The sequence below is a fragment of the Xiphias gladius genome, chromosome 16, assembly GCF_016859285.1.
Source record: "Xiphias gladius isolate SHS-SW01 ecotype Sanya breed wild chromosome 16, ASM1685928v1, whole genome shotgun sequence".
NCBI lineage: Eukaryota > Metazoa > Chordata > Actinopteri > Istiophoriformes > Xiphiidae > Xiphias > Xiphias gladius.
Window position 1 is genome coordinate 644,383 of NC_053415.1, and position 63,118 is coordinate 707,500.

Below are 63,118 nucleotides of genomic sequence, written 5' to 3' on the forward strand. Positions count from 1 at the left end.
GGACGGACGTTGAAGAGCATATGGGGATGAAAGAGAGACAGACGGACTGTTCTGCAAGAAGGTAACGAAGACACTTTTGATGGGTCTTTTTGCATGGGCCTGACCCTGTCTTCCACTAGCGGGCCCTCAGCTGGAGATGGAGGATGATCGATGATTTGTCATTGGAACGACGCTGTGGCACAGCAGGACCATCCAGCTGGCCTCACTCCCATGGACACTGCTTTGTCACGGACGTATTGCTAAGCTGATACCTCATCTCCCAGCTCAGGGCTGTTTCACAGCCTATTGTACTGAAAGATGAGAAAAATGTTCTTCTTTTCCAAACAGCTATGAATGTACAGTTATGAATGAAGTGATATGCCTTTAAAGAGAGATGAAAATAAAAGTCATAGTCAATGCTGGCCTTCAGCCTAAAGAAAATCTATGAATGGAAAGATGCCTCAGTTTAATTACAGAAGTTAGAAGGGAACTCGGCGAAAAAGAGATTTAACACTGCTTAGTGAAACAAATTATGTACAAAAAATTGTCCAATGGGCATGAAACAAACTGACAGACAAAACAGCTATTCTAGAAACCAGAGAAGAACAAGGGGAAATATGCTCTGAGGTAAAAATCTCTCTTGCCAAACTGAATGATGATTAGGCTGCTTCAGGCAACAGCAAGGGACAAAGTGCAGTGCTAGCAAGAAAAAGAAATACTGAATAAACAAAGCCAAGAGCTTTCACCAAAGGTTACTTACAGCTGCATCAGTGATAACTTTCCTTCAGCTGTTTCAGACACTGAATCAGACAGACCAGAAAACCAGTGTGTGTCAAAAACAACCAGAAATAAAAACAGTAAAAGTCAAAAATCTGAAGTGTGCGGACAACATGTTAACATAATGTGATTCACTTGAAAATTCATGAAACTCCTCTGTGTCACTCACCTACCATGAATTTATGAACTGTGAAATTAAGACTGTAAAGGAAGCCATTTTGTGTCTAAATGTACTGCACACCAATCAGCCACAACATTAAAACCAGTTACCGGTTTAATGTTATGGCTGATCAGTGTCTCTGTTTCAATGTAAACTTGCCTGGCAAAAGAAAGTTGTGTTACATTTGTTATTTGTAACACAAATTCAACTGTACTCACCTGTGAGGGTACTGCAGGTCAAATGTGGTGAAGATTAATGCAGTGTGGCCCTCAGGCACTGCCAACCCTTTCCATAATCAGCCACTTTTGGGTGGATCAAATATGCTGTTAATCCAAATCCCATTTCCATTGTTGTTGCAGTTCAGGTTCACAAATGATACAAATTAGCACAGGAGCTGAGATTTATTTCAGTAGTAACAAATACTTTCAGTTAAACAAAACGAAACTTAGACTAGAAATTGCATTTCATGCAGAAAATGCAGTGTGAATGCATGAGCTGAAGGAAATTGCTGTAGCAATGAATATAAATGGCTGAATATGGTTGAAAAAATAGCTGAAATGTAGAAGCAAAACTTGAGACTGAAATCTTGAGGAAATTGCTGAATAAATGCTGAAAAAAAAACAAACAGAAAAAACCCAGAAAAAATAGCTTAGCTGATATCAACTTAAATGCAATGTTTTGAAAACTTGGAAGCTGAACTGTAAAACTGGAGCTGGAAGCTGAAGTGTATTAGCTGAAGAAGCAGAGAGCTGTAACACATTGAAACCACTGAAAGGCAAATTATATACTGCCAAAACTGGAAGTAGAAATAAAATGCTTTAAAACTGTGAAAGAAGAAAATCTTTGCATTAATATCAGACAGATGAACTGCATCCTGAGACAGTTGTAGGTTTGAGTTTCTTAACAGTTCAAATGGAAGAAATAAGTCTCAGTTTTGTGTGTGTGTGTCTAGTTGTGTTTGTAAACAGCACAGAGACCAGAGAAGCTAAATGTCCATCAGCCGTGTATAGCCAGCCCCAGTTAAGGTTGCCTTGGTGATGGTACCAGTGTCTTTTTTACTGAGTGAGACTAAGACTTTAATGAGATATGGCTCGAAATCCTGCTATTCAGTCAGAGACCATAACTCATATCACCAAATTTCTATACCATCACTGCTACAATCCTTTGTTTAATTTTGTGTTACTGTGGAGTTTTAAAAAAGAGTTGTTTCTGTTTTTCTCTGAAAATCTGGCTCTTAATTTTTAGTGCAATCTCTGTGGCAGTTGGATGGAACTCCTGTCCCTCAGAGCCTCGTAGTTCAAATTCTGTAAGTCAGCGTGCTTTGATAGTCATATTGTATGATACAGCACACATTTCTCTAAATTTTCGATGTATAAGTTGTGTAAGGAAAATAAATTAGTGAGACCTATTAGGGTGAAGTGTGAATTTTTTGTTTAAAGAAGAAAAGCTGAGGTTTAAACTCGTAACTCTAAACTCTAAACTCCCATAGACCACCATTATAAATTCATCAATTGTCAGAAAAACAAAGAAAACTTAAACTGCAATAAATCAAAAACTGTACAAGATATGAAAAAGCTGAACACAAGTTTAATAGCTGAACATTGTGTGACCAGTTTAAAGTTTAAATTAAATTTCTAGTTGAAAATATGCCGAAGTAGTTGAACATTCCATCCATTCATTTCAATGGCAGAATTTTTTTTGAAATAGCTAAATATTTCAAAAATTATACATAGCAGAAAAAGACATATATAGCAGAATTGTCTTGAAAAAGCTGAACATTATGATAGCTGAATGGTTTCTGTAGCTGAAAGGATGCAGAAGTAGTTAGAGACCAAAAAATGTATGGAAGAAGAATGAGAATACTAATAAAGATTTGGATAACAATACTGTGAATGTTGAATCCGCATCGAAAATGCATTTTGTGAAGAAACTGCCTTGGAATTACTGGTGTTGCTGCATTGCTGGCTTGAAATATAAAGAAGAAGCAGTTGAAGTAGTACTAAGTGTTGGAAATGTAAAAAAACAGATGAATGTAAACTACCGTGTAAGCAGTAAAAGAAGTTCAAAAGGGAGCCATATTGTACAAGGACTGAAGATTGGAAGGGAGAAAGAGATGAAAGATGTAAAGTATAGTGTTAGAAATGAAAAGAGTTAAAATAGAAGCCATAGTTGAAGGAGCTGAATAAGTTTAAATGTACTGGGATTCCCTAAAGTAAGCGAATGCATGGACATATCACTTAAGAATCCACCAACTGCTGTTAACTACTGAGTGAGACATGGATTTGGCTGAGAGACATTTCTAGAGGTCAGGCTTACCAGAAGAAAAACTGTAACATCTATCACCTAAAGTTTCATATTGTGTGAGAGAGGAGACTGTGCTGAATGTAGTGATATAAAGTATTTGTTTTTAGTGTTAAAAATGTGGGAGGTGAGTTTAAAAATGCCCCTCTTCTTGTTTTTCTCCTGATATTCTGGTCTCAGTTAACAGTCAATGGGGCAGTTGGATGGTCCTTCTGTCACTCAGAGGCTCATGGAACAAAATGTGTAAGTCTGTTTGCTTAGATAGTTACAGTGTGTGAAAGAGGACAAATTTGCTCACATTCTGGCAAAATGATATTCGAACAGTGAATTTTGTTGCCATAAACATGAGTTAAACAGAATTTTTTCAGAACATTCTCCCAAACTATTTGTGATGTCACTGACTCTAGCCTCTGATCATTCTGCCCCATAGACACCAATGTAAAAATCTGGAAAGGTCAGAAAAGTTCATGAAACTTGAACTGTGTAAAAAGTGTGAAGGTCATCAAAGAGCTGAATTGATGTGTGAAAGTTCAATTTTTCATGAACATTTTAAAGTTTGAATGAAGTTTCTATGTGAATGTATGAATGAGTAGGAAGAGGTTGAAGATGAATGGGTTTGAAGGTTTCTCTATATCACTCCCATTATAACTAAGGTTCAAACCAAGCTGAATAATTTTGAAGTACGAATGGGATTTAAAAGTTGAATACAACCAAAAATGTAGGAAAGTTTCTGAACATTTTGAGGTTTGAATGGAGTTTCTACCTGAAAGTATTAACAAGTAGAAGGAGTTGAAGAATGCATATACGGTTGTGAAAAACTGGCAATTCTGAACATTCCATCCACTCTGATCTATGGAGAAAACTGCAGACAAAACACAGAATATTTTGGAAACTATGAAATGCATGAAAATAGTAAATATACCTGATAATGTCCTAACTGAGCTGAATATGTGAGTTTGAAAGGAGTTTCTATGTTGAACCGTGCAGAAGGAGTTACAAATCAAAAAACCGTGGAATAATAATAAGAGGAAGAAGAAGAAGAAGAAGGAATTTTTTAACCTGAGAAAAACATATAGTGGGATAGCGCTTGTGCAGCAATCCAACCAATCAAGATTAGCTTGGACTGAATCAGCATTCACACTAATTAAATAAAGTAAACCATGGATGCCATTTGTGATTGCCGTGTAATGATTTTCTTGGCCTTCCACATCAGTGTTTGTATATTTGAACCCTGCCATCAACAATACCTGAAATTTGGACTGAGACTAACGATCATTTTATTATTGATTAATTTGCTGATTATTTTCTCAATTAATCGATTAAACATTTATATAATATTAAATAGTGAAAAATGTCCATCACCGTTTCCCATGAGTCCAAAACCAATAGCTAATCAGTTTACTATAATAGAATGCTAATAAAACTAGCAAATACTGACGTTGGAGAAGTGCCACAATCACGTCAAAATATTGTAATTTTTCTGAAGGTGGTCTGGCACACATTCTGAGCTACGTGAAAATACAATCTTTGCAAGAAATTGAAAATTCACTGACTCTGCCTCTTTCTACTATCTCAAGCAGTAGCTTTTAGCTTTAGTACTACTCCAGAAAATTGAGTTTAAAATGAATGATGCCTGTCTACGACTTTGCTAGCCTTGACCTGGGGCGTGCCATGTTTGTTGAAAAGTCCGCAAGCCCCACCTCACAAATTTGCATTTTGTGATTTGTATCTTGCTAATTTTCTTCTGTCTTTGTTCTGTTCTTTTTTTGTTGTTGTTTTTTTTTTTTTTTTTTAAAGTCTTTTTTTTTCAAAGGGAAAGATTAAAAAGGGAAGGAAAAAATGTGAGATGTGAAACAGAGTTCAATTCAACAACACCTACTTCCGAGCCTTGGAAAGCTAATGCTAACCCAGTTTCAGATTAATCAAAAGCTGTGACACACAAATCATGGAGGCAGTTAAGGTCATTTAAAACCCTTAGATCCTGATTGTTGCAATTAGCATCAAAAATCATACTCTTTCTTGTAGTCAGAACTAAATACAATTGAACACACAGACATTTCGTATGACTTTACAAGGATATCACAATTTCTAATGTCCATTGCAAATAAATTCCCTTAGAAATCATAGAAAAAAGTGAGCCCATTTTCTTCTTGCCTTAAAAAAATAAAGTTTTCATTTCATTAACAAAAAACTATGACTAAATATGTTTGTGAATGACCTTTTTTCTAAGAAAAGACAATGACAAGAAGACACCGACTTCATTAAACACTAACTGTGACTATATCAACATGCAATATTTTTGATGACAAAAGATGAGACTAAAATGTAGTTTAGAAAATAAAATTTTTTCCAAAACCTCTCTATGTTTTCATTGATGAAAAAGAGGAGACAAAACTACATAGAGCAGTTTTTCAAACAATATAACCTAAATGTCCTACTTTGAATTGCTACCCTGCATATTTCTTTTCCTGCGCACTCGAATCATCTTTCTGTTGATTCTGCACACCAGCAGTCTACCAGTGCACCCACGAATGCACTGCCAATAGTGCTAGACGGGACCTGGCTATGATTGAATAACTTACAGTGAAGGGAAATGAACATGATGGCAAACAAAACACATTGACATTTTGACCCACTTCAAATGTAATGCCACAGAGAGAAAAAGTGAATATGTAGTATTGTCAGGAGAGAAGCCCTGCGGCTAGAAAAATCGCTGGGAAGAAAAACACAAACCTGAAGAGATACGTTAAGATGATGACACAGAAATTGAGTTAACTTAATGTTAAGATGTTAAATAATGCTACTTTACTTTTAAAGCCATATAGGCAACTACTAAAGGCAACGGTGTAACTTTATCTATTAGCGTCTCACAGCAACGGCTGCATTTAGTCTGACTGAGAGTCAGTAGCCCAGTAAGCTACATTGGCCAACCTTTTGCTTAAGACAAGTTTGTTTGTTTTGGTGCAGTAAATGTGCTATCCATGTTAAAGCATACACAACTTAATTGCCATACACATTTCAGGTCTTTTCGATTTGAATGGGTCCATGATAACTAAATGTAGTCTATTTGCGACCTCTGCTGGTTAATTTTTTTATGTTGCACTATCAATATTTTTGACAGCACAGACCTGGTGCTCTCTCCATTCATGTACAGATATTTGTCCTGCGGACAAAACCTGTGGACACAAAGACATAAAAAGCTAGCCACCTTACTCTAATAATATCTTCTGAACCAACTGCGGTGATCCAACTGTATGACTGATCAGTACATTATATATATACTGTTCCTGTTCAGTTTCATATGTTAATGTCATTGTACTTAGTGTAAGTATTGTATCCTTTATGTGGTGTAAGTTTGCCAGTTCATGTGACATGTGTAGAACAAAACAATTAACATCAAGACAAAAATAGAAGGAAGTCTCCCACCCATTATTCCTCTACACAATTCAACACAATACAGAGCCAAGACTAAGCCAGTCACACAGAGAGAGCATCTCAGAATTTTCGTGATGACTCAGTGGACACAGTAATGTGCAGTAATGCTTCATGAATATCTTCCTAAAAGTCGGCTGCTCAGAGAAGTCTGCAGCAGTACTGAGGTGGTTCACACAGGTGAGGAGGACAGCGAGGGCACCCTCATTACCCATTACCCATTCTGTCACCCATTCCTTCTCTCCCCGACCCCCTTCTTCGCTCCTATAATTTATTTATCCATGTCAGCCCTCAATTACAAGCAGTGGTCTGGAGGCCAGGGAGCAGGTCTGGGTAAACTGGATTTGGTCTGGCTAATGAACAACGGAGTTGGACTCAACTCATGTTTATTTCTAGCTCTCACCCAGTGCAGGGGTCCCGGGAGATATGGGGGGACAAGGTTACTGAATTATAATCAGCACTTAGTAGTTTTAATTCGCCTCACCTGCACCCATTGTCCGACCATCCCTCTGCATGAGAATAGTAGGAAAGAAAGGGAGGCGTGCCACTTACAGGGAGATATGATGGCAGTGTGACTCAGGCTGCTGTCCCCTGAAGGGAAAAGCAAGCAGACAGATCGGCTGTGAATCAAGTCCCTTCTCACCCAGCCTGAAAGGGAGTGTTCCAGTCGTGCTGTAATGACACTTCATTCTCTCATGGTGGCCAATCCATTTACAGGAGCTCTGTTGTGAAATTAAATGTCTCACTCTCTGCTCCAATTTGTACTTGCTCATCAGTCAGCTCAGCTGCAAATGATTAAAACCAGCATTTAATTTTTTTTTAAGAATTTCTCATTAATCTTTGATCTTATCTGCCTCCTTTGGCAACCAGATTGAACTGCAACAACTTGGATACCAAGTACAGTATTTCCAAGTCCAGTTTTCAAAATAGAGCTGACTGCACTGGCTTTCCTTGGTACATGTTTTATCTGCAAAACTGTTGCTGGTAAATTGCTATCCTTACTGTTCTGGCACTCTGATCCACACTTAACCCGGTCCATTGATTAGTTGATGTTCCTTGAGCCCCGAAGCAGAATTGATCCAGGGAAAATTAACTTTGCTGTTGCAATGCAGCAGTCTAATGGAATAATCAGCTAAAAATCATAACATTTCTCTGTCACTTTAGTGATTTTTTTAAGCCACCATTTTCTGGCTACCAACAATTGCTTTCACTGAGCCTGTTACCTTGCCAGTTTTTCTGTTAGATTAATTGACTCTCTCTGTTCCTATTTTTTCTTTCTTTTTTGTTATTCCACTGAACTGTCAATATGGCGTTGCCTTAAAAAAGACTGATTAACTGTATAAAACAAGGTTAAATCAATAAAAAACCTGAGAAATGGTGGCTACAAGACTTTGAAAATCTCTGTTGCTGTGCTGCTCATACCATAAGACATTTTTTATCGCAGACTGTTGTCATGTTTACGTGAGAGTGCGCAAACTACACAACTCATGTCAGAACAGGTTTACTGAGTAGCTAGGCCACCTTCTCTCTCTCTCTCTCTCTCTCTCTGTCTCTCTACCAGTTTGTGTCTTTTATGCATCTTATTATGTCACTCCATCTCTTTTTCATTCCCCATGAAACTCATTTCATGATTCTTATTATATTGATAACATAATTCTGTGTATGTGTGTGTCCTCAGCTTCTGTCCCGCAATGCCCTGACTCCAGTGTCCCATGCACTCCCATTGTATACTACTCATCGCTTGTTTCAGAAAAGTTTCCTAGGTACCCTAACTACTGGTGCATCCAGTTTTTAGCAACGAGAAAATCAAGCATGTTTGAAAACTGGCAGCACCTGGAACACCTCACAATTAGGTGAAGACACATCTTTGATCTGCTTTAAGTAGAGAACCTAGCTTGATGGACACAAGCATGGGTTCTGTGCTGACTTCAGGGTTTTAACTTTAATATCATTGCATGTAGCTGCTGTAACTCTGCCCTAGTGATGGGGGCCTCCTGAAAAAAACGTAAATTGTCAGCTTGGGCTGATTGTGTTTTCTCATACAAGTTTCTGATGCCAGTAGAAATGGCTGTGAAGACCTAAAGGAAGTTAAAGAAAAATTTAGTGATCTTCCTCTTTTCATTATCACACAACTAACAGAGACATCTCCACTGCAAATCTTCTGCTACCTGCAACTTCTGCTCTCTATGACAGTGAATGAAACAATGTAAATACGATATATACATCATGGAAATGACCATATCTTTAAACAAATGTTTGTGTAGCCCACTGTCACTCGTATCACAAAGTAAAGCAAGAGATGTATAATAAAAGCCTGCACTGTAAAAATTACCTGTGAAATCCACAGTAATTTACTTTGTTTGTGCACATTAAATTACTGTATATGACAGTATTTCACAGTAGAATACTGTGTACTCAATGGAACATTACAATTATTAATTTACAGTTACTTTGAAAATCACAATAATCAAGTTGCTACTGTAGAAAAACACAGTAACCAATTATGTACTGTAGAAAATCAAAATAACCGATATTGTCCTGTAGAGTCACAGTAACCAACTAGAATGGCACTCAGTAGAGCACATACCTCTTCCCAGGCCAATGTCAAACAACATTCACCAGACTTCAGAGAAAGAAATTTCAAATTCATAGTAAATGATCCAGATCTGCCCCAAAACTTAATAGGTTCTTCCCTGGCCCATGCCCCATCCCTCCACCAAGTCTTGGTGCAAGTTGGCTCAGTACTTTTTGCATAACCCTGCTGAAAAATAAACAAACCAACAGACATTGGTGAAAACATAACCTCATTGGTGGAAGTAATTATGTATTGTAGAAAATCACATTAACACATTATGTACCATAGGAAATCACAGTACACTGGCAGCAGGGTTGCCAGCCAGCTACTATTATTTTTACAGTGACCTAACGGTAATGCAATTAGTTATTTACTTCAGATAGGGTAAGGAGCTCTGATATCCGCAGGGAGGTCGTGTCGGTGCGTTCGTTGATTTGGGAAGGGAGTCCAGGAGATGAGTTATTTCTCAGTTTAACAATTTATTACAAACGAGAGAATCAAATTGAACATGTACATGGACCTTTTCTATTCAGAAAACCACAGTCTGCATGTACCCACAGCTCATGACAATAGGTGAGGGTCAGAACATAGCTTTGCCTTACAGTTTGCTCTATCTTACGTACGGATTGTATGGGTGCAGTGCAAAATATTGTTTTACATGATGTTCTTTCCGTATCTATCTTTTTGCACAACAGAAATAGTTCTTACATGACTAATCTGATAACACTTTTATGTTTGTGGCATGGTGTCCATAAACTGTCCTCCTTAAGACATCGCCTACAGAATGGCCTGTTTTCATAAGCCAATGCCTTTCTACGTACATACAATAAACTCTGTGTGCAAACGGCATATATCTTTGGCATGCTCTTTATATTCACATGATTAATAAAAACAGCTAGATCTAACAGTCGGAGCCTCTACATCATCTGATTAGGATGCTTCCTGGGTGCCTTCCATTGGAGATCTTCCAGGCACTTCCAACTGGTAGGAGACCACAGGGTAGACCCAGAACACACTGGAGAGATTATAAATCTCATCTGGCCTGGGCATGCCTCGGCATCCCTCAGCATGGCCTGGAAAGCGATGCTGGGGAGAGGGACGTCTGAGCTACCTTGCTTAACCTGCCGCCACCGGGACCCAACTTCAGAAAAGCAGCAGAAAATGGGTGGATGGATGGATGGATTATTAAATTTTTATTCATACATTGCAATGAAAATACCATTTGAGCAATGAATTAAATATTAAAGCCTACAAATGAATATAAATACAAACATTTATTTTATTTCTTTTAAAACAAGTCATCTTTACCTATAGTTGCTACAGACAGGTGACAAAATTCAAGGAAAAACCTGAAACAGGATGACAATGCCCTCATCAATAGGGGACGAGGGGTCACTATATGGTTTGATGAGTATGAAAATGATGTGAATCATATGCTATGGCCTTCACAGTCACCAGATCTCAACCCAACTGGAAACCTTTAGGAGATTTTAGACTGATGTGTTTAGACAGCCTTTTTAATTTGTCACCCGTCTGTATGTTACCACACCGTAATAATTGCTATTGACTGTCTCACCATGTTGGTTTGAGCATGATTGATTAATCTGACTGTCATCCGGGAAACTAGCCCATGACAACTGTGCACAACTCTCATCGGTCAAGTCAACAATACGTCTGTTTGAGTGGGTGTACATCCACACTGCTACTTGGTCGGTCCACTATGGCTCTTACCTAGATTATAACCTGGATTATTCTTTTACACACAGTGATGTCACATCACTTGTTGGAGGTGCAAATAAACACAATGGGAGATACTTTTTTAGCATGCGGTTGTCCTTATATATTGACTGGTGATTTATGGTTCGGATGATCATACCTGATAGACACTCTTGGTTAGTAAATATCGAATCTGGAACTGATGTGTGTGTGTCTGTCTGTGTGTGTTTTCTCCTCATGATCCGGGCATTTTGGGAATGAAAAGTCTCCTTCCAAAAGATCTTTAGAGGCAGTGAATATTTGTGTCATTCTGACATAAAGACAGTGAATGGGGTGGGCATCAAAGGGGGAAATATAGTAGTGGGGTTACATTCCCATACAGGATTGGCTGCCCCATCACAAAATGGCTGCCGTGCCCACACTACATCTCCCAGAATGCCTCACCAATCAGGCAGGTTTAGGTGCTTAAGCCACCTAATTGAAGCAGGAATTGAGAACTGTAGGGAAGGCAGAACAAAGGACGCAGAGACGTTGAAGATGAACCAAAAGAAAACCCAGTTAAAAAAGGGAAAACTGACATTTTATGTTGAGGACTATTTGGAACTCTATTGAGCGTTTAAAGAAGCTCTATCTCATCTGTGTTGTTTTGGATGTTGGACTTTGAGTTTGATTGAAGAAAGTACCTGAGTTACCTGTGAATAACCAGCTTACTGGAGAATAAAACTTAAACTTGTTTTGAACCTTCTATTGTTACCTGTTTTTTTCAGTTATAATGTACTGCCTCAAACTAGCCTGCCCTGGTGACCTCTTGTGACATTACAGATGGTGGAGAATGTGGGCACTGGGGCTTAGGTATTGAAGGTGGGGAGGGAAGATATAAGATGTTAGATAGATATAAGATATATAAGATATAAGATAAGACTTGATTCAACTTTTTTTCAGGACTTCACACAAACAACTTCCAAACCCAAATGGAGCAACTGGTGATGGTGCTGTCGGAGATACAGTAGGCAGAGCAAGAAACAAATGTAGCCTTTTTGTAACACCAAATATAGGCTAATCAACTAAAACATCAGGAGCTTTGACAGTTAACCAGGTTGAAGCCCAAGGCAGGTGATTTCAGCCCCAAACTGGGAGTTACAGATGATTTGGAAGCTTACCTTCATGCATTTGAAGTGATAGCAGCTCAAGAGGGATGGTCAAACAAGGGAGCCCCTTTATGTCCAGGGTCATCAGGGAGTTGTTTGCTCTTTTGAGAGTGAAACAGGTGAGAACCCTAGTGTACCACTCCCAGACAGGTGGGTTAGTGGAGAGGTTTATCAAGACTCTAAAAGCCATGCTGAGAAAGGTCATCAACAGACACGGAAGAAATTGAGACTAGCTTCTCCACTACCTTCTGTGTGTGGTAAGAAAAGTTCCTCAGTCTTCCACATGCTTCTTATCCTTTGACTCTTTGTATTTTCACAAACCCTGGGTCTTCTAGACCTAGCCAAGGAGGTTTGGGAGGAGCAACCCTGTCCCCATCATACCGGGATTCAACATGTGGGGGGAGACACGAGAAAGGATGACAGCTTTGGTTCCCATTGTGAAGGCACACATGAAAAATGCGTAGAGAGATCAGAGTGCAGCTTATAATGGAACAGGCCAACCAAGAGAATTCAAACCAGGAGTCCTAGTGCTGGTCCCCAAAGTGGAATGCAAGTTTTTGGCTACTTGGCAGGGGCCCTTTGAAAAGGTTTGGGAAGTCAATTACAAAGCTAGGTAACCAGGAAAGAGGAAATGTGAGCAAATTTATCATATTAACCTAAAAATTGGCATGATCGAGAGGCATTGTTCAATTGTTTCCCCCCAGAGAGCCATAGGAACCTTCCCAGGACAAAGTGCAATTTGGATCAGACCCCTACCTTCACCAACTGCAGCAAGCAAAGGAGCAAGTGGATGGTAATCAGGATGTCTTTTCATCCCTCCCAATTCGCACCCAGCTACGGAAAATGGTGAACCAGAAACCATATCAGGTACTGGGGGCCTGCAGGAAATTGATTGAGGAGGAGGTAAGTAAGATGTTAGGGTTGAATGTAATAGGAAAGTCCAAGAGTGCGTGGTCATACCCCGTCGTCCTGACAGACAAGCCTGAGAACACAGTACGTCTCTGTTATGATTTCATACAAGTAAATGAAGGGTCTGTATTTGATGCATATTACATGCCTCATGTCGATGAGCTAATTGAAAGCCTTGGCAATGCCTGATTGATAACCAGCCTTCATCTCACAAAGGGAAATTGGCAGGTTACCTTGTTGTGGGAGGAAACACGTGTAAACACAGAGGCGGAACATGCAAATTCCGCACAGACGCACCAGTCTGGCTCAAACCCTTCAGACAATATTTTACTCATTTATCCTGTTCTTGAGTTAAAGAACATAGCCATCCATCCTGACACAAGTGTGGACTGAGTCCAATGGTGCCAAATAAAAACAACTGTTACACCTCCCCTTTCAAATACAAAAACGTATGTAGTGCCTCAAACACACCATGAACATGAATCCCTATCTTTAATGATTTTTCCATCATGCTGGCCAGTAGGATTTGCAACACAACAGGGATGCGCAGTAATGTAGGTAGGCTGGTCATTCCCACAAAATTATCCAGGAAGTAGCTCTGCAAGCCAATGGCCACTGTAAAATGCATTCTGGGTAAAAAAAATCTTTAACTTTGACTGTTTCAAGCTTTTAAAAAATGCAATTTGATAGCTGAATTAAAATGGACTTGATAAAATCAGTTAACATGACCCCAGTGGATGATAAAACTCCTAAATCTAAAAATCAGGTTGGTAATCATGTAACTAAAATATTATCTGGACAAGTCATTGTCATGTCCATCAATGCGAACAAGACCCAAAAATGAACTTTTTTGTTTGTTTTACAAATTTTTCCTTGAACTACACAGAAATATATGAAACAGCTTGTGCTTGTCCTGTAGAGATGTTAGACAGATGCTATATTTGGCCCAAACACTATAGAGTTGTGATCCACAAAGACTCATTCAATCATTTTGGATTTTCGTTATTTTCATGCTGGTTTTGTGGATTTCAAGCTAGTCATGGTTAAACATTGTGCCTGGGGTACATGTAACACTGCATCCTAACTGGACACGATGCTGACAAGCAAGCAAACATCCAATTGTTTCAGTGTTTCCATCAGCAAACAGGCTGGGCAACATGTCAGATGTTTAAAAAACCGCTCCCCTTGGCTCTATTTCTGCAAAGTTTCATGAACCCCCCCCCCCCTCACATCCCCCCATCGCGTTACATCGGTCATAGTATATCTGGACAATTTTTCATGCTCCAACCCATAAAGTTCACTCACTCACTTTATTTTAGGAAGAGGTGTAATAGTGATATTGATCAAAGTAATTTCGATCAGATTGGTGCAAAAACCTGTGGAGCTGAATTTAGCAGAATACAGCATATCAATCTTTAACTTGAACTTCAATGCTATGCTAGCTACTGAAGGTATACTGAATGTATACACATGCTGCTTTTGCTTTTCAATTATTTTAACACTGAATAAAGACCTATCCTGCTTTACAGAAATAGTGTTGCTCCTTATTTTCATAGTCTTCTGTACCGATTGCCAGGTGATGTGGTTCACTTTTACATTGTGATCTGTAGGCTTTAGCTTTTGTCTTTATCTTTTTGCTGTTGAGTCAGTTTGGCATCCTGGATATGTAGACTGTCTGCTTCTCTCTGAAATTGCCTTTTCGTTTTTCAAAAAATTCGATTATAAATATTTCAAGGGAGTGCAGTTAGTGAAAGTGTGGGCACTGCGCTAGCTCCCACAGCTCAATGGAATACCAGCGGCTAACAACAAAAAGGGCAGGGATTAGTGAAGGGTCAAATTGTTTAAGCATGTTTAAAGGAATGGTAAAGAAATGAAATTCTACTTTTTAAGGATGTTTCAATGAATCTTAGTGTTCGTAGTTTGTAGAGTTTAAAGTTTGTAGTGTTCCTCAGACAACTCTCTGCTTTTCTTTCTCTTGTCTATGTTCAGTGTGGTGCACACAATGATACAAACATCACAATGAATACTTGTCTCTATTTAATCATTCAGTAGGCTATATGAATGATTATAGGATTGGATACACCTGTGATGTTAACTGAAGACAGTAGCTTGAAATATCACTACAGTGGACTTATCACCACTTAGCAACAATTTTATCAAGGCCATTTTAGAAGATCTTTGTAGACTAAACAAGAATTCAGCTCTTCACAGCTTCTTTATTTTATTCTATGGCAAACCAAAGGCATGCTAGAATGCATGACAAAAGAATTTTTAATTTCAACACTTTTCAAGAAGAACAGAGCATTGTTTCAATGAGGTTTATGTGTACCAACACTTTTGGCCACGTATGTAGATGTGGAATGAAATGGAGAATAATGGAACTGTTACTTTTCACATGGTTAATCCTGTTTAGCCAGGTTCTGCAACGCTTTATAAACAGGCTTACCAGCACTGCTCAGCTAATGTGGAACAGGACTGATCGCCTAGACCTGAGGGACTGTGGAGTGTTACAATTGAATACCCCAGGTGCTATTAGGGCAAGTCAGACCAGCTGCTTGTCAGGCCAGGAAGCGTGGCAGGAGGAATGTCCATGCCAGAAAACCAACAAACTCCCACACTATGGTACTCTGTGATCCTTACTCCTTGAAAAACAAGCTGGATGAACTGCACAAATATATTGGAGCCTGTTACGAGTATTGTGAGTCTTGCCTGTTGGTTTTTACGGAAACATGGTTTTGCATCAATATGCCAGACACACCTGATGGGTTCTTCCACATACACTCCAATAGAGATGATAACTCTGGTAATACAAGGGGTTTGTTTATATTAAAGACAGTTGGTTCTGTAATTTTGCAATCAGAGACAGTATTCACAACTCTATCATGGAACTGATTTGCATGACTGTGCTACCACATCATCTACCAAGCTAATTTACCAATATGTTTTTGTGTGTTGTGTATATTCCACCAACCAGGAATGCCACCAGAGCAGCTAGTCAACATATAGACCTTACAGTCCACCAGCATCTGCAAAATAAGCCTGATGTACCAATGATAATCCTAGGTGATAACAATATTCAATATTAACAATATTCTTAACAATTGCTATGGCAATAATAAGAAAACCTACAAAGCCTCCTCTTGGTAATTCTGATCACAACATAATCCAACTGCTCCCCACCTACTGATCACTCTTAAAGACCTGTAAACAAGTAATTCTGACTGTACAGTGTGGTTAGTGACTATTTTGTTCCAGGATGCAGATATTGACATGGTCACAGAATCAATTACTGCCTATATTTCTTTTTTTGCTAGACCTAATAATACCTTAGAAAACTGTTAAGAGATATCCAAATAATAAACCCTACTTACCAAAAGAATTCAAATAATGTATTAGAGGAGATAATAGCCTAGAGATCAGGACACACCACAGGACTGAAGGCTGAACAAAAGGACTTCAATCAGTTATTGAGAGCAACACAGAATGAGCACAAGGAACAGCCGAAAAAAAGTGTTTAATTAATCTGACACAATGAAACTGTGGGATTCAATTAGAGAAATGTTCAATATGGATCTCTAGAGGGAGCTCATGTTTGCCTGCATTGAAACTGCAAAGGCAACTGAACTAAAATGAAAGATTTTTATCTGTGGTTTAAAATGGACACTTTTAAGGAAGTTCTGAAAGTTTAGCTAAAGTAATTTGTAATGCCTGTGGTGTCCGAATTTTAATAAATCCATGTACTGTTACATGCATATTAATAGGCCAGATCAAATGAAAACTGGTTTGGCATTCCCTGATACAGAAGTAAGCAATACAGAGGCTTACCAAGGATGTGTCAGTTCACCCTTTGTGTTTGCTCTATATACAACTGATTGTGTCAGCTCCCAATCTAATCAATTTACGTGTTAGATGAGATTTGACTCACAAACAACTCCAACATTAGCAGCTGTAAAGCTGAAGTGGTTAGGTTCTTGGACTTCATTTTGTCTCAGGCTATTGTTTGCACCCGTACTCTTTTTTGTTCTTATATAATATGATTTATTGTGATTTTTAGGCAGCAGTTCCCTTTATCCAAGACAATTTTCAATTTCAACACTGTGGATGACAAGGTGATCTGTAAGATGCTGGGCTTCCAATCCGCCATTTGCACCTTCACTGCCATGATGTTGAAAAAAAGAAGCTATAGTTCAATTTGTATTTTTTTTTTTTTCGGTGCAAACCATGAAGCATGGATTGATTGATTTTTTTGGCTAATGGAGGGCAGCATATCAATCCGTTCTGTACACAACATTGACATATTATCTTATTATCTTATATCTTCTGTTATCTGTTTAGTGCTGTGCAAGAAATATACAGGGGGGGTTTAGAGCTTTTTCACAAAAAACAGCTGCCTGTCTGATCCATTGTTAATATTGTTAATATAAAAATAATGATAAGTGCAGCTTCAATAGGTTACATTAAAGAGCACCACACTATCCTTGTCTTGCCTAAATGGCACCAGTGATATCAGTTAGTGTCAGTATTCCATGGCAATACATTCCATGAACTCCAGATTGTGGGTGTTCATTCAAAGAATGAGAAAGAAGAAAATGTATTCTAAACAAGACATTTAGCTAAACATGTTAAGTAAAGCAATGTAAAGGTGACATAGGACATAAAAGCGAACCCATTTAAGGCTGATGACTGTGATACCAATTGATGTGAACTCAACAAGTGTATCTACAGTATGTTCCCTGTGGTGTCTGGGAAAACATGACTGAGACAGCTATGTCAGAAACCATTCCTCAACACAACTCATGTCCTTGAATATGACCTCATCTTCATTGACCTCTTCAAAGTCATCTGTCGCAATGAGTGACGGACAGAAGGTGATAGGTGGAGGAAGATGGGATTGATGAGGACAGTGAGGGGAAATGATTTGGAATACAGAGTAGACGAACGAGAAACTTTTTCCAGGAAAGTTTTATTAGCATGACCTTTTTTTTGCAGTACACTGTAATTTAAGGTAATGTGTTCAGTATTAATGTGAATCTTAGCCAAATGCAGTTTTTTATGCTGTGTTTTATGACTATGTAATGAGATGCGGCTGTGAACATCATTAGTAGCCATGCTGTTCCCTGCTTATGATGTGTTTGTGTATGTGTGTATATGTGTATGTGTGTGTGTGTGTGTGTGTGTGTGTGTGTGTGTGTGTGTGTGTGTGTGTGTGTGTGTGTGTGTGTGTGTGTGTGTGTGTGTGTGTGTGTATGCGGAAGTGTGTGTGTGGCTGCCTCTTAACTTTTCACTGCATCTGTATCAAAGGTAACTGTAAAACAGTTGAAACACCATTTTCTTGTTAATCTTCAATGTGGTATCAGTCTAGATACATTGCACTCCAGCATCCTCGTTGTGTTGGCAGTTGTTAACACCAATTCCATTGTGTGGGCAGTTAAAGATATCGGACTCTGTTCCTAAGCATCGTACATCATCCAGCCAGATAGTACCAGACCCTACAGAAGGACAGCAATTAGAACAGACAATTAAAGACTTATAATGCTTAATTCTTTGCGTTCATTAGCAAATTTAGAGGTAATGAGGGAACTTTGCTCTGGTACAAAGCATATTTTCTTGTAAAATGTACAAACAACAAACAGGGGATGCTTACCCACCCCCATTCTTCCCAATAAAACAATACACAAATATTTTACGCAAATATGCTTTACTTGCTTTTGAAGAGTTGTATCTCACTGCCAAAAAGTTTATAAATACACACACTGGCACAAGTTCATTAATTAACACTTTGTCTCTTTTTTATTTAATCTGTATTTCCACGGTCACATGGTTGTCATCATCATATTGATTGGTTGCTATAAGTCAAGAATGTGTATTTTATCTAATATGAGCCTGTCAGAGACAGACACTGAAAAGGAGGAAGGACACACCAATGCAAGAAAGTTGGTGTGCTGGAGAGTTAGCGAGGAACTCCTCGCTAAGTATTTTGGTAAGTATTTTGGTTTAGTATATGTCTGTGTTTATATGTTAACTTAAATGAACTGAAACCAGCACTAAACTGCAAACACAGGGGTCAGCTTCCACCATTCAGAATGAAGGAAGTGTCACCACAGTTCAAGTCATTGGGGTTCAGGTAGGCCCAAATTTTTTCCAAAGTGTCAGCAGCCAATGGCACTCATATGTTGTGGCCTGTTAGTGGCTGGTACAGCCACATGGCTTAGTGGTAATTAATTCCCCTTTAATTTAATGACAAATCACTTCATCAGGTCTATCTGTGCAGTGACAGTGCACAAAACAGACAAGTAAAAACAACTATTTATGGTTTTAGGGAAAGTTACGTTAAACAACAGTTTAACCATTCGCCCAGTACTTTGTGCAGTGTTTGCAAATACAGCATTAATTGCCAGCTACAGCTAATGAGCGCAGGCTTTGGTTTCACTCCCTTTAAAGGCAAAATGGTACCAAAGCTGACAACGCCACTGTGACTAGGAAGCTGCACAAACTCACTGTACCAGGCTGTTTCAGAAAGAACTAGTTCCAGCACATAAATTGTCATGCATTTTACATTTCTGCATTTAGATAACCAAACAGATTCAACATCTTAACTGGTGAGCCTTAGAGGTGTTGCTCTGTGATTTGGAAAGAGCCCGGCTAACTCCTCCCCCTGCCTCTAGTCTTTATGTGAAGCGGGAAACAGTGAAAAAGTTACTGTTCACTATAGTTATTCCTCCTCTCAATAGTGACTTTGAGAAGATCCTTTCCTAAAGCGACTTCAGTGTTAGTGATGTAAAAAATCCACAGTCCTTGTTATGTTTAAAAATTACTGGTATAGTTGGTACTATAACAAGTTACCTTGCCTTTAGTACTAAATTCCCTCATTGTATTTGTCTGAAAGCATGGCTTTGCTAAGCTGCTATGGAGGAAGAGTAACACAAAAAAAGACAAAAACAATGTGTCTTATGAACATTAAAGTATGTAAACACTATCTAGCAGACACTTGAAATAAAAATATGAACCAGAAAATGAGCAAACATTGTAAGTTTTAGGCAAACCCTTGGGCAAATGTAATATTATTACCCAGATCATCTGTTGCCAAGAATCATCAAAGTGTATAGACCAACGTCCTGTTTCAACTTTGACCCACTATACTTGCCATAGCTGTGTGCACAGTTTTACTGTGAATTAAGAGATTGTTACTAACATTTCAGGTGCACTCACTCTCTCATTTTTATATCTAAATAAAGTCGTTTAGTTAGTGTGGATAAATTGTTAGTTTGTTTACAACCTGTCCGATCTTCTGATCAATTGTTTTCTTGCCCCGCCAGACTTCATTGTTGCATGTTGCTGTGTTCCCAGATATCAAGTATTACTTTGGTGACTACAAATGTGCCAAACCCACAAAAATAAGATCCAAGTTGTAATTAAAATAACTGTTCCTTTTTTTGCCATCAAAAACTCAGCATGATGGCCCATGCACTGTTGGTGGTATCATTCAACACCTTGAAAACAGCAAATTCAACACAATTAAAGAAGAGTTGTAAATGTGTAAACGTCAGAATCACAGTGTGCTGATGTAGAAAGAAGTGTTGGGAAAATATAAATTTAAGGGTTGACAAGTTTTGTCGAGCATTAGACGATATCATATGGTGCAGAGCACAGGACCTGATGGTGGCAGTGGATTTCTTACCCGGGCTGGCAGTGAAGGTGGAAATGGCGGATTGGAAGCCCAGCATCTTACAGATCACCTTGCCATCCACAGTGTCAAAGTTGTCATCACACACGGTGCCCCAGATCCCATTGTACCTCACCTCCACTCGCCCTCGGTATCTCCCTGGCACAAGACGCACATTCACTGTAACGACACAAAGTTCCAGATGTTACGGATTGAAGAGAAGTGTTTTGAGGGTGAATTTGCTTAATCAGACTACTGCAGTCAGCCCAAGTGGTTGAAACCTCTTCCCTTTTTAACATATTTGGCTTTCCTAGATTAAATAATTTCCAAATTGGTGGTGAACATCAATAACATCCCTTCAGGTGATTTTATCAAGTACCAAAAGTGGCATTTAGTTTTAGTTAATAGTAGTTTTTGAAAATCACTATTGTTCACTGCTTCTGTTGTCTCTGCTGCTCCCAGGTCAGTGCTGTGCAGACTTACACTCTGGTGGGTTTCGTTGGTCTCCCTTGTCTCCTTTGGAACCTGGTGGTCCAGGAGGACCTGTGGAGGAAAAATGGTCAAATACATCTTCCAACCAAACTGACAGTTTAAATGCACTGGTATGAGCTTATTGCATCACTGGTACACATAGGTCATTTTTAACCAGAACTGGCTACAAATCAAAAACTATTCATATAAGAGGTGGCCTGATGACTCAGCAACAGGTGAGTGAGCTGAACACGCTTATGTATGTAAAAGTAAGTTTATTCTAATTAATAGTAGATAAACTTTATTTGTCACCTACATATGTTCTTCTGTTACTGTTTTATCTTTGAGCATTTTGGTGTTGTTAAATTAACTCATCCCTCTTACTCTCTGCTTCAAGAACACACAAAGTGAAAGATAGACGTGGCATCTGGACTTCTGTGAGAAAAATTCAAATTAACTCTGCTAATTTTTAGTTGTTATTTAATGTTTTCTATAACTTCAAATGCTTTTCAGCACCTTTACATCACATATGGAAGGAACGTGATTCTAAATCAAGTTTTTTGTAATTTTGATACACACTCACCCTGAGCTCCGTTGAAACCACTGGGTCCTCTCGCACCTGATGACAATACAACAAAATGAAATCTTATAGAAACAATTGCTGGACATCAGTGACATGGGTTGCTAAACCTTTCCTGCCCAATGAATAAACAGGAATGGATTAAATCTACGGTTCAAAGGTCATGTCCTGTAGAGGCCCCACCAGCAACCAAAAAATCTGAATCATTGGACTAGAAGTTTTGCGTTGCAGAAATTGGCAGCAGTTAATGTTAGTGAATGCTAAAACTTTTTGCTTTTAATTCAGGTGAAGCATGAAAAATTAATAAAAAAACATTTTCCATATGACACTCCTGGGACATTTTGTTGGTTCTCTTAGTTCTCTTCTAAACTTAAAAAACAAACGATCTGCCTTTCAATTTAAATTGCCAGTTATTATTTTAAAGATGACTAGATTACGAAAACAAATAGATGTGCATTAATCTAAGTGTAAATTACACATTCAGGTAAGATGCAGGTGTGTACATATGACATTTATGACATAAACAAAAAGAAAAATAAACAAATAATAAAGTTTTTTTTTTTTTTTTTTTGTTAAACAGTGAGCTATAAGATAAAACTGTGATGATTGCTCTAAGAACTAATAATGGTCCGCTGACAGTAAACATGCTAGCAGATTAGCTTGTTGGAGTTCAATTTCTTTTGCCTCTTAAAATTTGACAGCAAACTCTGTAAACCTCTGTATTAAAGTTACATGAACTTTGATGACTGATGCAAATACAAATTTGGAATTGAAACCAGAAAATATTTAGTTTCTTTCAGTTTGTCAAATTTATGCCAAATATGTATTTGTGTTTATTAAGGATTACCACCTTTAAATGGCTATTGGGACTTTGAAATAAATTACAGAAATCATTACTGAACAATTAAATGAAAATGTGTGTAAAACAAATGTAAAACAAACCAAGGCTGGATTCAAAGGTAATTCATGTCATGTATTATGATATGGCTAGTTATATACTGTATGATATTGAATAAAGAGGAAATACTGGCCAGTTATATTGGGATACATGTATCGGTCCAACCATATATATGTTACACAGTATGCAGCTGACCTGGAGGTCCTGGTGGACCATAATTTCCAAGGTCTCCTTTTTCTCCTTTGAGCCCAGGACCACCAGGAACTCCAGAAGATCCTGGAAGTGCACAACAAATCAACAAAATACATTAGGTATCTAACACAAAAGCACACATCTACAGCTACAGATAAGCACACATACAGGTATACACTTCCACGTACTCGCCATGTAACATTCTTAGGTACCTTTTTGGCCAGGATGCCCCATGTCACCTTTGTCTCCATGTGGGCCTGTAGTCAAAGTGCAGGGGACAAAAGTCAGAAGTAAATATTAAAGCCTGGGTGCTTTTCTATCAAAGCTAAATAGAATTTACTTCTTTACAGGATAGAAAGGTCTTTAAAAGAGCATTTAGACTAGAAAAGTCATGAAACACTAAAAGGCTCAGTTTTAATTAAATGTTAGCAGCTCTTTATAGATGGAGACCCACCACGCCTATTCATTGGCAAGCAAACACATTAATATGAGAAATTAAAACTGTTTTTCAGGATTATCCTGTTTATATATTGACAGGTCCAGTTTGATAGAACCTTCAAAATGGTGCTATAACCAATATCCAAACCCTTACCTGGGGCCCCGGGTTCTCCTTTCTCTCCCTTTGCAACTGGTCCTTGATCCCCAGGGGCCCCTGGGAGCCCATGCAGACCCCTCGGACCTGTATTCAAATACACACGTCCATGCGTGCACACATACACACACATACAATGAGGGTGATGATTATGGACAATTGGGTTTTTTTTGGGAGGACATTTATATTTCATAAATGCAAGCTGCGCAAATTGTACCATTATTCTCACTAAAAAGCAGTGTGTCAGCAATATTACCAATGATGACCAAGCATTAAATGAGGAAGAGAAATTATTTTATAACTGCAGACACATTTTTCCATCCAGGACCTGAGTTAAATCACTTTATGTTCCAGATTCAATGAACCTGTAAAATGATGTGAAACCAGGGAGGGTCATGGTTCTGTTACAGTAAAGATAATCTGGTATTACTGTGAGTCAGTATGTGAGTCATAAAGTATACTACACGCACAGTATGAGGAACATATTTTCAGGATTTTTTGACAGAACACACATGCTCCCTGTTTTTGCCAGAACACACATTCCTCTTCAGTTTTTGTTAAAACTTCTCAAAAACTGTTTTCTAATATATTTATCTTTCAAATATATGCTAATCAAAAAAAGACTAGCGGCCAATGTATATAGCATTTGGCTGTGTCACGTTCCAGCTCCATCGCAGCTGCCAGAGACAATCTGTTGCCGTGGAGCAGCTCAGTCACAGCTCTTTTCCTTCCTCAACTTGTTTTTGTCAGAGCAGATTGTGTCTCAGAAAGCATGAGATTCGCTCGTGAATGTATAAAAATGCCTGTAGTTATAGGCAGTTCATTTCAAATTAATTTCTAATGATACATTTAATTCGCTACTGACTTTTTCTCATTAATATGTTACTGACTTAATACATACACAGTAAAACTAGTGACAGAAAGGAGAAGGAGCAGAGTGAGAGAACGATGGAACATACTCTGTTTCTGTTGTCAGACAACGGAACCAGTGAGAAATTTAATCATAAATACTATGTTGACAAGCAGTCATTACCAAACTGCTGAGTTGCAGATAAAATCACTATTTTATTATCAAAACATTGTTAGAAAAATACAAATTAATGACACCAACTATGCTGTAAGATTGGCAATAACAGCATTTAAAAAGAGCGATGACAGAGAAAATTAGAAGCAACAAAACGTTGTTGTATTCAAATACAGCAAAGAAAACGTCTGTTACCAACTAAATGAGCAGTTGTATTTATGTTTATAAAATACAAAATATGACAGCAAAGCAATTCTAGCCTATATTATAAATGCAGTTGCTGATAGACAGGTGCTCCATGTTTTAAACTTTTCCAGTGGGCATTAAAACTGCAACAGAACTGTGACGAAGCAGGAACATGCCACAGCAAGATTCTGCGTACACTCTGTATAAGGACGTGTCTACACAGAAAGCATTTCAGTCGCATTTTTCAGTTGTCCATGTCACACCCATAACTACTAATCAATCCAGCTGTATGCACAGCTGGCATTTTACTTGCGATATAGACTCATAAAATGCAACCCCAAGTGTATTTTTTACACTTCAAGTCTATTTAGCCTGCATTTTACTCATGTAATTAAAATGATTGTGTATTGGGCTCTGATCATGTCCAAAACATGCTTGACCTACAACTCAATACCGTACCTAAATGCATCACATGTAGACACAGACGGAGAACCAGAGCTGCTACTGCTGCTCTGCTAATGTGCTGTGCACGCTACACCTTCTGTGTATACACATTGTAAAAGTCCTCAGCCATGCTAAGTGATGATTTGAACTAAATGCGCAAAACTGAATGCTGACATGTTCACAAAAGCACATAGATGTTTAGCGAGTATCATTTTGGCCATTTTAATTTATTGTTTTAGCATGCTAACACTCTAATTAGAACAAAATACAAAGCTGCTGTTATGGGAGTGTCATTAGTTTTGTAGTGATTTGGTCTAGAGGAAGAGTCAGAAGTTCACCAAAGTCTGTAGGGTTCAGCCTCTGGGGACTATGAGCGTCTATACTAAATTACTTGGAATCCATCCAACAGTTGTTTGGAGCAGTATAGTTGCCAGACAAACTGACAGACCGACACTGCCATCCCTAGAGCCATGCTGTTAGCATGGCTAATAATGAGCTACGTGGTTTCAGGCATCTAAGCTTCTGATATCATGAAAGTTTTACAAAATTGGAAGCTTACCGGTGGGTCCAGGAGGTCCAGTGGGTCCAGCTGGGCCTGAAACAGGGAAACAGTTTTGAGTTTGAGCTGAGAGGTAACTGTGTGACTTAACTTTTAAAGTTGCACTACTGTTTGCCACCCGGGTAGGTCTCTGATGCTTCATAATAAATAAATAAAAAGCTGTCATTCTTTTTCTAAGGCATAAAGAGATTTAAAAGGTTCTTACATCAGGGCATCCAACTTTGTTTGGATGTCACAGTTTGTTTTTCATTCACTTTGTCAGGTCTGGTGAGCACTTAAGTCCCCAACAGCATTTCAGTTAGTGAATATGAAATACCCTTTTATGTTGCAGCCCCATTTTGTGATTTAACCTTTAAGCAACGTTTTCTTAACCTTTTCTTAAAAAAAAAAAAAAAATCATACCTAGTAAAGCTTTACCAACAACAAGTACATAATTACACAAATAATCCCAGTGGTAACCCACCAATTTGCCCAGCAACTCCTGGCTCTCCAGATTTTCCATTGAGTCCCCTTTCACCTTTTAGTCCTGGAGGGCCAGCTACACCAATGTCACCTGAAAAGAATCATTAAGGTATGTAATTTACTGATGGACTCGATGTTCTGCTACTCAATCACGAAGCATGTTGAATAATAAGCCAGAGTCACTAACTAAGTCCACAATTTTAGTAAATTGCTTAGATCACATACAAGTAATATATCTCAGTCACAATTTTACACAAAATTGTAAAATATTATACAAAAGTGTAAAATTCTAATTCTAAACAGTTTATAATACAGCCCGTGATTTACAGTGTACCAGTAAAATATTTATTGATTTCCTATTGGTAATGTACTTAAATGAAGGTACTGAGGAAGAAAACAAGACCATGGTGAACAAGGGAGTAACTACTTGCCATTTAAGCAGAAAGGATGAAAAAAATTATCTCAAAAGTATTTTTGTAAATACTGGGTACCCTCTTAGATTGTATTTTCTCTACACACACAGCAGTAACCTTTGTTAATTAATGAAACTACAATTGTACTGGGAAACAAAAATGGAATTTGGGAAATAAGGTGTTCAAAACCTTGTTCATACTGTTACAATTAAAGAGTTCAAGTACAGTCAATATACCTTATCATCACTGTGTCAAATACAAATTGTAGTTTGTGGCTCTGAGAGAATTCCTTCTCCACATCTGTTTCTAAGCTGGGTTTCGAAAAGCTTCAGTTTGGAAAATGACTGCTCGACTGATGCAGTTGAGACAATGGAACAATCTTAAGGGGGTGTAACTGAGCAAACTAGTGAGTAGTACTGTAAGAAAAGCAGCTTTATGAAATGATGTCAGCTACAACAACTACAAAATGCTTTTAGGGTTTCAGCCAACATAAAGGATACATCCATTTCTAATTTAATGGCCAGTTTATTCCATCAAAGGGCATCTTGTATAAGACATTATCTAATGTTCTTCACTGGAAGGGCACTTCACAATGTTTTTTGTTCATGGTACTCAATTCTGCACTTCAGTATGTTGGTCCTAGGGGCACCCCACCCATGAGGGCAATTCATTGTCACATATAGAGGCATTCTATAGGGTATGCTGGAGTAGAAAATAAACGTAGCTTTCTCATATGTATAGCTAGGGAAGACTTCTCATCCAAAGAGGATAAACTATTACATAGTTACATGTGAGTTTACACTCACATGTAAGTGTATCAAAAATAGTCAATCTTTAATGTTTAATGAGGAAGTAATTATTACTTTAATTCTTTTAGTTACAAGATGAGAACAAGGTATGTTCTCTCTATAATATCAAGTATTGACTGATCTCCCCTTTCAAAAAACTAAAGTTGTTAACACCATTTTCCCCCAAACTTCGATACCCAGTATTTACAAATACAATACAATACTACAATACTTGTGGGATAATTTTTTTCTCCATTCCTCTAAAATGCCCAATACTTACTTACTTGTTCCCCATACTCATGTTTTCTTACTTACACTTAAGAACAACTAGCCATCGGTAATTACTACTTAAGCACTACCACTAAAATAAAGCCAATCAAACTTCGATCCTTTCTTTAATGTACCTCTACTTTGTATTGCACTGTGTCACAGTTCATTAATGCATTCATTCATCTCTGCCTGCCTTATCCATATTACTAAAACTCCTGTCATTTCAGACCCTGCCACACCCTCCTGCCCTACCGTAACCTCGACTTTCCCACCTTTCAGCCATCTGACTCTTCCCCATCCATCTACTCACCTGTTCTCAATTCCTTAATCAGCTCTTAGTATTTATACCGGCCCATTTCCACTTATTCCCTACTAGATTGTCTATTGTGCTTTCCATTTACATTTAAACCTACATTAGTTCTGCTTAAGCACCCTCAGCCCTCTCCTTCTTTTAGTGATTCCCTCGTGATTTCCTTAGCAGTTAGCGGTGGCTTCTCTCTCTCCTGCTCACTGTCTTGCTCGGTGTGTCTTATGCTTAGTTATTCCTCTGCCTCCTTTAGCGATAATGGTACATGTAATAACTCTTGTTTATTTGCAGTGATGGAGGCGAGGCTCAGTGTATTGGAAGCACCATGGACACAAAATAGTTGCTGCTGTAGTTAGCCATCCCCCAGTAGCTGGTGCGAGCCGACCTAGCGTAGCTCCCACTCTCCCCCCGGCAGCTCTCAAGCAGCCGGGAAGCCAGGGCAAGCTGGGTGTATGTCTGTAACAAGAAGCATAGCCCTAAGCAAAAGCCCATGGTTCACCATTGACCAGTTTGTGTTTCAAACAGATACTCCCTACTCAGCGACACACCCGCTGAGACACCAACTCTGGTTGTTGGCAGCTCTATTTTGAGAAATGTGAAGGTGGTGACACCTGCGACTATAGTCAAATGTATTCCTGGGGCCAGAGCGGGCGATTCAGAATCCTATTTAAAACTGCTGGCAAAGGATAAATGTAAATATAGTAAGATTGTTATTCACCACAGCGGTAACAATACCTGATTACACCAATCGGAGTGTACAATGTCGGACTCTGTAGTTTTCTCTGGGTCCCTGCCTAATCCAGCGATGACATGTATAGCCGCATGTCATCATTCAACCGCTGTCTGTCGAGGTGATGTCCAGCAAACCACCCGGGCTTTGTAGAAGCCCCGGGTGGTCTTGGGGAAGACCTGGTCTGATTAGGAGAGATGGCATTCATCCCACTTTGGATGGAGCAGCTCTCATATCTAGAAATCTGACTGAGTTTATTAGCAGAAACCATGACAACCGAGAGTTGAGACCCAGAGTTGCAGTCTTACACGCTTCTCCGTGCTTCAAGGTAGAGCAGTCACCCACCCAAAATCCCATAGAGACTGTGACTGCCCCCCGACGACCTAAATTAATTAAGTAAATCAAAAATAAAGAGAAGAGGAGTTGTACACAGAAACCTAATAAAAAATAAGACCACCACTGCAGAAGTACAAGAAAACAGGAGAATTAAACTGGACTCTTTAACATTAGATCACTCCCATCCAAAGCTGTATTAGTAATTGACCTAATATCAGATCATCATATTGATACACTGAAACCTGGCTGTGTCATGACGAATATGTTAGCCTAAATGAATCCACTCCCTCCAGTCTTATTAATACTCACATTCCTCGAGGCACTTGCCGAGGGGGTGGAGTTGCAGCCAATTTCAATTCAAGCCTAATAATCACCCCTATACCTAAACTCAGTTATTATTCTTTCAAAAGCCTGGTTCTTAGTCTTACACATCCATCATGGAAAATTTAAAGCCTATTCTATTTGTTATAGTGTACCACGCTCCTGGCCCATACTCCGAATTTTTATCTGAATTCTTAGAGTTTTTATCAAGTTTAGTCCTTAGTAAGGATAAAGGAATTATAGTAGGTGATTTCAATAATCATGTGGATGATGATAATGATAGCCTCAGCGTTTATCTCATTATTAGACTCAAATGGCTTTGCTCAGCGTGTAAATAAGCTCACTCACTCTTTTAATCACACCCTCGACCTTGTTCTGAGTTATGGCATTAAAAGTGAACATTTAATAGTCTTTCCCAAGAATCCTCTTTTATCGGACCATTGTTTGGTAACGTTTGAATTCCTATTGCTAGACTACACACCCTTAGGCAAAAATATCTTTTCTAGATCTCTATCTGATAGTGCTGTATCTAAATTTAATGAAGTAATGCCATCAGCACTTGATTCACTACCATTTTTAAATTTCACAGAGGATTCCTGTGCTAACTTTAGTCGCTCCCAAATTGACCATCTTGTTGATAGTGCTGTAGGCTCATTGAGAAATACACTCGATTCTATCGCCCCTCTAAAAAAAGAAGACAATAAAACAAACAAGGTTAGCTCCATGGTTTAACTCTCAAACCCATATATTAAAGCAAACTACGCGAAAACTTGAAAGGATAAGGCATTCTACCAAAATGGAATAATGCTGCTTAGCCTGGCATGATAGTCTTGAAACATATAGGAAGGCCCTCTGTAATGCCAGAGCAGCCTAATACTCATCTTTAATAGAGGAAAATAAAAACTCTAGGTTTCTTTTTAGCACTGTAGCCAGACTGACAGAGTCATAGCTTTATTGATCAATGTATTCCCATAGCCCTCAGTAGTGACGGTTTAATGAGCTTCTTTAATGATAAAATTCAAACTATTAGAGACAAAAATTCACCACCGTCATCCGACACTGATTTATCTTCAAACACTGTGAACTTAGAAACAGCTGTAAAACCTGATATATGGTTAGACAGTTTTTCTCCCATCAACCTTCGCCAACTAACAACAATGTCTTCGTCTAAACCATCAACCTGTCTCTTAGACCCCATCCCAACTAGGCTGCTTAAGGAAGTTTTACCCTTAGTTAGCACCTCTTTACTAGATATAATCAATATCTTTATTAACAGGCTATGTACCGCAATCCTTTAAAACAGCTGTAATTAAACCTCTTCTTAAAAAGCATACTCTTGATCCAGATGTTTAAGCTAAATACAGACCCACATCTAACCTTCCCTTTCTCTCTGAGATCCTTGAGAAAGCTTTCGCCAACAAGTTGTGGGACTTTTTACATAAAAATAGTTTATGTGAGGATTTTCAGTCAGGATTTAGAGTGCATTATAGCACAGAGACAGCACTGGTGAAAGTTACAAATGATCTTCTAATTGCATCAGACAAAGGACTTGTCTCTGCACTTGTGTTGTTAGATCTTAGTGCTGCATTTGATACCACTGACCATCATATCTTGTTACAGAGACTGGAACTTTTATCTGGCATTAAAGGAAACGCTCTAAGCTGGTTTAAGTCCTGTTTATCAGATAGATTTCAGTTTGTGCACGTTAACGATAAATCCTCCATATACTCAAAAGTTAGTCACGGAGTTCCACAAGGTTCTGTGCTTGGACTAGTTCTATTAACCTTATATATGCTTGTTTTAAGCAATGTTATTAGGAAACACTCCATAAATTTACATTGTTATGCAGATTATACCCAACTGTACTTTTGTCAATGAAGCCTGATGAAACCAATCTGTTAGCTAAACTTCAAGCATTCCTTAAAGACAGCAACTTTATGCTGACCAGCAACTTTATGCTGTTAAACTCGGACAAAACTGAAGTTATTTTACTTGGCCCCCAACACCTCAGAAACACATTATCCAATTATATGGTTACTCTAGATGGCATTATATGGTTACTCTAGATCCAGAACCACTGTTAGGAATCTCGGAGTTCTCCTCAATCAGGATATGTCCGTTAACTCACACTAAAAACAAACCTCAAGGACTGCCTTTTTTCATCTATGTAACATTGCAAAAATCAGGCACATCATGTATCAAAAAGATGCAGAAAAACTATTGTATGCCTTTGTTACGTCTAGGCTGGATTATTGCAACTCCTCATTATCAGGCTGTACCAACAAATCTTTAAATTCTCTCTAGTTGATCCAGAATGCTGAAGCAAGAGTACTGACAGGAACTAGGAAAAGAGATTATATTTCTCCTGTGAATTTAAAATCTTCCTCCTCACCTACAAAGCCCTTAATGGTCAGGCACCATCATATCTTAAAGATTTCAAAGTACCATATTACCCCACTGCATTTCCAGAACGCAGGCTTTCTTGAGGTTCCTGCAGTCTCCAAAAGTAGAATGGGAGGCAGAGCCTTCAGTTGTCAGGTTCCTCTACTGTGGAACCATCTTCCAATTTGGGTCTTGGGGGCCGAAACCCTCTCCACATTTAAGAGTAGGCTTAAAACCTTCCTTTTTGATAAAGCTTATAGTTAATGCTGGCTCAGACTTGGCTTGAACAATCCTCTAGTTATGCTGCTATAGGCCTAGACTGCGGGGGGACTTCCTCTGATGCACCGAGCTCCTCTCAACCTCCTCTTCCTCTCCACCTGTAAGCATTCATATGGCATCAATGCTCGTTACTAACTTGACTTCTTCTCTTTCCCTTAGTTTTGTGCCTTCTCCTCTCTCTCCTCTCTCTTCCTGTCGCTTTCTGCAGGTATTTCTGCCCCTGGTGCTGAACAGTCTGGATCTGTGACGCACACACCTACTGCCCCCATGATCCTGCTCAACACCAAGTGCTTTAATTGTTTATTATTACTATTATTATATTTAGTTTTATTGGTATTATTATTCACCCTATTAATGTAATAATTAGTTTTATTATTAGTCTCATTATTACTATACGTCTATATATTACGCCTGTACTGTGCTGTGTCCCCCCCCGTAAATATAAGTATAAAGAGTATGGTCTAGACTTGCTCTATATGAAAAGTGTAGTGAGATAACCTCTGTTTTGATTTTGCGCTATATAAATAAAATTGAATTGAATTGAATTGAATTCTCAACTGATAAGGACTCCTCTTACCCATGCAGCCAGGCCAAACCAAACTCATCCGAGAGGAATGATGTTGTCGGCTCCAAGGTAACCTCTGTGGTCAGTCTGGCCACTTCCTTGGGACCTGTCCAGTAAAAGTCAGCTCAAGTCAGACCCTCAGTTCCCATTCTCACCATTCCGGACTCCAGTCATCAGTGTGTGTTCGAGGTTGATTCCTCCGATGAGGCGTTGGGGCTGTCCACCAGAAACTCCACCCCTGTGCCTTCTTTTTCCACAAGCTCTCTTGGGCTGAGAGAAGCTAAGACACTGGGAACTGGGGGCCGCTAGCTGTCAAGCTGAGCTGGACGACTGGAGATGCTGGCTGGAGGGGGCGGAGCAGCCATTCATCGCCTGGACACCTCTTGCCGGGCTACATTGGGCACTGTACTTCAACCAGTTCTTCTTTGTCCTCGCATACCGTCCGGGTTCAAAGAACATAAAGCTTGATGTCCTGTCCCATCACTTCAAGTTTGACAAACTTCTTGGGTAGCCCAAAAACATCATCCCCTCACCCTGAATGTTGGGAGCAGTCACCTGGGGAACCAAGCAGCAGGTAAAAGCCTCTAACACCAATTACCCTGCTCCCAGTAACTGCACCCCAACCGCATCTTTGTCCCAGCTCACTCTCCACTCTCCGTTCTCAGGTTCTCCAGTAGGGCTCATTCATCCACACTTCTGGTGGTCCACCATGGGGGCTGATATTTGGGAGTTTCTGGCTGCCTGTCCTGTCTGTTCCCAGCACAAGGTTTTTCATAAAGCCCTGGCTGGGCTCCTGCGACCACTTCCTATCCCTCATCAGCCCTGGTTCCACATCAGTCTGGACTTCATCATGGGTTTACCATCATTTGATGGTAATGCACTCATCCTCACAGTCATAGACCAGTTTTACAAGCTTGCACATTTCATACCATTGCTGAAATTACCATCAGCTAAAGTAAAAGTAAAACTACTGAACTTATGTTAAAAAATGTTTTCCATCTGCACGGCCTCCCAAGGGACCTGGTCTTGGACAGCGGGCCTTTTTTCTGAAAGAAATTTTACAGCTTCCATGGAGCTTCTGTCAGCCTCTCCTCTGTGTTCCATCCCCATACCAAGAGTCAGATGGAGCGGTTCAGGCAGGAGCTGGAGACAGCGCTGAGCTTTCTCTCTTCCCAGAACCCGTTCTCCTGGTCAAGCAACTCTTTTGGGTGGAGGACTCACACAACACACTTCCCTGTTTTTCCATCGGCCTGTGCCCATTCCTGTGTGCCTATGGTTACCAGCCTATGCTCGGACAAGCAGAAAGAGGTCAGTTTGCCCTCCGTTCAAGTCTTTATCTGCCACTGACTTCAGATCTGGATTTAGGCCCGATCAGCCCTCCTTCGCTCATCGGCCTACTAACTGAGGAATGCCAACCACTGCTGCACCCCAGCACCCAACTCCTTCCCAGGGCAAAAAGTGCAGCTCTCCACTCAGGACCTGCTCCTTAGAGTGGAGTCACAGAAGGGAGGGTGTCTCCGATATCTTTTAGATATCTAGGAGGTTTATGGATCAGAGGAGCGCTCCTTACACTGTGACCATCCTGACAAGCCTGGAGGGACGTCAAGAGCAATCCCTTGAAGGGGGGGTTCTGTTGCAGTTCATTCATGTATTCATTCTCTGTCTGCCTTTACATATTACCCACTTTCTTGTTATTTCAGACCCTGCCACCCAACTCTTGCTGTGCAGTAACCCCGGCTTTCCTGCCTTTCAGCCAACTGACTCTTCCCCACCCATCTACGCACCTGATCCAAATTCCTTAATCAGGTCATAATTTTATATACCGGCCCATTTCCACTCATTCCTTACTAGATTCTCTATTGTGCTTTATGTACTGTGGTGTACAACCAAAGGTTGCTAATCATTATCACAAATTGTAAGGGGATTGACCTAACGGAAAGCATTTGCCTCAGAGTGGGGTTGTTGACTTGAGTAAAATTCCAACCCTGATAGAGATTTGATACAGTAAATGTGAATGCATTGACTAAATTGCAAGGGTATTTGAAATAATGACTGCAACCAATCCATCAGCCGGGTTTCATCAGCTGTCTGACAAGACATGACAGGTCATCAACATCGAGATTATCGCCAGACCAACAGCTGAAAGCTAATGCCTCCTGCTGCACACATACACACTATCACAAAATCATTGCGACTTTTTACACTTTTACAATTTTTAGTCTGTTCACATTTTCTAGATTAGAGGTTGGAGAAAGGCTCTAACACTGTTACCAAATAACTTTGACTATTACTGAGGTGCTTTTGAGAGAAATGTAGCTACATCTGTTCCTTTACTCAATCAGGTTGTTCCTTTAATTTATCAGTGTTGTCCCAGTTACTCAGTGATAACAGCACCAGGAGATCTTTGGTTGCAAAACACGTCACACTTCTTGTTTTTAACTGATTTTAACTTCATCTTATATCTGTGTAATTCCTTAAGTTTGACTCACCTTTGAAGCCCCTCTCTCCTGGTGTCCCTGGATGTCCTTGCAGCCCAGGAGGACCAGGAGGTCCTGTTGAAGACATACAAAAAAAGGGATGATAAACTCTGCATTTTCTGTTCAGGTTGTTACAGTTTTACAATTTGCAGTTCGACCCTAACAGTTACTGAGATCAAAGCCTAAACCATTTTTAACCAAACCTTGAACCTTAAATCCTCAAAAAGGTACCAACCACAAAATGCTCTTTTTGTATTATTTTTGAGAAATGTTCATTTTGCTAATATTGAGATGAATTCAAATATACACAAACACACACACAAACACACACACACACACACACACACACACACACACACACACACACACACACACACACACACACACACACACACACACAGGTATCCTACCTGTTTTGAGGCTGATTGTTGTCAGATTGCCCTCCAGGTTGTGGGTGCTTTTGTTGAGCAGGCTCAGGTCAGCCCTCAGTCTGTCCAGCTGACCATCCTCTCCGCAGAGACTGTTGACCTGTTGTCAGTGCAACCATAGAACTTATCTTAGATCTTATCTCCAACATCTTTATCTGTTTCAGTTAGTCAGTCAAAAAGAAAGCCTGTAACTGCTGAAGCAGCCCTATTGCTTTTCTGACACAAAGCAAAGGGGTTGAAGGGAATTTTAATCTTCATTTTGACAAAGGAATATATCACGTTTTTTAGAAATATGGTTATTTGCTTTCTTTTTAAGAGTGAGATGTGAAGATTGATATCAGTCTTAAGAGTGTGAAACTGGAATCAAGACGTAGTTAGCCTAGCTTAGCATAAAGACTGGAAGCAGCGGGAAAAAAACAGCCTGTCTCAGTCCAAAGTTTAATAATAACAGGTGTCTATAGCCATCCTAGTGGCTTTGTGAGGGTCTTCGTAGGTACAGCGGTGCTTTGCACTAAACACTAATACTAGCGTACCACAGTGCTCACAATGAGATATTTCAGTCTGACTACCATCAGCCATCCATACAGCCATGTCTCTAGTATGGCTAAAAATACATCTACCAACACCTCAAAAGGGGTGTCCAGACCGAAAGTGAATCAACTAACAAGAAGCAAATACATTGTGTCTATGGGAGTTGAAACATTAAGTTAGGTTTAGTCTGAATTATTTTCAACTCATGCACACATGTCTGTGCATCAATTCTTGCCTAAACCGGCTGAATTTGCATCTAATCGCATCTTTGAATGACTTTGCATGCATCATTTGTATAAAGACTGACCAAAAGAAATACAACATATTAAATAGCAAGCTTTAGAGGCGTAGGTAGCTTTAGTTTTGAACTCTGTTACTGTTGTTAAACTTTGGACAGAGACAGGCTGTTTTCCCCTTCTTTATCCCAGTTGCCTTTCGCTGATATACTGGATAAACAGAGATTAAGTAAATTAAAGACTAAATTGAATGTGAACTGAATGAAAAGAAAAGTGAACTGAAACTATACACAATATGTTTAGTAAAATGTTACATAAAAACAGCAGGAGGACCTGGCTCTTCAGGACCCATAGGTGGCCTCTTAGGGTCTTAGTTTCTTGACTGTTGTTGTGGATGAGAGTTTGGAGGTTTTTATCATCCTGTTCTCCACCCAGAAGAATGTGATTGGACGTCAGCTTCTCTAACCTGGGGTTAGACAGTGAAGACTCCAACGTGAAAACTGGGATGGAGAGGGAAAAAACAACCAGCATATTTCACACGAATATGAGGTGTAGTTTGTGAAAAAAAAGTCCAGTATAAGAAACTGGTATAGAAGTAATTTTAATTCTCTCAAAATATCACTTTTAAAAATAATAAGTCAAAATAAATAAACTCTGTATGCAGTTGTACCTTTATAAAGGAGAAAGGCATTAAGAGCAGTCTGCAAGATGAGGTAAACCACAATCACATTAACACACCACTGTTTTCTGGGCCTTGCTGGCTTCAGATCTGAAACACAAACAGGAAAATGCATATAAAACATCAGAATGGGATCCTGTGTCCTGCCCCAAACCTACTCTTGGTAAAGTGATTTCAGGAGAGAGAAAATAGCCCAGTTAACCCTGCTCATACAAATGCTTTTATAAATTTGCAAATTTATAAAAGCAAAAACAAGAAAATGACAGTAGACCAAACTGGCTATAGCTGAATGGTAAACTACTATCCACTCTGTAGGTTTCAGGGTTTCCTTGTGTGTGGGTGTGAGTAGGCAGGGAATTTGGAATGGGCGTTAATGTGGTCAGTGAAGATTTATATTTTTCATTTTATCTAAGAATGCATTTAATCTTACAATAGCAATTACAGTAGATAAGATGCTTCCATATTTCAAGAAGTTTCAAGAACCCTAACTTGCAACAGTCAATATGTTTTGTAAAATTACATGAATTACGAATTATTTTATTCACATAATGATGCCATTTTGTTAATAAATTTATCTGCTGAGTTTAAAAATGTGCAAAACATTCACTACACATATTTGATTTGTTTTTTCTAAAATATCTGCTTAACATTATTTTATGGATATAGTATGTTTGGGCACTCACAGCACTTAATTAAGTTTAAAGAAAGGTGACCCAAGTGAAATCTATGAAATATTTAAGTTTCTAAATAAATACAAATCAAACAAAGAAATAAAGTGAAATAAGTCATAATTAAATGAAAAACTATTTTCTTGGTAAGTGTTGACAGCTACTTAGCTAGCGCTAGCTTATATTTAAGGCTGAGTGGTTTAATGGAGAAGGATAGGCTAATTCTAATACATGTCTGTAAGGTAGGTAGCAAGAAATGCCTGAATGTGAGGCTATAGGATAGATGATGTCATCTGAGCTTCATTTAATTATGGCAAAATACATAAAGGCAGCATTGTCTGGTCACTTAAAAAGGAAACATATATAATAGTTTGTGTTTGCTTTACATTAGATTTTTTTTAAATTGAGGCATTTTAAATATTCCATGGAAAGATATATACATATATATATATATATATATATATATATATATATATATATATACAATTACCACAAAATAAGAACACCAGAGACACTGTAAAATTTTCCTAGGACCGGTTGGTCACTTACTCTGCGGGAATATAATGAAGCTGATATGTGTAAAGGGATTGTCCAGGATTGCTGGTTGGGTGTGTAGTCGGGCAGAGCCCTGAACAGTTGTGAGAAATCGAGTCATACTGGCATGGTGCAACTGTTTTTCCACTGCACCTTACAGCAAGGTAAAGTTGTGTGCTAGTCCAACCCTGTCTGCTAGAAATTATGTTTCTATACAACTAAAGTGTGATAGCAATTCCTTTTTGCAGGAAATGTAGAAGCGACAAGATTATGTTTTCTATAAACCTAATGAGGATATGTCTTTAATCTACGTCGCTGATATGTTGATAATGAACATATCAATAAATCTTCACAGACAAGATGTTTGTTTTCTGCCAAAATATCCAATCTTGCAGTACAATATCCACTAGTAGTGAATACAGCATTATTAAACTTTTTTATGGTTCTGTTTAGACTCTAACAGCACCTGATTAAGGTTAGAGAAAGATCGTGATATTGTTGCTGTGAAGCTGCAAACAGCAGAAAACGTTCGGTTCAGGATCAGCAGTAAGTTAATACAGCTCCAATAGGGCTGAAAGCGATCGCTAAACAGCAAAATAAAGCTGATATCAGAAAGTAGAAACAAAAACACAGGAGTGAAACTGGACACCAAACCACACAGATTCAGGTAGAAACTGCAAAAGTTCTGGGAGCTGAATGTGGAGAGACTTTTAGAAACAAAACTTTCTCTCTGTCTTCTCACAATAGCAGAGAGGATGGAGACTGTTATGGGTTGGCTGTGGCTGGCCCTGGTACCTGGCAGGACCACAGCTGTGTGGCTTGGCGTGGCTTTCCCCTGCTGCCAGCAGTGGAAATGCATATCATTATGGCTTGGCACAGCACAACTAAACTGGACTCACCTGGGCCAATGGAAGACTTCTAAAAGTCTGCTGTGTACAATTGACTTAATGACGGTGACAGCATACATACACAAAATATGTACAGATGGTGCAAAATTAAAGGAAAAGCCTTATTAAATGAATAGAGAAACGTATTGAATACAGATGCTTCAACACAGGTTCACTGCTTGGTACAATTTAGCAAAAATGCTGAGCAGGCCCAGTTGATTCTGATTTTGTATCAAGATGGCAGGAGGAAAAGATCTAAGTGACTCTGAAAGAGGGTTATTTATTGGGGCACGGATGGCCGGAGTTTCAGTCACACAGAGTGCTCAACTGGCTGGTGTTTCAATAGGAACAGTGACTAAAGTGACATCTGCCTTTAGATCTGTGGGAAAGATATCAGTAAATACACATATGACATTTGATGATCCTGATGCTCGTGCATTAGTGCGATATGTAAGGGAAAAACAGTGGAGCAACTCTTCCTCAGCTGACTGAGCATGTCAATGCAGGATGCGATCAGACTGTGTCAGTAAGAGCAGTCCGTCGTGGGATATTATAGTAGGGTTGCAGTGCATAAATCCCTCATTACAGAGATGAATGCACATTTGAGAGTTCAGTGGTGCATAAACAATAGGCACTGGTCTACAGAGATGTGGAAAAAAGTGATATGGTCAGATGAGTCATCCTTCACCATATTCTCGGCAAGTGCATGTGTGGCGTACACCAAGAGAATAGTACAGGGCTGAATGCTTGACCCTGACAATGAGGGGAACCAGTGGCTCTGTTATGCTGTGGGGGGCATTTTGTTCGCAGGGTTTGGGTCCAGTTGTCCCCTTAGAGGGAAGTCACTGCAAATCAATAAAAGGGTGCTCTGAGTGATCACCTTTATCCTATGATAAAACATTTCCCTCCTAATGGGAGGGGTCTCTTCCAGGATGACAGTGCCCCCATCCATAGGGCACAAGGGGTCACTGAATGGTTTGATGAGTATCAAAATGTTACCTATCCTTTTCATAGTATGATAAGTCCAAATATCTTCTGTGTAAATAGCCTATTTAATTACAAAATTGTTATGAAATTTGCACCTACATAAATATACCAGTTTAAACAGAAGTTTAAGAAAATATTCCCAAATCTGAGTTTTTCAGTTGAGCATTGTCATCTTGCACTGGCACCATTGGCTTATATTTCTGGAGTTGTTCTAATTAATCTAATTAGTGAAAAAGCATCTTCCAATTTTTGCTGTTGCTGTGGTTGTTAGTGCTTTTTTGTTGTTGTTTTGTGTGGTTTTGTTTTGAATCTACCTCACCCTACCCCGTTTTTAAATTGAAGACATTTACTTATTTTTTTTTTTTTTACGTTTGCACAATTTAATTGTTTTTTGTTGTGAATTTGTACATGTTCAAACCTTTTCTGTGTGTATATTTGTAATAATGCCCTATGTATTGTGTGTTATGATTTTGTATTACGTAACGTATGCAGAGCCATGTTTTCTGTGTTCCTCATAGTTTCAAACTCAACTAAAAATAGTCATTTCATTTTAAAATGGTGCTGTAGTCACTTTAATTTCAGAGACATTTACAGTAGAACCCTCACGTTTCTCTCAGAAAGCCTGCTGTGCCTGTGTAACAGGAAAGAAGCATTGCTCCCACCTGCTGGTCATGGCTGCCATTCCATTCACGCTCAGGTTAAACACTGGCAGCTGATGTGCTTGAAAAGCAATGGAGACTGACACAATTATGTGACCAACACAAGATTTTGTACATTTGACCAGACAATGCTGCTTTTAATAATTGACATGAGAAATAGTACACATAACCTTAATGCTACAATCTATTTTATTATCTACTTTAAAATAACATTAATTGCTTGTTTGCTTACAATGCAAATAATTTCCATGAAATAATTGTTTCTTTGAGGTCTATGTGAAAGCATTTCCTCAATTACATGTACCCAGTTGTATTTCCACTGTGGATTCTGTGCTCTTTTGCTCAATAGACTAGCTCTTTGTTTTGTGTTATTCAACATAATAAATAACTCTGAACTGGCACTGTCATTGTCACTGTTGACATTGAGGAAAGATTTGTGTCTACAACGGACCTCCTTTATGGCAGAAATTTTGACCTGTCAAAGCAAGGACAGCACCGATTTAACTAAGAATTGTATTAGTCATGGCTCTGTTCCATTCATTTGGCTCTAATGTGTACACTACCTGCCCAGCACCAAACAGCACTCAAAGGCGGTGACTAGCTGGTCACTAGCTGGTTAACATTTAGCAGCTAAAAAAAACAGATTTTTTTTTTCTGGGAGTTGGTGGGCTCAAAGCCAGAGCTAAAAGGAATGTGAATATTGAACACAACTCCAAATTCATATTACTGTTGCTCTGTGTCACCTCTCTGCTGACATGAGGCATAACAACTATGAGGGGTCAGTGTGGGTTTACAGATAGCTACACTGTCCCAAAGTGGCCAAAAACTTAGGTAATGTATGTAATGTATTAGTTCCACCTGTGGAATTCAAACCCTCTGCCATGAGACAGGTTTGTTGAGTGCTCTTCCGCTCTTTCAAAGATCATTGAAAAAAAACTACCAAAAGCTATTGGGGTGGGGGGAACAGTAAGAGAATTCAGCATTCACTGCACCTTAGCAAACAGTCATGATGTGCAGAAATCCTATCGTTTTTCATGCCTTTTAATTTTTTCAATTATTGTCTGGTTGTGAGTTAAATGGCATTGAGAATTTCAACTCATTTGTTATGCTATTTCTTTAGTTCTTCAGTATGGATGGAATAGCTCTCAATAGTCGTTGACATTGGAAAATATTCCATAATCTAACTGCCAACATGAAGCAACTGTCAAGTCAGAGCTCTATTTGTTCTTCTGTGGGTTGGACTTTATGTAAATTTTACGCAGTATTAATGAGAGCTTAAACATGGAAGCACAAAATAGAAACTGTAAATGTTAAATGAGAAAACAAATTACTTGTGAAATGGAATATGATAGGCCAACAAATTAGTAAATGGAGTAAGAAATAGTAAACTTTAAAAATATTTTCAGAATTAACTTTGCAAATCCATCTGATTATTGAATGATTTATTGACAGGATAACAAAATTAAATTATTAATTAGAATTAGTATTGGCAAATTTAAGTCTTTTTTGTCTTTCTTTTGAGTTTGCAATGGTTCATTTAAAATTTAATCTTTAAATTATTTTTCAAATTCGTCAGTTTATTGATAGATTAATATTAAAAACTGTAAAAGTATATATTTATTAGGTGGCACCCTCCAGGCTCCATAGTAATCAACTACGTGTCGTTCTCTACTTCAATAAAACATTTACGTTTTTTTATGTTTATATCCTAGCTTTTATTTTATCTCTAATTTTCTTTTATTTTATTTTTTTCAGTTGACAGTTATATTTAAGGAGTTATTTTAAGCTTTCTGTGTACCTCCTGCGGTCTTATAACCCAATCTTTTATTAACTCTCCTGGCTTTCATTCAGAAATTTTTCTCTAACAGTTGTTGATGACATGCTGTTTTGAACTATGGAGTGCTTCAAGGATCTGTTCTCAGCCCTATCTAATTTTCTATCAATATGCTTCCACTAGAGGCACTTTTAATTATTTGTTTTGATATATCTCTCCACTTTTATTCAAAAAACACTGTACTTTTCACGTGAATATCTTAGCAGTATACTGTACAAGAGGTTGAATGTCTGGCCATGTGTTCTAGGCTGTTCTGATGGCCGAGTGGTTAAGGCGCATACCATATAACCACAACATCCTTTGTTTGCTTCCAGCAAGTGACCTTTGTTGCATGTCATAGCCTTTTGCTCCTCATGTTTCCTTTCTGAATCTACACTCAATATCTAGATTCCAAAAAAAATTCTAAATTTAAATAAGAATAAAACAGAGATGTCCTACTTATTAGCCCCAAGAGTTTCCAAAACAATGTGCAGAAGTCTCTGTGACCTTTAGCCTTTAATGTCAAGCTATTAAATGTAATGTTGTGCAAAGTGATTACAAATGAATCCATGCTTTTGTCTTTTTGTAACTAGATACTGTGATTTCTTATCCTCCTACCAAGAGCTGTAGCTCATCTGGCAATGTTTCAAAATTTACAACCTATCAGTTACTACACGGTGAAGAAAACAAGAACTTTTCAATTGTTATGTCCATATAATAACTTAAAGTCTCACAGGTTGGTTTAACCAACCTCTGACCAAAACATAAATCTTTGTGAATGTGGTTGTCATGTTTTCTCTCACAAGTGTGAGTAGAAATCTATTTGCTTTGATTACTTTCTGCCTTAGTACTCACCGTCTGGCTGGAAATGGTAGACATCACTTCTGCTGAGTGACATGTCAAAAAGCGGGTTACTCTGGGTGTATGAGACTCGATCCATTGTCTTGTCCACTGAAGTCTCCATGCTCTCTAGAGTCCAGAGTTACCTTCACTTCCCACTTCAGGAACCCTTATAACACAGCACACAGGAAAACATGATTCTCCCCAGATTGCAACAGAGCATCCCCACAAAAGAACTCACATGGAAATGGTTTCCATTAGAGGAAGGAACTGTTTCTGATTTGTAGCTGAGGTGGCCAAAATTCAGCAGCAAAACACCCATGGAGTGCAGCTGGTTATTAGAATGAAGAAGCTTGGTATTTTTATCACTGTTAGAATGCCCGATGAAATCATTATGGTAACTTTGTTACGTTATTGCTTCACCATCATTTCCACTGCTTTTATTTGTGGTGAAGCAAATAGTTAGGGACCACATAACAATCTATAATTGGAGAAAAAGGGGGATACATTGAGACCTTGTCAGTGCACTTCTAAATGAATAGCTAAACTCAGCATCTTCACCCGATGTTTACCCAAAATGCTGAAAACATGATCTTTCCCTATGATGCACTAATCAAAATTTTATATTAAAAATGGGACAGAACACTACATGTGATGTGAAAGGGGTCGCGCATAATGATGAGACCACAGAGAATTATCACCCAGTGCCGCAGTTTCCTTCAGCTTTAGCTCAAGTGTCTTGTTTCTGTAAAAATCCAGATCACATTTCATGCCACAAACTGTATATGCATCTAGCTCTACTCTAGTGTGGTAGTGATTCACATGACATGGTTTTGTAACTGTCAAAAGCCCCAGAAGACAAATTAACTTCCTGACCTCAAAAGGGATTGCAGTGTTAACAATCTCATACCACTTCTGCTTTTGTCCCTAACAGACAAGAGTCATAATTAACACAGCCACAATAGGTCCCTCTCAGGTAAATGTAAGATTGTAATACAGAAAACTGGTTTCATAACTTTATGTTCCCATTTATATGACTCAGTATTACATATTACATATTCATTGTGCGCTTACATTGCAGAACTGTCTAATCATTACTGTATACGTCAGACAACACTGAGATGACTTTCTTCCGACTCACTTTATCATAACTATTAGAACTGTCTATTGCACCAACTCAGCCACTGAAGACTGCAAAGACAAGACAAGGCGAGGAAATTTCATTTATGTAGCACGTTACATTGCAAGCAAACTCAATGTACTTTACTTTAAAATGTATATAGCAACAAGTCTAGAGTATAAGTAATCAAATGTGAGAAAGTGCAAAAAAAAGAAAGAAAGAAAAATAACACCTAAAGAGAGTAAAGAATCCCATAAACAAACACACACACAGACAGCACCAAAAAATAAGACTGAGAAAATATAAACATTATTAGTTGTCTTTTAAAAGTCGACACCATTGTGACTGATATAGGTCATCGGGTAAGTTAGCTCAACAGAAGAAGGCATCACCAGATTTGGGCCCCTTTTTCCAATAATGATGCTAGAAGCTAAGGCTGTTTCTACAAATACTCCTAAATTTCTACATGTGCTTCCCAAAGCAGCACACACTGCTGATTTAGACAAATCAACTTGACCTCCTGCAAGTCTTTTTGAGGAACTAAAATAAAAAGTGTGCCACTTCTAATGACCAGCTGTTTTAGGAAATAGCCTTTTAAAAAATGTAACTGTACAGTGGATTCAGCAAGTATTCAGAACCCTACGTCTGTCACTTTTTTTTTGTTGCAAATTTATTAAAAAGGAAAAACTGAAATATCAAATTGACATTAAAAAATTATGTTCATAAGTCATGTCCATTCACTTGAAATTACCACAGATGGAGTCCAATCAAGGTGTAGAAACATCACAAAGATGATCAAGAGAAATGATTAAAAGATTAATTCCCAGTGTCATGGAAAAGGATCTGAATACTTATGTCAATGTGATATTTCAGTTTTTCCCTTTTAATAAATTTGCAATTTCTAAAATTCTGTTTTCTCTTTATCATTATGGGGTATTGAGTGTAGATTGATGAGGAATTTTTATTTTATTTTATAAGGCTGAAACATAACAAAATGCTGAAAAAGCGAAGGGGTCTGAATACTTTATATTTGTAAATATTTGAAAGTAGTCAGAAAGTATTGAGAAACTGAGTACATTGTTGTTGCTGACAATAACACCAGATTTATCCTTTGCGTAAAGAGAGAAAAAAACATTTATTATAAATATCCTATCAGTAAATGTATACATATGAAAAAAGTAAAGGATTTAACAAAACATTAGGGGGGAAATATATAAATAAATACATTTATCTTTTCTTTTTTCTTATTTTTTCACCTTCATGTCTTTTATGAAGATGGCTATATAAATAAAGTTTATTTTTCTAATAATAATAATAATAAGAAGAATTAGTACTAGTAGAAGTAGTGGTTGTGGTGGTGGTGGAAGTAAAAATAGTTTTACATCAAAAAAGCAAAACAGATAATTGCCAGCATGTAGAAATAAAATAAAAGCAAATGTTGTAAAAAATACTTAATGAAGTGAATTTAATTGTGAAGATTAAATAAAAGTACATATAGATGAAGTCGAAGATCATATATGACGTAGACAAAATAGAAAACCTTACATGCAGGTGGAAAATGTCTTGTTGAAAGAGGAGAAGGAAAACAAAAAAGAAGAAGCAAAGTCACATCAATTCTTCCTTCTTTTTCCTCTTGTAAGCTTTTATGCCTGTAAATTTCCACTTGTTTCAGCTTTAATTTCTGATCTTATTTCTTATTTTTATTCTGTTTTCTTTTCATGTTTTCACATTTGACATTTCTGTTTTTTACCTTTCTGTTGTCTCTTTGTAAAGTAGGAATTTAAACTTATTCTAGTGCACTAATTTTGAGTTGTGTGGTGGATAAATTAAGTGTGTTTGGATTAAAACATGGATGAAAAACAAGATGAATGTGAAAAAGTTGTGGGAAAGTTGATGATAATCCAGTTGATTATAGAAAAGGGAGGAAACAGCTCTCATCCAACCACTGTAGTGATGAAGCTGTAACGTCTTTGTTACCAAAGCTTGAGTGCTCTTGTTACCTTGTACTATGAGAAGACCCTATTTGTTCTAGAGTCTGTATTAAAGGTGAAATATAGTATGAAAATGACTGGCTCACACTCTTCGTCATTTGTATACAATAGGTTGCATAATTTTATTGACTGATGTCAAACAGTGAAGCTTTAATACAGTATGTAGACCAATATATAACTGTTTTTCAAAAATAATACTCTTTTCAGTGTTTTCATTGTGTCATGGTAGCAAAAGCACAGAACAGAACTATGAACATTAACAATTGCGAGTACAAGTGCTCCAGTAAGTCATGACAGTGAGACAGTGAGCAAGCATGAACAATACCAGGACCCTGAAATTGTAACATCTCAACACCTGAACATCTTGCCTTGGACCTTCAGGCTCAAATGTAACTAAAAATGTAGAAAAATAATAACAGTGTAAATTATAAAGAGGACCCTCTTTATCCTGGTCAGGTCATTATTAAGTATATCAGACAATTTTAGGTCCTCATAAAAATGATACAGGAACACTATGGGATTGTTGTAGTGATACCATGGGAGAATAGAGTAAATGATAAGGGCTCATGATTATCAAAGCAGTGTCTTTTGTATGTCCATCAGGGACAACATCCACCAATCATGCACCCAACATCACTCATAGTCTAAGCATTTTCACTGGTAATACATGTATATATATATATATATATATACCTGCTGTACAGTGTTCAGTAAATGGCCTTGCCCCTGATTTAGTCCATCAATCAATCAAAAAGATATGAACGATGGAACTGTAGAGTACTAATGTGCAGAACAGCTTTCAGTCATCTTGGTCATCTTTTTCACAATCAAAATTTAAAGTTGTCATAAAATAGATGAGACAGTAGCTTAACAATAACACAGATCTGACCACTGAGTGCCTTTGCAATGAAGCCACTGATGACACACATGTACTACATATATACTCACACTCCCTCTATCATCATTACATCACTGGATACACTGTCATGTACAATACACATAGAAAATATACATATGGTCACAGTTTAATCTGTTCTGTTGTTTTTATCCTGAAAAGCTGAACCAGCGGTGAGGGCAGAAAAATGTGCTCCTATACATTACATCTGTTATATAATTACTTCTTATTAGTTACAATTTTTATTTGTACTGTCCCAGTTAATTAAACAAATAAACATATACATACTGCATCCATATATACTATTTGATGTAGAGGGCCCTCTTCTTTACATGTGGCTTTCCAAATTTAGACGAACATATTATTATCAGACTAAAATAATCCTGTTAATTTTTCATACAGCTAATGTGGTTCTTTGAATGTAGATTTCTTTGTTAATCCTGGATAAACTTATCTTTAATAACAGAGGGCACTTATTTTGAAGTAAAAGCAAAATAAGTACAGCCTTGAAACCATGTTCAGCATTCTTATGATTGGCTTAGTGCTGATTATGTGATTGCAGGTACACCAGGTGTGCTTGGAAGCTTCCCAGCATGAACTGGGGTAAGAGATTCATTCACTTAGGTATAATCGTATGATTCTGCATTATTATTGCTGCTGTTATTTTGTTCTACATTGCGCTCCACTGTGTTTCCACACTTTGATCCCTGTTAGACAATTAGATTTTATCAATGAATATAATTGGACTACAAGTGGTGTTGGTGCAGATTTGTTGAGGTTCTCCCCGAAATGTACAAGTGATATGAGTGATAATCATAACCTGCTATGAAGATGAAACCTTACTAAAATGTCTTAAAAGGCTGCTTTAACTTTTTTGGTTTTTTTTGGTTTTGTTTTTTTGCAAAGTGAGTTCTGTAAAACGTAATATATCTTAGTGTTCAAATGACAAATTCTATTTTACCGTCAAATTAAATTCCACATTTTCTGGCTCCACTGGTCTTTTAATTGTCAGAATGTTTTAATTTATTTATAACAGTATCTCAAACTACATTTGGACTGTTTCTGTTTCAGTGTACAAAATTTCATATTTTTATATATTGATCATGTATAAGTATAAGGCATGCCTCCTTAATAATACGATAAATTCTCAAACAGCCTGCATGTTCTCATCTAAAATCATAATTATTTTGTCTTGTATGGGGTTCACCATAAAACATCTTAGTCAAGATTTAGCTAAACAACATTAAGCTGTAGTATTTTTGCAGGTTTGGGTTGGCTTTAACACTGTTTGATCTGACAACAGTTCTAGGCCAGATACATTTTAAGTAGCTTCAAAGAACCAAAAAGTCCAGACTCAAGTGTCATGAAGCTCTTGCGTGTATATAATGTTTAAGTGTGCTCGGGTTTGTTTAGCTTGATTTTTTTTTTTTTCTATATGTCTGTATGGTACTGTAAATCTGTTGCACTGTGTTTGTATATTAAGAAACAATTGCAAATGGAACTGACTCAGATACAGTTTTATAAGTAGGGGAGTTATTTTTACATGTGCTACTTTTGTTGACCACTAGATGTCGCTCTGATATAATTTTCTCTCACTGTGTGCACACTCAAGTATTGGGCTGTTTCAGTGTATTTGGGCTGTAGAAATGCACTATGAGGCCCTTGTGTTTTAATAAAAGTTTAGGTAAATTTCAGCAGTTGTAAATTGCAGCATCACCAGCTCCTCAAGAGGCGTCCTAACAGTCACTATTTCCTGCTGTAGTCCGACTACTACTATTTCTTTCTTCTACATTTTTACTATGTTTACTACTTACTTTTTCTTTTTTGCCACCACTTAGCACCTTATATACCTAATGTATGTATGTTTGTGTGTGTGTATGTGTGTGTGTGTGTGTGTATATATAGTAGATAGATAGATAGATAGATGAATAAATATAGATGTAGATGTAGATATATTTGTGTGTGTGTGTGTGTGTGTGTGTGTGTGTGTGTGTGTGTGTGTGTGTGTGTGTGTGTGTGTGTGTGTGTGTGTGTGTGTGTGTGTGTGTGTATATAATTTCTAAAGTTGAATTTCCAGCAAAATAAATCAAAAAGAGCAAACTTTTTGTAAAAACAGATTCTACCAAGAACTTAACAACAGACTATCTGGTGCCTTTTAAAACAGAGAACTCTTTCTATAACCTACATGTATAGGCATGTTGGTCTTTATGCCTAGTGTCAGTTTATATATCAGAGACATCAAGCTATATCTGGCTAAACAGGTAGGGAAGTCAGTGTCAGTTTTAGGTCCACATATGCTCAGGTTCGCTGATCTTTAGATTTATAACTCTCAGTACCCACATGACTCATAATAATACAATGATCTTTGTCCACATGTCTGGAAACTTTCCTTAAGCTTATCTCTCCCATTTCCTTAGGATGGTTTTAGACTCTCCGACCTATAGCTTCAATATCTCTGTTATGCTTGTTTAGTGTGTCCCCGTTTTAGAATCTTACAGCCTCAAAGCTTCCTCAGAGGGTCAACTTTCACATTTCATAAATAACGATTTATTTCCTGAAATGATCGTTCCACATTATGAAAAAGTGATGAGGAACAGTATTAATATTATTGTCATTAAGAAAATAAAAAGGTACATTAATTTATCCAGCACTAATTCGATTCAAATGTATTTGTTTCACAGCGAAAATATTTATTTTAGAATAATGAAACATTTTTTTTAAATAGCGTGTAAAATGTGTATGTCTTTCTCGCTTTTTTCTTTTGAAGTAATATTACACAATACCTCCGTCCTAACAGTCTCTAATAAGGTTACAGATGATACCATACTAAAACAGAAACACCTGCACTTGTGTCCGTGTATTGTATTTATTTAAAATGACTAATTAGTTTTGTTTTTAAATTATTATTCATTGATTTGTATGTTACATTTTGCTGGTATCCTGTATCCTTTAGGTGCATCTTCCCTGCAGTGACACCAAAGATAAACTCAGATTGAATCTCAATTTTCAGTATAAACGCTAAACTGTGAGGATGATATGAATCGGAAACAGGCTCTAAATCTCAGCCCTTCCAGAAGACGGGCTGGCTGACTGACAGATGAACAAATCTTCATCCAGAAACAGCTCTTATCATCCTCTGTTTACAGTGTGTGTGTGTGTGTGTGTGTGTGTGTGTGTGTGTGTGTGTGTGTGTGTGTGTGTGTGTGTGTGTGTGTGTAGCCTGTAAAGTGGATAATTCCGGCAGAACCAGTCTGATTGGCTTTATGTAGAAGTGAAACCAGCGGGAGGAAGATCTGTTTCCTGTTTTATTGCCTGATAGGCTAGTACGTTGTTATACCATGTGGAGTTTATGCAGCATGTAGTCCTATAGGTTTCACGTTAACTGTATGATGATGATAATGTTGACAAATGGCAGAGTGATTTACAGCAATTTAATATACAATTGATGTATACTTACAGAGTGAAGAGGTAGTGGCCCGGTCCTCATCTTAGCCTGTTTGTCCTATGATAGCACAGAAGAACAATACCATAATACTACTAGCTATAAACACTGATAGATATTATAGAATTACTACAAGAACAACATAAATACCATTAAGCAGCCACTAAAGGCTGCACTTCTACTACTACTACACTTCCCCATAGGATTCATACAGCAGAGTCTGTTAGTTTGTTATAAACACACGGTGAGACCCTTTCGGAATAACATCGATGCACAAAAACAAACAAACAAACAAACAAATAAACACACAACCAAAGAAACAAAAAAGGCACAGTAAGGCTTCTGTACTATATAAAAAATCACGGAAACGTTGAATCCGTGTAGGAATAATGTAGAATTTTTACTGGAATATTAGAATAAAACTAAGGGTCATTAAACCATCTTGGTATTTACATAGAAATAATTAACCCCAGATATGAATTGATTATGTCGCAATATTATGGTGAATTTTAGACTGTAAACAGCACAGCTATTTGTCCGTTCTTGGTGTAAGAACGCGCTCAGGCCCCTGGATTCACATCAAAAACGAAATAAAACAAAGGCCTCAATATGGATTACACCAATTAAGTTGTCCCTTAATGCAGTCTCTCTGTATTTCAGGCTGCACAGCAGCATATCTATTAAAACCATGAAAACGCTGCTCTGCGGCGTGCCTGTCCATAATGCTGCATTATATTATTCAATCGGCCCACTTTGCGAGCAATTTGATGAAGTGTTGGCGCTGTGACGGTGACAGAGGCTTTGAGTCGCTTTTCTCTCACAGCCAGGTGATGAACGTCCGGAGGATCAGGCGGAATAAGGAGTAATTAAAACCTATAAATTATCTGCCGGCAGTCCCCTCTCTCATACTGAGAGATAAGAGTGCGCTTTTCCAGAGCCTGGAAAACAATACGGCTGACAATGGTGACTATACACAGAAGGGAGGATAAAACGGTGAAGGCGGGGTACGCATCAAACGGGGGCTGTATGCGTTTTAAATGGACGCTTATGAAGATGCAGTAGGTATACAGTTGAGTCTGAATAAAACATTAGAAATATGGTGCCGGTTTTTGGTGTAGGCTTGTACGCAGCTCTAGGCCTCTCCATAATAACCGTGTGTGTCTGTCTGTGTGTGTGTGCGTGTGTTTTGTGTGTGCGCGATTAGGGCTTTGTCTGGGAGGAGGGATAGAATGCCTTTAACACCGAGTTTGTACTGCAGGATTATATAAAAATGCCATTGAGGAAGATTTTTGGATGCAGATCGCTTAAGTTGATTGGACGTTTTATCCGAAAATTGGCAAATTGAAGAATCAAAGTGTAAATCTCGCTGTTATGCACGCAAGGTTTGTAAAACGGTACCTGATCAGTTAAAAGTAAACTATCTGGAGATGGGCAGTTGAATTTCATCCAAATGCCACCATCAGACATCAGACAGCCAATGTGTATGTATTTGTGCAATTCTTCTCCTCCTCTCCCTCAGCTCTGTAAGATGTAACAGATACACCATAACAAGGCTGCAGGCGCGGGGCAGTGATAATCTCTTGTTTGGTTTCTCTGTGAAGCCTGTTCGCTGCTCGAAAGCTCCCCTCTTAGCTCAGAGAGGCCTGACATTATTGGACGTCGTCACCCCTTGTCCAAAAGTGTCCCGGCCAATGATTGGCCCAGTACGCTTTGGATGTTATTCATGCGCCTCCGTTTGGTGTGTGTGAGTGTGTATGAGTGTGTGTATGTCCGCATGGGGATGTGATGTGAGGACTTTGTGAAGATCCGACTGTCATACAGCCGTGAAAAGCTCTGGATGTGTGAGTGCAGTCCGCAATAGCAACTAAAACCAGTCTTGTAGTAAGTCACCGACCATGAAGCGCCGGAGCGCCTTTACGCAAGCAGGATGTCCACAGTTTACAAATAATTACACCAACCAGCAATATTCCGGAGAGAAAATAACTATGTTTTAGTGCTTCCCGTGCTCATATTTTGGATACAAGCATAGGCTCACAAAGTGGAAGTGGATTGAGAGAACAGAAGCCACGTTCTTCAGAAAAGCAGCGATGGAGGAGCAGCGGGATCTGAACAGCACAGATAGTAGCGAGGGAGAGAGTGTCTCCCCGTCTCCGAGCCTGCCCTCGCCGCCCATACTGCCTCTGCAGGTCGCCCAGCAGGCCCACAGAACCACCAACTTTTTCATCGACAATATTCTGCGACCGGACTTCGGCTGCAAGAAGGAGCACGGCCTGGGCTCGCGGGAGAGGGCGCAGACCTCCGGCCGGGAGCGTGTCCACTCGGTGGTCAGCAGGCCAAGCCTTCCCGGGACGCCGTGCCAGGACTCCAACTGCAGCAGTGACAGCACTTCTTCCTCCACATCCTCCACCTCTTTGACGAGTCCCAAAAAGAGCAACGGCAGCGGCGGCGGAGCCACAGCCGCCGCCGTCTCCACTGGGAGCAGCGGCTTGAAAGCCGAGGAGAGGACTGGCGGAGGGGCTGGGGAGAACACGTCCTCCTCGCTTGTGGTGCTGAACGGCACCGGGGCGCCCACACCGGAGACCCAGCCGCTTCTCTGGCCTGCCTGGGTCTACTGCACCCGGTACTCGGACAGGCCCTCATCTGGTAAGGCAATAGTTTCATGGAGAAAAAACACTCTGAGCGTCCAATTCCTTTCATAAGGGAGGAATAATGGCACCTTAAATTCACTTGGTATTTGCTACATAAGGTTTTCTGTTATATTTTCTGATACAAAACACCAAGATAAATTTAGCCTATCCTACATGCACCAATTTTCATTCAACAAATCCAGAGAAAGTGAAGAGGGAAATAATGTTGTGAGAAATTTTTGAGACCACAAATTTGAAAGTCAGACAGAATTGATTTAATTATTTTACACTAATATAGGCTCATTTAAATTTTCAATTCTAGTATGAAACATGTAGACCTGTACAGGCCTACATGTTTCATAGTAGAATTGTTTTAAAGAAAAAGTATTAAATGTATTCGACATTTATTTATGGTGTCAGGTCAGAGTTAACCTTCATTTTGATTCCTTAGAATACAATTTCTTTCTAAAACATGTCAGTAATTAAATTCCTAATTTAATATGTAGTATTTGTATTAGTGGTATTAGATATTAAATGTAGCACTCGCTCTATCATTCCCGTCAACGACGATTTAATGCAAACTAAAAAATAAATAGTTTACTGTTTACATTTTTACGTTAATATTGATTTGACCTTGAACGTAGTGAACCAAATCCCGACTTATTAATGCGTTTGAAGAAGGTGTCGACAAAACATATTTAACACATGTTTCTTGATAATTAACAACAGGAATAGTATACCATGTGTGTTTTGTAGAAATTTGAAAAGTAAAAACACCATCAATTTGCGTTTTTTCCGCTTTCTCTGTAAACCTCTAACATGTCTTTTTAAGTGTTCTGAATTGCAAGTAGAAAAAACAGCTAAGATTTGTAATTATTTTGAGAAATCAAGAAAATTCCTGTGTGAAGGACACGAACCTGTAGGTTGAGTCAAATATGTTATTCAGACGATGGATTTACTGAATAACTTCCCTCTCTTTTAAACACTATAAATCTTGTTTAATCTACATAAACAGCTGGCCAGCATTGATCCTTATGGGATTATGGTTGTACAGATGAAAGCGTTACCAGCCTCGGAGCTTTTGGCGGTGTGCGACATGTTTTGGTTCAGGGACTTGATGTGCGGATCGACAGCAGGCATTTTCTGTCGATACAAAGTCAATTGTTCCCCTGTGATTGCCGTGTGATACTGTGTCTTTTCAACCTCTAACCTGTTGTCCTCTATGAACCGGCTGAGGTGGAATATAGCTGCTTTCAGTATAGCATGGCGGAATGGAATTAAAGGTAAATAATGGCTATCAGCCCTCCTGTCTCGCTACCGGAGACATTTTGAATTCATTAACCGCCTGTTTCAGTAGAGTCTGACTTTAGACGAAATCTCCTTTGATTTTCACGAAAATCCAAACATACATCTGTGTGACATATACAGAGGACATGAAGTTTCATTTATTTAGCCTATATTAACTACATATTTTTTAAAAACTGGGATGATCTCCCGTATCTTCTTATTTTAGTGTTAATTTTAGTGAACATTTTGTTCATTTGTAAGAGAACAAGGAGCCACATTTTTTAATAGTCTACAAATACGATATACAGCTGACTCAGAGTTAAATTCTAAACGAATAGTCTACCTATTTTATGTCCAGACATAAACTTATATCTGGGAAATTTCCTGGAATTATTTGGAATACACTGTATTAGTCTGTGTGATGGCGTGTTAAATAATTAAACATCGTTCAGTCTGGCTAAACTTCAACTTACAGCTTTACTATTCTCATTATTTAGCCAAAATGGGAATTCAGTGATTTTCTTATTTATAAATAATTCTGTCCGAAAATTCAGTATATGTGTTTGGAGGTTTTGTGCTTTTCATTCTATGTCAGTTTCATTCTGACATTCTGATTTACTTGACTACACCACCCCCTTTTCCAGAAAGTATAAACTAATTGTGTAATGGGGAATTTTGTGTGGAAAAAAACTGTGCGCTGTTAGTTGCGTATCAAACAGGGGTTAAAGCTGCTGTATTCATCCATGCAGTCACAACGAGTCGGCAAAAACGAGTTTGTTAATGGGCTGATGATCAGCTGGATCTCCCAGCCTGTAGCATCACTGTCTGTTCAGCGGCTCCTATCTGCTGCTGCACCGACCCGCATGGAGCATCACACATATGATTATTATACATCGGTATGCAAAGAGCTTGATAACTTTGCTGTGTAATCAAAAAGACAATAACACATATGCCTTCGGGTTAATAATAATGATAATAATAATGATAATAACACATTGTTAATTAATAACCATACATACATATATGTATGAATGTATGTATGTATAACAACAACGTGTTGTCTATTGCGTGTGTACACAAAAACAAATACAAAAACAAATATCATATTTTGTCCATTTGCATGCAGACTGATGTTTACAGATTAGAGCCTCTAAAAATCATTTCCGATTGTTTTTTTCTTCTATTGACTTATTATTATTTATTGTTCAGTGTGCGCTGAATATTTATATTCCCGCTCTCCTGTCCTTTCGCTCTTACTGCAGGCCCAAGGACACGGAAACTGAAAAAGTCGAAAAGCGGCAAAGAGGACAAACGGCCGCGCACGGCCTTCACGGCAGAGCAGCTGCAGAGACTGAAGACGGAGTTCCAGGTGAACCGCTACATCACAGAGCAACGGCGGCAGTCTCTGGCCCAAGAGCTCAATCTCAACGAGTCCCAGATAAAAATCTGGTTTCAGAACAAGCGGGCTAAAATAAAAAAAGCCAGCGGCTTCAAGAACGGGCTGGCGCTGCAGCTGATGGCGCAGGGACTGTACAACCATTCCACCACCACCATCCAGGAAGACAAGGAGGACAGTGACTGAGGAGCCCGGCCCGCCCGCAGGAGACAGGAAGGTGTGCTTTTCACAGCTTCCCTCCACACACACTCTGTACATTGTAAATATATAGTATCTAATTTAATGATGAAGATGGGGAGGGGGAGCTGAGCGGTGCCTCTTTACAGGTTTTGTCCGCTCTCCTTTTCTTCATCTCCTTCTCCTCTTCGGATGCGTCTCAACAGCAGAACAAACAAAAGGACTTCAGACTGTCGGACTGACCTGCCACTGCAAAACCAAAGATTTTATTGGAAAAAAGAGCCTGGACAGTTTCACAAACAATAAAGAAAAACACAACCTCCTCCTTTCAGCTTATTTCGGTTTCCTCTTGAGCTGAAATTGAAATGGGCCACCCCCCACCCCCCACAGCCATAATAAGACCACACCGGCTGACGTTTCTGGGCAGTTTCACTTGACTTTTGCCTGCAGCTCATGTTGCTTTGGTTCTGGACGGCGCTACTGCTACTGCTGCACACACCGGCCCCCCAAAAGCCACAAACACCATCAAACACCGTGAGAACAACCTTCATTAGACTTTTGTTTTATAGTTTTTCTGGACCAACTGAGTTCTAAGAAGTGTAATAATCATATGGTCAGTTTTACAGAGATGCTACACACATTTAAAGCCCCAAAAAGGAACGTTATAGTAATGATACAACGAATACACATAGAATTATTATGTCACTTTTAAATCATCTCTGAGTGGAGAAACACAGAGTAAATCCCTACAGGAATATTATAGGAATATAATAGAAATACTGCACAACGTTGAGGCCTTCACATGAGGCCATGCACATATTTTTTATTTTTTCATTTTTCATTTTTTTTTTCCGGTGGGGGGGGGGGTATTCTAACAATCGGCGAAAAGTTTACAATTTGGTCTCAGCAAATGGAGTATGAGTAACACACCAATTTCTTAAGTCACTTCGTGTGTCCTCAATACGCATTTTTTTCTTTTCGTGTGTAATTTTACGTCACATCATTTCTCTACTGACTAACCCCTAATTCTAAGCTTAACCCTAACTAAAACGGCCCGTTAAATGACGTGTGGGACTTAGCATTAAATGACACAGGAAAAGCTTGAAATGTGTAGACATCATACGTGAAATGTCCTGAAAAGTGGCGTGCTATTTATACGCCATCCCATTATACCACGTAGGTAGAAAATGTAAGCCTACATGAAATCAGAAGTGTACAGTATATGATGATTCTAGTATTTTTACATGCAAAATATTTCAATTTGACATTTTTTAGAGCTATAAATAAATTAAATAAATGAATTATTCTGTATTGTCCTACCGCATCTTACTCCTCGGGGTGTGTAGAAGGCTCCAAATTTAAACCTAACAAAAAATAGAGATGAACTTGACCCCCCCCAAAAAATAAATAAATAAATAAATAAATAAAAAGAAGAAGAAGAATGGGGGGGGGGGGGACTTTTGTGCGGGTGGTTGGAGGACTAGGAATCATGACCTCGGTATTTCTAAAATCCTACACAAGGCCCTGGCCATCACCACAGACACACTTTAAATTCCCATAATTAGTATAATAGCAATATGTTAGTGATACTACAACACATGAATTTACTGTACAGTGTGAGGTCACCAACTGAGACTCCTAAAGACTATAATGCTGTAAGACATGTAAATGCACAAAGGTAGTTGAAATTCATCAAAAGAGGACAACAGTGTTTAAATTCTTCACAGTAATAAGAAATATCTATCATATTCCTATAATGTCCTTTTGGGTAACACTAAATAGAATCGTGATTTTATAGTGATTCTTTAGCCAACCCTTATGACATCTTTATAATGTTCCTGTAATGCTTCCTGTTGGACCTTGAGTGTGTTTGTATTGTTACTTTATCTTCTATAACATTCTTACATTTCTACTGACTATAGAATTACTGCAGTTCTTACAGAGGGTAAATATATACAGAAGACTTATATTGTATATACACCGAATCACAAATTGAGCATTTGGCCCCTCTGAGCGTCATTGCCAGTAGTGTTGCCCTTGTATTGGCAGGTAAAGCTGCAGAGGTCTGCAGACACACATCAAACAGCATCAGAATATCTGAGCTATATGTTAGCTACTCCCCGGAAAAAGAGCGGATGGATTATATTGTGTACATTGAAACCATGTTTCCAAATAAACACTTTTATATTGGAAAGGAAAAAATCCTCAGGAAACACACTGACCCATTCTTTTCTAGTGGATGAGACCGAATATTCAATTAATAAATGCAGACATGTGTGGCCTGTGTTAGTGGCTATGCGTGTTGTGTGTGTGTGTGTGTGTGTGTGTGTGTGTGTGTGTGTGTGTGTGTGTGTGTGTTGGGGGGTGGGTTGCAGCTCATTGGTTCGAGTGAGTGGGACAACTGAATCCATATTCATAGGTCTTTGGAAAGGAGGTGAATTTACACTGCGAGACGCGCCGCTATCAGCGCTGTTCAAAGCGTTGCAGAGCATGAAATTGCCTCTCCGTCTCTCTGTGTTCACTCATTTCATCAGCCAGCCTCTGTAGGCCTGAAACAAAAATATAGAAGTATTGGAGCTATAGGAGAGGGAATCTCCCTTTGTGTGTGTTTGTGAAACATTTAGACAGAGGAAGCGACAAACTGCGGCTCAGCGGGGTCAAGGCCATGTCCACGGTCTACAATCTCATCCCAAAAGTGACGTAAATAACATTTCATCAGAAATTCAGGAAGAGAAAATAAATTAAGCTGCCTAAAAGTAAGCCTATATTTTAAAGAATAATGTATACTTTAAAGTGACTATCACAAACAAATATTAACCAAAAAACTGCGATTATTTCAAACCTTCTTTTCTATATTTTTTTATTTATTTCCACATTCCCTAGATTTCTTATAATACACAGTTATAATTACACCTGCCTTTTTGGATAATGCCAGATAAAACTCAATTATTGATCAAAAATCACTATTATTAATCAAAATTCAACAATTTGAACTATCTTTCAAACAAGTTCTTGTTTTGTTTTTATAAATTGGAGTAAAATATGACTTATAACCTGCAGTTACTTGAAACACTGTAATACAGATTCAGATAAAAGACAATCTGACATTAATTAACTTATTTGGACAGATTTTACTAGAAAGAACTGTATTATTCTCCTTTTAAAATAGGGAATGTTTGCAGCATCTGATTTGTTACAAAGATGTACTCAAAACTACATAAAAGCAATCTTCAGTCATCTAAATTGAAATTATTTATCAAGATAAAATTGTATTTGATATCTAAAATTGTTTACTGTGAGCTTCTATCAATGCCTATCTTAAAAAAAAGATGTGTGTGTGTTTATAAAAACTCTCAAACATGAAATTAAAGCAGCAGCCTCCAGATAAGATAATCCCCTGTTGTACATATCTTTTTACTTTTGAGTAGATCATTATTTACTACGGGAGAGAGAAAGATGAACAGATGTGATTTTAAACTGCCAATAAGGAAAATATATGTGGAATAGTGAAAGGCCCTTGAGGAGTGAAATGAATCCTCACTTCAAACTCCTCCAACTATTTGCCTATCAAACTCATCAAGTTTATGTCATGCAATAGACTGTGGTACCAAAGTGATGAGTAGGATGTTTTTTGACTTTAGTACAAGGAAACTTTATTTATTCTGCAGCAAAAAGTGATCAAAAATGTAACAGCTTATATAATTTGAATCGATAGATAGATAGATAGATACATGATTCATTTTAAACTAAAGTTTATCTTATAACTGCTCAATGTGTCTCAGAGCTAATAACTGAGAGCCATGTTGCTACTGCTGACAGCAGTCCACTGTGTAATTATTTTGGACCAAATTACTTATCGAGTGACCATCTTCCTGATGAAACCCAGTTATTTCCTCCAGCCTGCAGGTTATCTGTCATCTGGAACTTCATGCTTCCCTTATAGGAAGAGATTGTCACTTCTATAATCACTCTGGAGCCTGTCCAAAGAAAGTATTCCCCCCTCTTAAAATAAGAAAGAAAACAGAGGGTAGCAGTAGGCTGAGATCAATTTGTCATATTCAAAGGTAAATGTTGTGACAGGCTGACTGGATCTTTGCCTCTACCTGTTTCTTCCACTCTGCAGCTGGCCTCAGATCAGTAGGGACGAGAAGGGGAGGTTTGCTTTTATATGCAGAGCCTCTGTGATTATCCAGTAGAAACAGAGTGATAGGATAATATGATTTATTCACATGCTTCAGTCCTGCTTTTTCATTCCATGCATGCATAATTGCATATTAAAAGCATAGAGTGTGCATGTGTGTGAATTCACAGAGTGAAATGCAAATTCAAAACAATTAGACAAATTAACATTTCCCTACCAGTAATGCAGGACTGTATGTATGTTTGTGTGTGTGTGTGTGTGTGTGTGTGTGTGTGTGTGTGTGTGTGTGTGTGTGTGTGTGTGTGTGTGTGTGTGTGTGTGTGTGTGTGTGTGTGTGTGTGTGTGTGTGTGTGTGTGTGTGTATTTGTGGACAATGTTTGTACATGTGAAGCTGGGTGACTGCAAAGTATAGAGAGTCGCCACACAGCCAGCCCTGCAGCTACGAAGCAGCTTTAATTTACATGCAAATGAAGGCAATAAACAGAGAGGCAACAGAGTCACTGCCGCTGTCCTCCCAGCTGATGAAGAACTGTATGGATGTACAGTATCAAAACCCACACTGATATATTCATGGGAAATTTAAAATAATAATAAAAAAAAAAATTCAAAAAGCCCTGATCTGACTTAGCTCATTAATCAATGATCAATGATTTTTAGGTGTACAGAATAGGAAGGCTGACCCAGGATCAGAATAGGAGTGGTTTGTTTTTTTTCACTTTCTCTGGCACTAACAAAAGATTTAAAGTACATCTGTTCTTCTTTGACTTTAGGAGTGACAAATGAAAAAACAAGCAATCTAATTTAAAGTGGCAATAGGATTCAAACAGAATTGAATAAAGGTTTGAAATTTTAAATCAACAGATAAATATATAACACATCATTCTAACACACCTGCTCTGATCATTGGTATTTATCTGTGTGAGTGTGTGTCAGGCTCAGGCTCAGACAAACTGTGCAGCACTGTCTATCAAACTGCAGCATACAGAATATATCATATCATAAGTGGATGACACTGTCTAATTTCTGCTGATGGACTCCATAAACAGGTCTGACCTGACTTCAGTCAGGGTTCAGTTTACTTCAGTTATTTCTGAACAGTCTGGTGTGATGTCAAGGGAGCCTGAAGCAAGAAACGGAACCACCCCCCCTTCACACGATGCACCCAATAATTCATTCATTCACACTTTTTGATCCTCATTAGCATACACAAACACACACGTATGGGATGTGGGACGGGCAACGAGACAATCAGGTACACAAACACACAAGCAAAGGTTTTACATGCATACAGGCTTGTATACACGTGTTCCATATGCACACAAACCCATACACTCAAACAGTGGCTGACAGTGGTGGGTGGTGCAGAAGGAGGCAAACTAAAACTCCACATGCCTCCCTCTGTCTACCAGCCTGTCAACAAGTGAGCAGTGAGGGCCAGCAGAGCAGTTGTGACACACATGGCCGCTGTTGTTATATCATGGGTGAGAAAACAAAAGTGGCATTGAGATGTACAAGCCTCCCACACTGCTGCTAAACACGTTGTGTGCATGTGTGTCACTAAGCTGTGTAAATCATACTGATTAACCAGTAGATGGTTTCATATGTGTGTATGCATGTGTTTCTGTCCATCTGTCTGCATGTCTGCTAGGCAGTGTGCATTCAAGGAAGATTACACTGATATATAATTTAGTAAATATCAGATGTTTTGATCAGTCCTCTGATATGATGAAGGTCCTTCAATAAATCAGTAAAGAAAAGCTAATATGACATGCTATATTCTTTGCATTTATAGTATCCATTTAAATTGATCAGGATTGTCTTATATATGTTGGCATTGTCTCCTCCAGTTTTCTCTGCTGCTCAGTGGTGCATCAGTCTGCCTTATAAGAGCTGATAACAGTAGAAGAATTTTAATTAGTCTGGGTTTTAAATTCTGTAAAGTTTTAATCCAGGAAGAAACCCAGAATCACTGAAGCAGAAAAATCACCAAAGTTAAAGCTACAAATGATTTACAATAAAAGCAGCTTCAGGCTAAAGATATATTGCTAACCGTATCTCCAAAATGGCACACTGGTTGAACCCTGGCGCAAAGACACACTGGTTTGGGGCCCACCACCTCTCAGCTCCCCAGTTCCTCCCAGACAAACCATGCAAACAGGATTAGCTCATCCTCAGACTGGAGTGTTTGAAGAAGCCCCGTGTTATGTGGTTCGAATCCACTCTTCTTCAACAGGACTGCCATTCAAAGGGCTGAACTGGGCGTTCCCTGCTGAAGCGACGCCATTTTTACTCAAGCCAGCAGGTGAGTGAGCGCCAACCGATGTTTGATGTGTTTCTGATTCAGTTTTTTGATCATGTCACATGTGCAAGTTGTTTCAGAGTCTGCGGTGTTGCTGACTTCAAATTACTGATCATGTTGATGAGAGAGGACACATTTCACAACGGAAATGTCACTGTGGCGACAAGTTTTCCTGTAAATTTCTAAAAATTATGTGTAACTACATTGTTTTGAGAACAAACTTCAGAAGTGCAGCCTTCAAAAGCCATTTTTGGTAACATACTGTAGGTTTTTAATTGTCAGTGTAAATTAGCTTAAAAAAGATTGGTCTGTCTGTACTCTCACTGATGTTTCTACAATCTGTAATTACATAAGGCTGCAAATTCATTACCGCCCACCATCCAAACTAAACTCCAACTTCAAACTGCAAACCACGAAGAATACCAAAACACACCAGCATTTTATTTGTTTTCCAAGCAACACCATAAAACAGTCTCCTCCCCATCTTCTGAACATCCAATATGAAAGGTTATAGAAGTAATAATAGTGACGGCACTGTCATTTCC

At 38.5% G+C, this 63,118-nt stretch overlaps 2 protein-coding genes across 2 annotated transcripts; one reads left to right on the forward strand and one right to left on the reverse strand.

Moving 5' to 3' along the window:
* Positions 1 to 17,956: 17,956 nt before the first annotated feature.
* marco (macrophage receptor with collagenous structure) lies at positions 17,957 to 43,412 on the reverse strand. Its single transcript, XM_040149352.1, has 14 exons — positions 43,214 to 43,412; positions 36,802 to 36,900; positions 36,465 to 36,631; positions 35,347 to 35,464; positions 34,949 to 35,011; positions 26,070 to 26,159; positions 25,607 to 25,642; positions 23,394 to 23,480; positions 23,014 to 23,058; positions 22,805 to 22,885; positions 21,715 to 21,750; positions 21,144 to 21,203; positions 20,676 to 20,840; positions 17,957 to 18,486 (listed from the first exon to the last, which is right to left on the reverse strand). Exons 1-14 carry the CDS (start codon positions 43,320 to 43,322, stop codon positions 18,356 to 18,358), a joined length of 1,287 nt encoding a protein of 428 aa, XP_040005286.1. The 5' UTR covers positions 43,323 to 43,412; the 3' UTR covers positions 17,957 to 18,355.
* A 9,321-nt stretch (positions 43,413 to 52,733) lies between these two features.
* Positions 52,734 to 56,142, forward strand: LOC120801846 (homeobox protein engrailed-1-B-like). Its single transcript, XM_040149126.1, has 2 exons — positions 52,734 to 53,289; positions 55,823 to 56,142. Exons 1-2 carry the CDS (start codon positions 52,734 to 52,736, stop codon positions 56,140 to 56,142), a joined length of 876 nt encoding a protein of 291 aa, XP_040005060.1.
* The last annotated feature ends 6,976 nt before the right edge of the window (positions 56,143 to 63,118 follow it).

Excerpts from the sequence above, each read along its gene's own strand:
- marco (XM_040149352.1), bottom strand. The coding sequence starts at position 43,322 with ATGGAGACTTCAGTGGACAAGACAATGGATCGAGTCTCATACACCCAG. Across the intron at positions 35,012-35,346 it reads AACAATCAGCCTCAAAACAG|GACCTCCTGGTCCTCCTGGG; the intron begins GTAGGATACCTG and ends TGTCTTCAACAG. Across the intron at positions 26,160-34,948 it reads AGGAGAGAGGGGCTTCAAAG|GTGACATTGGTGTAGCTGGC; the intron begins GTGAGTCAAACT and ends GATTCTTTTCAG.
- LOC120801846 (XM_040149126.1), top strand. The coding sequence starts at position 52,734 with ATGGAGGAGCAGCGGGATCTGAACAGCACAGATAGTAGCGAGGGAGAG. Across the intron at positions 53,290-55,822 it reads CTCGGACAGGCCCTCATCTG|GCCCAAGGACACGGAAACTG; the intron begins GTAAGGCAATAG and ends CTCTTACTGCAG.